Raw genomic sequence first — 60,948 nt, forward strand, 5'->3', positions numbered from 1 at the left:
CTATTGTAATACCATGGTACTTTTGGTACGTGTAACCATAGTATTTACGTATGGTGCCTAAAAAATACGGTTATTACCATGGGTTTTTTTTATATGGAATATGGAATTTTTTTTAAATACGTGAACTATGGTATATGCTATATAGTTATTTCAAGGTACTTCAAAAATACTGTGGTATTGACATGTTTTTTGGACATAAAAATGATTTATTTTTTACATGGTACTTAAAAAATACCTTGGACACAGAACCATGGTAATACCATGGTATTATTGGTAAATGAAACCATGAAATTTTCGTAGAGTAGTTTAAAAATACAGTGGTATTACCATGTTTTTAAGACATGGTAGCTTGGCATTTTTGGTACGTGTAACCAAGATATTTACTATAGTACTTCAAAAATACCTTTGGAACCATGGTGTTATTTGAATGTATGTCATAAAATTTGAAAATGAATATGGTAATCATCTTTATGGTAAATGGTACCATGTTATTTTAACTGAATAGGCTTTATGCACAGCTTCACTACTTCCTGAACCTGTCTGCCATTATTGGACAAACTGATTAATTCAGGTGTGCCTGATTATTGTTACTGAGGTCAGGCACACCTGGATTAATCAGTTTGTCCAATAATGGCAGACAGGAAACAAAGGAGCTGGCTAAAGTTTAGGAAGTAGTGCAGCTGTGCATAAAGCCAATTGGTGCTGCAGTGCAACAAACCTTCAGTAGGATATATTACTTTGGACTGTTGCATTGTGGTCTTGTATGCAGAACACTTTTGTAACCCATTCCCCTATATATGTGTGTGTGTAGCTGGAGATGGTGCATATGCAGGTGCGTGAGAGTAATGAAGCGCTGAGAGGGTCTCAGAGTGAACTTATCGAGAGGCAGCGCTTTCTGCAGATACTGGAAGTGGAACTGGAGAGCCTTCACAAACAGGTCAGAACCAGGCAGGAGGAACCTTTTAAGCACCATTTCTGTTCCCTGAGTGAACTTCTAGAGCCGTGGCCAATGCAGATACAGTTACAGCTTACCACTGGAAAGTGAAACCCTGCCCTTTATGTCGAGGCTATTTGAATGACCCAGGCCATAAATGCTCCATCACATGCCATTACTTACTTTCACGGGTCAAATGTGCGATGCAAGAAGCACAGACACAGTTTGTTGTTGGATTATGTCGAACCCCTACTAAAAGTAGTACACTCTTAGATCTCCAAAGAGGAACTTTTCCATCAGAACGTTCAATCAGAAACAGGTTTGCTTGTTTTCATGACCTTTGAGTCTCTTGCCAGTCCAGGATCACTCACAGCATCTCAGATGTAGTAGCTATCAACAGGTCACGCTTGTGTAAATAAGCCACGATGTGAGTTCACATGGGGGTTGTTTTGTAGTTTCTCTGCTGGTACTGTTATATTTTAAGGGTGAAAGTAGGTGCATTAAGCCATTGTACCTTTTAATGCCCTAATTCTGTCCAAACCCGTATGACTTTTTTCCCCCCTGTGGAACACAAAAGGACATTGAAAGCAGATATATTCAAGTTTTGCAGGAATAGTGGCCTGTAAGTGTATAAACGGTCTCCTCCTCATCCGCATGTGAGCAGTAGTTAAAGAAGCCTCATTGTCTGGACGGTTCACCTTATCACTAACCAGTGGTTAGCAGTTTAAACATGATTACATGTAAAATAAATAGTATTGATGTATTTACTGATGGAATAGCATCATTTCCATGGTAGTTGTTCACCAAACACAAACCCACATACCCACATTTACATGTATTTTGGGATGTAACAATTTACATCATGCAACGATTCCTTTTGAAACCAAGCATTAAAAAGGATGTGCGACCAAATGGATACAGCTAAGCAATATATATATTTTGTTTTTAGATTGGTGATGAATATGAAGCAGGGCAACATCTCACTGTGTGATGGAGACTATTGAATGCAGTTAGAATGAACCTAAAATTCAAGATATCAGGACAAAAATGCCCCATATGAGTTTCATATCATATTTATATGATATAGTTAAGCAATATCACACGAGTAAAGAGTGGAATATCATACGAGTGCTGTTTTTGTCCCGAATTGCACGAGTGCAAATGTAATACAGATTTTACACAGCAGTTTAATAAATAAGAAGTTAATTTTGTGTTATATTTTAGACAGAATATTGTTTGCTTTTACTCAATTTTCCAACGGAAATATTACCTATAATTCCAGAGCAGAATTGTTGAATGGAAGCTTGTTTCCGCCACAGAATAAAAAAATAAAAAAGGTAATTTTTATCTTTTTATCTCACAATTCTGACTTTTTTATCGCAATTTTTCTTCAGAATTGGGGATTTAAACTCGCAATTGCGAGTTATAAAGTCAGGGTTTATATATCCCAATTCTGACTTTTAATCAGTTTTTAATTTGAATTGATTTATTAGATTAATTTTTAATCGCTTGATAATAGAGGGAAGACAGACAATGTTTGGGGAAAGAGATGGAAACAGGATTCCAATTCCCACTTGACCACCACTGCTCCATGTGTTAATGTGTGTGCTAACCAACTCTTGTTAGGCTTCAACTAACAATTCCTCATGTAACCTCCCTGACAGGTGTCGGCTCTGGAGGGCAACCTGGGTGAGACGGGGCAGAAGTACACCCTGGAGATGGAGCGACTGCAGGCGACCCTGGCCCAGCTGGAGGAAAGCCTGTCGCATCTGCGCCTGGACATGCAGCGCAACAAGATGGACTACGAGCAGCTCCTGCGCATCAAGCAGAACCTGGAGATGGAGATCGCCACCTACAGGAGGCTCCTGGAGGGGGAGGAAACGTGAGCGGGTTCTGTTAGCTGAACTTCTAGTGCTGTCAATCGATTTCTGTAATTAATAATACATTTAAATTGTCATTATTTACTTACCGTAATGTCAGCCGTATACTGGTATTTTTTGTGACTGATGTTGTTTTCTGGGATTTTTGCAGCTTAATGATTGTTTTGATACTTAATGCATGTTTCTTGTTTTATTTCACAGGGTTAAAGAGATTCCTCCTCCACCCCCCAAGAGTGAGTACTGCACTGTCACACGCTACATTCAGCAAACACTACAACAAATATGCACAAACTAATTTTGCATTCAACAAACATTTGAGAAAATTTGCATAGCTCTAACAAATATTGCCTTAATAAAATTGTTATAAGCAATATCACACTCGCAAAAGTGCTGATGTTCCTGCCGCCTCATGCCTACAGCCAAAACACAGGAATGGATATCTTTTCTTCAAGTCGTGAAACTACAAAGTTGTAAATAAGGGACAAAAAAAGGGAGACCTTTGGATGATGTATTATTATAAAGGTTTTTTTATGTGGGGGGGGGGGGGGGGGGGGGGGGGGCATACAGAAAAAAATAAAGAAAAATGTGGGCATTTTTTACATATACTGTACACATTCACTACCTTTCTGACTTTCTTCTCGCAATTCTGACTTTTTTTCTCTCACAATTGCGAGTTTATATCTCGCAATTCTGACTTTTTCCCCCCGCTATTCAGACTTTTTTTTCTCGCAATTCTGCCATTTTTCTCGCAATTGCGAGTTTATATCCCGCAATACTGACATTATAACTCGCAATTGCAAGAAAAAAACGTCAGAATTGCAATAAAAATGTCTGAATAGCGGGGGGGAAAAAGTCATAATTGCGAGATATAAACTCGCAATTGTGAGAAAAAAGTCATAATTGTAAGAAAAAAAGTCATAATTGTGAGAAAAAAAGTCAGAATTGCAAGATATACTCTCACAATTGTGAGGAAAAAAAGAATTGCGAGAAAAACAGTTATATAATAATATAAACTCGTGATTCTGACTTTCTCGCAATTGTGAGTTTATATCTCGCAATTCTAACTTTTTCAATTCTTTTTTCCCCCTCAGAATTGTGAGATATTGTGAGATAGGAAATTTTTTGTACTTTTATATAAACTCGCAATTGCGTGTTATAAAGTCAGAATTGCGAGACTTTTTTTTTTTTTTTCAGTGGCGGAAACAAGCTTACATACAAAGGCCCCCTTTCAGCAGAAAGTCTGATATTCAGCAGCGGTGTGATAGCGAGTCTGATGCTTAAGTATACTTTAAGCTATCTTGAACTGTTGGGTAAACATTCATCAGATATCCGAGCGTGGCTCTGGAATGTTCTGGGAGTGCGTTTGTCCTCTCACCTGGACTCCACAGCGCCTGTGACTGAAAACTAATGACACATTAAACACTGCCAAACAGAGCAGCCTCTCATAACAGAGCCGTCCACAGCAACACAGAGCGAAAGGAATCTGGCATATCGCTAACATCTCTCTCGGTCTCTGTCTTTCTATCCACAGAAGAGCCTGACGTTCGTACCCGTAAGATAGTGAAGGTGGTAACGCAAACCATGATCAATGGTAAAGTGGTGGACGAATCCAGTGAAGTTGAACAGATTGAAGAGACAAAGAAGTAAAACAAGAACAAGACCGTCTGTGTGATTCTCCGTATAAAAGCCTCTATTGTCCATTTAGGAGCCACATTACCTTTGGGCCCCACGGGGCTCCTGAGTTTTGTTTCATTCCCAGTCTTTCAAAGAGATCGTTTTTCCTTTCTCAAGCAACAAAAGAGCTGAAATTACTAGGAAAGCCATCAGAATAAGAGCTGAAACTGAGGATGAAACAAGTGCTCCTGTTATTGCTTTTAGGAACTTATCAGACCAAAACACTTTATGCTTTCTGCACGCAATATTTATTTCTAAATAGCGTAGAGTGAGGAGGAATTCATTACCTTAAGAGTTTGCTTATCTGTCATTTCTTTCACTCTTTATCCATAATAAAACTATTACATGCAAACTGCGTTTGTTGTGCCATTTATGACTTTCACAAGACTTTTATCCAAAGTATACAGTGGGAATTGACTTATAGTTGTCTTTATTCACATATATAACATGAAATGTATCATATTTATTTGCATCCATTTTCAGGATACAGTTATTTGCAGAAACACTATTAATATTAATTTACATAATATGTAAAGTTACCATATCACTGGCAATGATTTCAACTTTTCAACATGTTCTGAGAAGTTATCTTAGATGGACTGTTCATTATGTTTTTATCAGCTTCTATAACAAGGACTCTTTTTTTCGGTCTCCTTTTTACCATTTTGAATTCATTTATTCTTCATTTGTTTCAATTCTGTCAAGGTTCTCATGTTTCTCCTGCTCAAAAAAAGTAGTAGGCTAATAACAATAATATCTGTCACAACAAGCATGGCCAGCTTAATCCGTAGATCAAGAATGAGATGCATGACGGATAATCAATAAACACGAGTTTTAATAAACAACAAAGCAAGACTACACATACACCATGACCTTTAACCTTTGTTGAGTCCGAAATCGAATACTTCCATGCTAGTATGTGAAAAGCAGTATGGCAAAAATGACTCGGATGAGCTACTACTTCCGGTGAGTTTCTGGAGTGCGTGTGCAATGGACACTTTACTTTCCCATGAGGCCTCGGGAGAGGATTTATATGCGAAGCTGGCGCCGTAGGTCACATGAGAGTATCTACATGATGTCAATTTTGCAGTCCTTCCTTGACCTCTACTTTTCACCACAATGGTAACCTTCAAAAACATAACAAACACCTATTAATCCCAACATAACAGAAGATTAAACACTAACATCTCTCTCCCTATGGTAATCTTGTGCAAAAACACAAACTGACACTTCATTTAAACTTTTATTCTCCTTATGCAGTCCTGCTGCACTCATTCAGTTCAATATAATCAGTTATTGAGTTCACTTAACTTTTTTCTATTAAGTACAAGGAACTTTCAGTAATATTTGAGTGAAATAAACTCATTTCATTTGGTCAACTGCACTGTTCGGGTTTACAGCGAGGACAACTTTAAGACAAGGGGGAAATGTCTCATTGGTCATCTTCCTCTTTTTGTCTTCTGTAGAATACATTAAAAGTATGGATTTGCATGGCAGGGTAGGAAATAATTTAGGCAAATACAAAATACTGTACCGTGAGTACTGTGACAAGGATTGGAACTAGAAAGTACCTCGATGTACATGCGCGTTCCGGGGAACTTTCACTTTGCAAACCAAAATCACTTTTGAATTGTGATTTGAATGAAAAAAACCCCCTGTAAATCGAGTAGTTGGTTCACATCAGGACAACAAAGCTATTCATTTAGGCCTATCAAAGTTTACTGTACTGGACTTGACATTTGCTCTTGTACTGTATTACTATAGAGATTTTTAAGTAATGATCTCAGAGGCACAGAAATAAAATGGCTGTAGGCTTCTTATTCTTTCACATGGCACAATTTGAGAATTATGGTAAATTGGATCTGTGGAAACCCCTTCCTGATTGGTGACGCCATCCTGCTTGTCCTCAGCTTCAGCTAAATGGACTCCTTCAGATGATTTGATCTGTTGGCCAGTGAACGCAGCGGCGGATAGGCTGGTGAGGATTGAAGAGCGGTTTGGCATTCGGGGCCGTCTAGAGACTTCGGCAATGTGAACTGATCCCTGCAATGATCTGTCAGTGCAGGACAAGAGGATGTTCACTAAGAAGCCTGTCCTGAATCCATTTAGGAGTCTATACTGGAACGCTCTGTTTGATGCCTTATGGGTCCATGAGGGTTTGATTATAGATTTTTTCTAGTTTTTTTAGTTTTTACTTCTGTTTATACTTTTTTTACTTGATTAAAGTTATTTATATTACTGCAATTATTATTATTATTAAGTTTAATTTTATTCACAATATTTACTTTAATTATAATAAAAAAAAAAAAAAAAATATATATATAAAATAAAATAAAATAAAATACTGGTTCTGCTTTTGGCCAGTAAGAAACAACCTGTTTTTTACTTTTATTATTTTATTCATGCTTTTTTACTTTTTACTTTTCTTGTTTTTATACATTTTTAGTGCTGTCAATTAGTCGCATATAACATAAAAGTTTGTATACACGCACATTTTTGTTAGATGTGATTAATCACGATTAATTAATTTTATATATATATATACTTTTATTTACGAAATTTGTTTTTATTTTACTACCAATACTTGCTTTTTCTCAGTTTGTTCCCGTTCTTTTGACAGTAAGCAATCACCTAGCAACCACACAGCAATGGTCAAAACCATTTTGAACACCCTAGAAACCACATAGAAACCCTTGCAAACACTCAGAACATCCTATAGCATTGTGGTGATGAATTTGGCATGGGAAAACATCACTCAATTTTTTGCCAGTGAATATAATTTTTTTTTAATGTTTTGCATCAATAACGCTCTAAAAAAAACCTTTCTTGGAAACAGGACAGGGAACGTTAGCCAACAGTTCAGCCGTGGCAATGAGTGGGAAAAATAATGTCCCTATGGCTGAGAACATGCATTTCACTAACCACTTCCAACTCAAAGCTATTTTGCTGTTGCCCACACTGACACTGTCTCTATGGAAACTAAAAAGGATCAAAAATTATCAGTGCAATCATGGTCTTGTTTCTTTTGAAGAAACATCCACTGAAACATGATTCTTCAAGAGGGGATTTGTAGGAATAAAGTGAATGTACTTCCCCTTACACACCCTGATCCTAAAACATACAAACTGACAAGCATGATGCCTCAAAAGCTGACTTACACATCTGTCAAACTCCTCTATCTTCAATGGCGTCACACAGCTTGTCAGTTCCCTATATGCTGGGATTTTTGTAGGTGCACTGTTGAATCTGACTTTTTCATGTTGTCTCTTGAAACTGTCCTGCTTGGACTGATGTGTCTGTATTCTAACGCCATTCTGAAGTCATTATTAAAGAGAGCTGCCGCAAAGCCTCCATCTCAATGCCAGAATTGCTGGATTTAGTTCAGTGATATCTTAAGGCACAACTGGATTCCAAAACTTGGGGGGAAAAGTGCAAATGCAAAAATGTTAAGCATGAAAACATAATAAACAGGTATATGCCTAATAATACAGCTGCAAACAGCGATTACAGGGCCAAGCACATCAATGAATGCACATTATGGGTTGAGTACATGTTTATGGTCACAGCACTTCATTATGATTTGAGGAAAAGGCTATGAACGGATTCATCATTATTTTAAACTTTTCTGGCACTGTAATATAATTTGGGGGTGTATATATATGTGTATCAATGATTGTATACACTCCCATTCAAAAGTTTCGAATAATTTAATTAGAAAATAGAATAGAGTAGAAAATGAATAGAACATTCAAAAGAACAGTAGCTAAATAGAATCAATTTACTGCATCCTTGCTGAATAAAATTATTTATTTATTTAAAAAAAAAAAACTTTTACTGACCCCAAACTTTTGAAAGTTTGTGAATATGTAAGAGCGTTGTCTTAGATATTGCCTCAATGCTTGTTTGCCGTCTTTGTCAGAAAATGTATTCATTAAGATTCAGCATCATTAGGTGATTTTTTTTGTGAGTCTGAATATAATGAGAGTCAATTTTAATGTAGATTCAGCCACCACTGTTGTTGTCACAGAAAAATGGTACACAAATCCATTCAAGATGGTGGAAAAACACTGTAAGCCTCAAAAATGTGTTTCAGCAAATTCACAGATATACAGTAGGCCTACATGAAACGAAGAAACCTGACTCTGTTTGATGTAATCACCATCATATTCATTGATGTTATCTCATTAACTTATGTTTTCTCATCAGGAGATTGGGTTGGGTGCGTTTGAAGCCAGACGTCTGTTTCCTTAAAATGTGGCTTTATACTAAAACGCTGTCTGTTTAGCTATTGATTAACTCTGTAAAGTCTGACTTGAACAACAGTAATAACAGGGCTGCGACTCACGCGATCGACACTGGTCTCACGCAACACGTCCATTTTACGCAGTGAAAAATCCCGATGCAAAGAGGACACTGACACCGATGGACATGCAGGTTACTTTTTTTTTTTTAAATGTAACAAAGTCTCAACTTTCAAATTCTATCAATTTTATTTCGAAATGTAAACAATAAATAGGCGTACCGTTTTGGCGCACGTTAATGTGACGTGACAGATCGCTGTAGCAAGCGGCACGTGAACTGATCTTTAAACTCTTTACTACTACTACTATAGCACCAAATAAACATTAATGAACATTAGAAGAAAGAATGTTGAAAGATACAGCCTACAACTTACCGAAATTTATCATGTAATCGATGAATCAGTCAGTGTTTTTCAACCGCGGAAAGGTCAATAAAACAGCTGGAGAACAACATTTACCTCAGGAAAGCCATTTAATGAGCATAGCATGTTAGTTAGCTAGAAAAATTAACTAGAGAGAGAAGTATTCTGCTCAATACATGCACTATATTGCATATTATATTTTTACTCATATCATTAAAAAATAGCCTTAATGATGTTAGGCCTATTAAAAAATACCACATTATTAATTTGAGTTGTTAATTTTAACCATTAATAATAATACCAGCTGACATGTAATGTTTACAGCATTATTAGGTGAGAGATTTTTTCCTTGAGAAAATTAACATGTAGCCACTGTACCTGATATTTATCCAATTGAATCATATTGAATCAAGATCAGAATCAAATCGAAAGCTTATGAATTGAAATCGTGAAATTTGTGTCAAGGACTAATAAAAACAGTAGGCTACCAGTCATTGTAACGTTGTAAACATTGTAACATGATGTTGTCACTAAACTTAATGAAATTCTGTTTACCAAATGTTTTGACAAACACAATACACTTACTGCATTGTGAAGCAATTTTTTGGTAATAATAATTCTAAACGGCACAAATTTTTCTTAAGTCATCTTGTTTAGTATAATGCGCTTGTATGAACTTCTGCCAATATATGCTTTGACTCTTTTTTAATAAGATATGCAAGAGTGAGGGAGACATTTAGCTAGCACGTGAGCACAGCTGCAAACTTCATACGAAAGCTAAATGACGCACGCTAACCAGTGAAGCAAACATAATTAATACGCGTTAAATAAAATCACTCACCGTGACGCAAGCAAGCATGTTACCGGTGAGATGCAACAGGTACTGTAATCATTTTCTCTCCTGCGCCCCCTGAAATGAGACAATAACAGTGTTTGTCAAGACTATTACGGTTTGCTAAAAGAAAGTGCTGAACTTTATGAGGGAAATACCCAACATCTATCCATAATGCCCTGTCAAAACAACACGTAGAATAAGGACTATAATACAAAAGCCCCACAAATTACTGTTGCTAAAGAGCTTTAAGCCTTTAAAAACCACCGGAGTTGTTAGCTCCACCGCTAAGATTAGCACAGGCTTACGCTATGATAACCAGAGGTGGGTAGAGTATCCAAAAACTGTACTCAAGTAAAAGTACAAGTACTTATAGAAATATTTACTCAAAGTAAAAGTAAAAGTAATAATCTTAAAAGTTACTTGAGTAAGAGTAAAAAAGTATCCAATGAAAAAACTACTCAAGTAGTTAGTTACTAGTTACTTTACACATAGGCATATATATATATATATATATATATATATATATATATATATATATATATATATATATACTGTATATGTAACATGATATTATTTAGATTTTTTTTTTCATTTAAATGACTATTATTATCATAATTAGATAAGCTATCTTTGCAACAAAAACAGAAGAGACAAACATTATTTCTGTATATCTATAGCCTGAAAACCATTGGCTGTCCTTTGGTTTGTATAATAGTATAGTAACTTATACAACTACATTTGGATTATTAGACAATGTCGGAATAAAGTGACTCTATGGAGTTTTGCATTCAAGGGATGGGAACCATTGACAGATTAGAAAGTGTTAAAACTCTGCACATGTGCTCGCAGTCATGTCATGCCCAACATAAACAACGATCAAATGCACGGATCTTCTTCTGTCTGTTCTCCAAAATGTATTTAAATGTAGGCTATATTTATGAAAGCATCTTTAAACTGGTTAACTGAGTCTAATAAGGCAGGCAAAGGCATTCGTTTTCAAGTCGAGTTCGCACGCCACTGCGCAATACCGACACTACAACACCGAGAATACATTGTGTGTGTACACACATTCATAAACTGGACGATGATAGCTTATTTAATGTATAAAGTAATGTATATGTCCAAAAAAAGGGTAATGCCATACTTTGTAGTAGTGCTATATGGCGTAATAATGTGTTTGGTTGTAAAATGTATTACCTGAATGAAATCGAATGTATCGTCGTGTGGAATAATTCATTCACAGACAGCTTACGAAGTATACGAAGATGTTCAAGTTCAACTAATAAAGATCTTCATCGCTGGCAAAAAATATGATGCATTTGTATGGAATTATTTTTGTGCCAATAAAAATGAACGTAACTTTTCAAGAAATCAATGAAAATATAAATTGAAACTGAATAAAATATCTTTGAAACTGAAAAAGAATGAATCGCAGGCAATTTTTTTTTACTTTGTTTTTAATACACTGCATGTTTTGCTAACTATTCCTCATATTTCTTTTACTGATCTAAACTTACAAATGCGCTTCAAGAGTTTTCATTTACGCTTCTTAAGTTTTCGTTTGCTTCTGAAGTTTTCGTTTACGCTTCTGAAGTTTTCGTTTACGCTCCCTGAGTTTTCGTTCGCTGTTCTGACACAATTCTCTCGTGGGGGCGGGGCTAGTAGCAGTGTGTTCTCATTGGTTATTGAGTTTTTGATTGACAGCTTTCTTGACCTGGAAGTGAAGACGTCAGTGTTGTGTTTACATGTGTGGATGTGAGCGTCTGTAAGCGCAGCTTTCTATTTCATTTAGGTGATATTAAGTTTATATCTGTATTTATTTACTGCTACACTATATTGTTGAGATGATTTCTTATAGAAGGAATAGTACAGACAAATGATATAATTTGTCATCGTCGATATCAGAATACTGGATAGCCTACTCGTGGTAAGTCAGATTTTAAAAATTTTTTATTTTATTAATTAATACTAAACTAATACTATTTATAATACAGTACTTGCTTTTTCAGGTGGAGAGGCATATTAGAGCTCAGTGAGAGCCCATAACATTATACAGCAGTGTCGTCTTGATTTAATTGGTAAGTTAACCCAATCATTACATGACTTGTTTATCTAACGTTACATAAGGTTACATTCATATTTCCCCCCTGCCACCCCAAACAACATTGGGCTAGAGTACTGTACAGTATCTGTACTGTAGCCTACAGTACAAAAAGTACTGTATCAGACAATGACCGATGCCATTGGACCAGAGCGCTGTCAATCACTGCCCGATTCAACTTTAGCAATGTAAAGCCAATTGCTGATTAATTTGCGATGCAGAGTTTTTAAAAGAGTAGAGACAGGACTTGACCACATTCCACGTCTCTATTCATAATATGTAAACACTCAATTATTTTGAAGTATTACCCTGGGCGCAATATTTATTCTGCAAAATGCAACAAAATGCTTTTTCTGTGTCCATATTTGAGCAATAATAATGCAAAAAAAAAAAAAAAAACAGTTCGGAGAAAAATGTAAAATTTTTAATTTTTAATTTTAATTTTATTATAGTCTTTAATAATAAATATATGTCCAAATGCAAAACCTAATACATGCAAGTAATTATGACTGAAAACATCCAGCAACTAGGGAATACACAGCCATGGATAAATGTTTATAGGGCTATACAGCCATCTACTGGTTACACAACAGTATTACAGATGATAAATGGTGCATGACTCAGGGGGTAAATATTTAGTACTGTAAAATCCCTTAAAACATTTATATAATTTGTTTGAAATAATTATTTTAAGTCTGCAACTTGTTACTGCATGTGGATGTTCAAAGCAGTTTGTATTGTTAGATTATAATACATTTCCTTTCTCACTTTCCAGGGAGTTGAGCAACTTTTCCATAAACAAAATTCTGATGCTGACACAGAGGATGGAGTGATAATACCAGAGATCAACTGTCTCCATCAGACAATAATGTTACTTTGTTCAGACATATCAGCTTTGAATGACTGGGATCCTGATCTTCAGACACCTGATGTATTTTATTTTAATATTATAAAATAGCAAATATTTTAATTTCTTTGGAGCTCTAGATTAAAACAAACACAGTTTACAAGTACACAAGAGGTTGCAGTTTATTCTTATTAGTCTATGCTGATCATGGATTAGCATACCAACAGCATATGAATGGGATAGTTCACCCAAAAATAAAATTCTCACTTATTTTACTCACCCTCATGCTGTCCCAGATGCATTTTACTTTCTTTCTACAGATAAATACGAATTAAGATTTTAAGGAAAGTAATCCATCTCTGCGAGTCCTAAAGATGCTTTAAAAACCACACACAGTGACCGTGATGTCCATGCGACCTCAGTGGATGAATCAATGCCTTCTGAAGTGAAACAATAGGATAAGAAAAATACTAATAATGTAAACTGTTTTAACTATTAAAAATCACTTCTGACCAACTGTCATACATGGGTTACAATCCACTTGTCTTATATGGACTCACAGAGATAAAAATCTTTGTAATGATGCATTTTGTATGTATATTATGAGAATACTGTGCATTACATGTATAGTATGCAGTTAATGTTTTGTGGCTTCTGGTCTTTCCTGTCACAACATAATCGCATCCAAGACTTTCACTTTGATACTTGTGTATATGCTGTAGTGACAATAACGAATGTAAATTTATTTGATTTTTTATTTAAATTAATTTAACTGATTTTATAAGTCATAATTGAACCTGTTGATGATTGTTCAAATATATTTACAATTTTAAATGATAGAAGATAATATTAACTAAATGAAATAAATAAAATTATCAGCATGATTAAAAAAATGGCAACAAAAATATTCTTTGTGTGAAATATGTAATGAAATGCCCTTAGAGGTCTGTATCATCTGACAGCAAGCCACGATTGTAATTGTCATAGTTTAAATTCCTCTTATTTAAGTGATCATACATTTTGATGGTGTAAATGCATATGGTAACAATGAGAAATTTGATGGCCATGGTTGCCAACCTTGATTACCTGGTTGAAGTGAAACTTTCTTGACTGCTGAATATATCACACACGTATACTAGTAGGCTATTCTCTTTAAATTGTAATAGCACAACCTAATCAGAGCCTAACATGCAAAAGAAACATCAGGAATAAACAAATATTCTCCTAAAACATTGAACACAATATTTTAAGTAACTTTGATGTACAATTACACCTGAATAGACTGAAGAGATCTCTTGCGCTCCTAAAAGTTTCTGTTGACAAAGTAGTAGCAGCAGCAGGTAAATACAGATAAAATTCAAAAACAAGCATAACTTAATATCACTAAAATTAAATAGAAAGCTGCGCTTACAGACTCTCACATCCACACAAGTAAACACAACACTGACGTCTTCACTTCCAGGTCAAGAAGCTGTCAATCAAAAACTCAGTAGCCAATGAGAACACACTGCTCTAGCCCCGCCCCCTCGAGAGAATTGTGTCAGAACAGCGAACGAAAACTCAGGGAGCGTAAACGAAAACTTCAGAAGCGTAAATGAAAACTTAAGAAGCGTAAATGAAAACTCTTGAAGCGCATTTGTAAGTTTAGATCAGTAAAAGAAATATGAGGAATAGTTAGCAAAACATGCAGTGTATTAAAAACAAAGTAAAAAAAATTGCTTGCGATTCATTCTTTTTCAGTTTCAAAGATATTTTATTCAATTTCAATTTATATTTTCATTAGTTTCTTGAAAAGTTACGTTCATTATTATCGGCACAAAAATAATTCCATACATTTGCAGATTTACTTTCTAGACTGTACTGTAGACTATGGACCGCCACACAATGTTCTTGATGTTCTTAAATCTTCCTGTTACGACTCCGAGACGATTCAGTGCGTGCAGGAAACTGAACAGATCATTCAAACTGATTCGCGAACCGATTTAGACAGATCTGCCCAACTTGTTTGATGAAGTCTTTGAACAGAATCGACTCAAAAGAGTGATTCATTTGTGAATTGAGCATCGCTCATGCCCAGAAAAAAGAGAGAGCGCGCGCTTAGAATAAACTACGCTTTTAACAACATATTGCATTAAAATAAAGTAACGAGAGGAACGTCGCCAAACGTAACGAAGTAAAAGTACAGTTTTTTCATTAGAAATCTACTCGAGTTAAAGTAAAAGTACCCACAATTAAATATACTCTTAAAAGTACAAATTTTCCAAAAAAATACTCAAGTAAATGTAACGAAGTAAATGTACTTCGTTACTACCCACCTCTGATGATAACTATGATAACAGTCTTACATAAGCACAGTCTAGACATATCTGGAGGATAAACCATTATTTCATGTTTTCTGAAGATTGTAGGTCCACTCTGTAACTCTGTTCCAAAAGTTACCTCAGCTTTTCAAAGGATATGTGAAGTAGGCCTACACACTGCAAAGGTTTGGGAATGACAACCACATTTTATGAAGTGAATCCAGCCACTCTTAAAAGTGTATAGCGATAACCACAACAATGTTTAGGTGTCTCATTGTAAACAAGACAGATGAATGCCAACAGTTTAACCCCAGTTTAACAGTTTTTTGTTGACAGAAATAGTAGACGCCACAGTCCAAAAGTCCACTGTCACATTGTCCACTGTCACATTATGAAATAATAAATGTTTTTCTCCAAAACACATTGGCCACAATTATTGGCACCCCTAGAATTTTTTTATGAGTAAAATATCTCTGAAGTATATTCCCATTAATATTTACCTTTTTTATCACACCAGGGTGACTAAACTTGAAATTGTCCAGCTATGACTTCTTGTTTCACAGGAGTTTAAATATGAGGAAACACAAAGGCCAAATTCCCTTAATCATCCAACACAATGAGTAAAACCAAAGAATATAGTTCTGATGTGCAGCAAAAGATTGTTGAGCTTCACAAAATAGAAAGTGGCTATAGAAAATAGCTAAAGAACTGAAAATCCCCATTTCCTTCAGGGCAATAATTAAGAAGTTCCAATCAATTAAAGATGGTACGAATCAGCCAGGAAGAGGACGTGTGTCTATATTGCCTTAATGGACGGTGAGGATGAAAGTTTGAGTGGCCAAAGACTCAAGGATCCAAGATGGAGAATTGCAGAGACTAGTTGAGCCTTGGGGTCAGAAAGCCTTTAAAAAATCAACCAACACCCTATATCCCCACATGTTGTTTGGGAGGGTTTCAAGAAAAATCCTCCTCGCTCCTCCAAAATTAAAACTCCAGCATATTCAGTTGTCAGACACGACTGGAACTTCAAATGGGATGAGGTTCTGCTCAGATGAAACTAAAAAAAGAGCTTTTTGGCAGCAAACCCACCAGAGGGCTTTGGTGCTACAGGGATAAAAAGTACCCCATGTCCACGGTTAAATATACCGCTGGATCTTTAATGCTGTGGGCCTATTTTTCTGCTGGAGGTCCTGGACATCTTGTTCAGATACATGGTTTCATGGATTATAGCAAATACCAACGGATAAAAAATCAAAACCTGATGGCCTCTGGTAGAAATTATCTTATAATGGGCCATGGTTGGATCTTCCATCAGGAGAACGATCCAAAACAAACTTCAGCGATGACCATCCCAGTCCCTGACCTGAACCCTATAGAAGATGAGTGTGTTGAACTGAAGAGAAGAAGCAGGAACATGGATCTGGGAATCTGAAGGATCTGGAGAGATTCTGTATGGAGGAATGATCTCTGATCTCTCATCAGGTGTTCTCCAAACTCATCAGGCATAGGAGAAAACTCAGAGCTGTTATCTTGCCAAAACGAGGTTGCAAAAAGGCAATAATTAATACAAGGATGCCAATAATTATGGCCAAAGTGTTTTGGAGAAAAGCATTTATTTCACAATGTGACCCCCCCCCCCCCCTCATTTACTTACTGAAAGGTTAGAGTTTTGCAATTATTTTGAATGAAAGATCAAAAGGATAAACAATGCAGATTTATTTTTACAGCCATCTTTGATCATATTTACCAGGGGTGCCAATAATTCTGACCACAACTGTACATGTCTGGGTTTCATTCATACTACATATTCATAGTACTAGAAATATATGGTGAAAATAGTAAGAGTAGCATGCTATGTGCTGTGCCGAACTCAGACATATACTTTTTTAACAGTAGCAAAATGCGTTTCTTAGCAACAGTATTTGATTTTCTCGCCAGGTTCCCTCTTGAATTTCTCATGGGTTTTTCACATAAGCTAGTAGTTTTAAATTTTGGAGTAAAAATTATCATTAGCCTTTTTAGCAACCACAGCAACATAGCGACATTAGCTATTTGAGGAGATGCACATACTGCCGAAATTGAATTGCTAACAAGTACCACATGTGAGTTTACATGCTTGATTACTGTATAGAAACTTAAGTGTGCAAGTTTTTTATTTTATTTAAAAAAAAAAACATGTTCTTAATCCAGTTTTTTTGGTTCATTGACTACTATTTTGTATGACATTCATGGGTGTATCTTCCCCAAAAGTGTAAACGTTGAGCACCATGAATTTCTTTCTTCTGCTGAACACAAAAGATACACTCACCTAAAGGATTATTAGGAACACCATACTAATACTGTGTTTGACCCCCTTTCGCCTTCAGAACTGCCTTAATTCTATGTGGCATTGATTCAACAAGGTGCTGAAAGCATTCTTTAGAAATGTTGGCCCATATTGATAGGATAGCATCTTGCAGTTGATGGAGATTTGTGGGATGCCCATCCAGGGCACGAAGCTCCCGTTCCACCACATCCCAAAGATGCTCTATTGGGTTGAGATCTGGTGACTGTGGGGGCCATTTTAGTACAGTGAACTCATTGTCATGTTCAAGAAACCAATTTGAAATGATTCGAGCTTTGTGACATGGTGCATTATCCTGCTGGAAGTAGCCATCAGAGGATGGGTACATGGTGGCCATAAAGGGATGGACGTGGTCAGAAACAATGCTCAGGTAGGCCGTGGCATTTAAACGATGCCCAAGGGGCCTAAAGTGTGCCAAGAAAACATCCCCCACACCATTACACCACCACCACCAGCCTGCACAGTGGTAACAAGGCATGATGGATCCATGTTCTCATTCTGTTTACGCCAAATTCTGACTCTACCATCTGAATGTCTCAACAGAAATCGAGACTCATCAGACCAGGCAACATTTTTCCAGTCTTCAACTGTCCAATTTTGGTGAGCTCTTGCAAATTGTAGCCTCTTTTTCCTATTTGTAGTGGAGATGAGTGGTACCCGGTGGGGTCTTCTGCTGTTGTAGCCCATCCGCCTCAAGGTTGTGCGTGTTGTGGCTTCACAAATGCTTTGCTGCATACCTCGGTTGTAACGAGTGGTTATTTCAGTCAAAGTTGCTCTTCTATCAGGTTGAATCAGTCGGCCCATTCTCCTCTGACCTCTAGCATCAACAAGGCATTTTCGCCCACAGGACTGCCGCATACTGGATGTTTTTCCCTTTTCACACCATTCTTTGTAAACCCTAGAAATGGTTGTGCGTGAAAATCCCAGTAACTGAGCAGATTGTGAAATACTCAGACCGGCCCGTCTGGCACCAACAACCATGCCACGCTCAAAATTGCTTAAATCACCTTTCTTTCCCATTCTGACATTCAGTTTGGAGTTCAGGAGATTGTCTTGACCAGGACCACACCCCTAAATGCATTGAAGCAACTGCCATGTGATTGGTTGATTAGATAATTGCATTAATGAGAAATTGAACAGGTGTTCCTAATAATCCTTTAGGTGAGTATATATATATATATATATATATATATATATATATATATATATATATATATATATATATGATGACAGAACTTACATTTTTTGGGTGAACTATCTTTTTACAAAAAACACATCATAACTGAACAGCTGTTGTTCTTCTCACATTTAATCAAATAAAAGTGGCAGCGAGTTTCCACCATGAAAAACCTGTCCTGAAGGGCTTAATGGAAATCAAGAAAACCAGGGGCCTCGCACAATCACACAAAGGACCGCTAATAGCAACTAGAGTCTCTTCATCATGACATGGAGTTTAAAAGAGAAAGATCTCTTAGCAATCCATCAGATACAAGGGATTAGAGAGATTTGCTCTAATGATTTACCTGTGGCAGTGCACATCCTTCAAGCACAAGACAACACATGCAAAGGTGTGTTCTCTGTCAAATCAGGTTGTAGGTAACACTCAACTCCTCAAAGCGATTGTCTTCAAACGCAGTAGATGTGTGTCATTAGCGTTCCAGTGACATTCTGTTCTCCAACTGATTCGAGTGGCCCTATAATTATCTCTTGTCCAGCTGTGAATGCCTTTGCTTAGCTAATGACACATTGTCATTGAAATCTTATTCCAGGCAAATAATGGGTTTGGAAAGTGGTCGTGGTCACGAGAGGGATTGACAGAAAAACAAAGTCTTTACCTATTAAGTTTCAAATGTAGTTTTCTCTGATGTTTTTATATCTGAGCCCAGAATGTCCGGATTAATTGTGAAAGAATTTTTAGACAAACAAGTAAATAAACTTTAATGAAAATGCAATATGTGGATTTTATAATAAAATGGAATAGGTGAGTATAAAACCTCCAGAGTTAATAGATGATTTCTTACGTTTTTGAATCTGAAAGTTAGGATGAAGGATGAAAGATAAAGTAAAATAGAAGATGACTGGATGTCCCATTGCAGTACAAAAAAAAATGTAGTTGTAAAATAGTGTACTCAAAGTTTACTAATTAAAAGTATACTTTTATATATAGGCTACTAAAAAGTAGGCATATTTAGTCCCAAGTATTAAAGAAGTACATTTACAAATACACGTTTTCTTCTAGTACAGTGACATTAGTATACATACATAAAGTATTCTTCACCATAAGGCAAGGTCACCATAGTCGAAGAGCGCCCTCTTGTGTTTTAATAAAACATCTCTCAAACTTTTCAAAAATATTATTTGTGTAATTCCTGGGATTTGATGATATTTTAACTTGGATTTTTTAATACTACAAAAAATTAATTTTCTAAATACCCCACATCATTAAGCACATATCAAACCTCCAAACAGATTATATTTTTCCACCTCAGGCATTAAAGACCTTTAATTATTTTTATTTTTATTTTAGATTTTAAAAACTTTTATTCTCAACCCTATAACGGACGAAATAGAATTGGTTTAAAAACAATGTTGCAAAAAACTTGTAAAACAAACATCTACTGCTCATGTGTCCCTCATAACAATTTATTAATTATAAATGTAACATTTATGACAATTTTCACATTTTATGGAACTGAAGTTAAAAATAGGCAAATTGTGTGAGTCTGTGCTTTCTTTATTTTTGTCAAAAAAAAAAAATCAGTTTAGAATTTTAACTAAAACCACAATTTTATTGTGTTAGTCCTTAACATGTCAGGTGGTAATCAGCAAGAAATGCCTTCATTATTAATCATCTTCTCGATTTTTTTTCTGCAAAAAATGAATGTGACAAGGATAGTGTGACGGTGTTGAAGACAGGTTTGAAGGGAGACGTTGTCTTCAATTTTATATTCTAAATTTTGTCTCTCTATCATATTGTGCCCTTCTTTCTGTGTTTCTTTTCATAGTGTCGGCCCAGATCTGGCCCACATAGGGCTGTCAACTTTAGTCGTTTAGTCGACTAATCGGTCGATGCCGTCTTGGTCGACTGACATTCTTATTGGTCGACCAGTTGCATTTTTTTTTAATATATTTTTTTTACCAATAGAAAGACATTTTCAATGATTTACTCCTTGATATTTATTCCTTTATAAGCAGTTATATATTACTGTATTCTAAATATAATTAGCCTAGGGTTTATCCCCAACTTTAAATGCTTTAATTTAGGCGATTTTGTAACAGCGCCACAGTTTAGCGCACACACATAGCACACTCGGTTCGCACCTGTGGCTGCGCTGCCGCTTCGTGCTCAGTAAGGGATATAGCTGTATTCATTCAGTTAGAACGCTACTTGTTTCGGTTTTTATACACTATATGTTTTTATCTCGATGCGGCGTGGACGCACTTGGAAAAAAAAGAGCGCGTCGCACCGCGCGCCTACATTTGAAATCGAACTTGAGCGCGCAAAAGACGTGAGAAAGTCCCTTTAACGGCTTTATCATGCTGACTCAATAGATTGTTTTTTCTTGATATGTTTTTGTTTTTTATTTGTACACTTGACGCGTTTGAAAATAGCCTAATGTAACAAATAGAAAAAATAAACCTATATGCGGTCCTACAATACAGCCTATTATTATTAGGATTGTTTTTTAGGCTCTTTGTTTTTTTTTTGTGTGTTTGTTTTAAAACTCCTAGATCGGCTGGACAAAAGTTAACCCATAGCTTTGAAAGTAAAGAAGAATATACAGCCTGTATAAGCGAGAGCTTTTGTTAGGATATTTCATTGTGGCAGATAGCAGTTATATTTGTTGTAGCGTGTGGTGTGGTCAGGTGCGCTGTTACTATAGACCTAGGACAGAGCTCCTCACTTTTTGCAGTTAAAAAAGCAGTCACTTAATTTTCAAAGAATTGTATTATTATTATAGTTTTATGTATTTTTGATGTTTTTTCGTTGTTGTTATATAAATGCTCTATGATAATTGTTAAAAATTGTTCTATCAAAACATCGTGTCTTTTTTTGTGGACTAATCATTGCAGGACAAGACTTTGGTCGACTAAGGATTTCTTTGGTTGACTACAGGTACACGTGGATTCCAGTTGTCATGATTTTGGTAAGTATATCTATGACTATTTAAAACAAAAAATGTAATAAAATTTCTCAAAAATAAAGGTAAAAAACTCCCTGTCACAAGTTTTCAACCCCGAAACAATGAGAAATATCCATATGTGACAGGGTTGAGTGTGACGGGGTTGAGTGTGACAGGGTTGAGTGTGACGGGGTTGAGTGTGACGGGGTTGAGTGTGACAGGGATTAGTGTGACGGGGTTGAGTGTGACGGGGTTGAGTATGACGGGGTTGAGTGTGACGGGGGTTGAGTGTGACGGGGTTGAGTGTGACAGGGATTAGTGTGACGGGGTTGAGTGTGACGGGGTTGAGTATGACGGGGTTGAGTGTGACGGGGGTTGAGTGTGATGGGGTTGAGTGTGACGGGGTTGAGTGTGACGGGGTTGAGTGTGACAGGGATTAGTGTGACAGGGTTGAGTGTGACGGGGTTGAGTGTGACGGGGTTGAGTGTGACAGGGATTAGTGTGACGGGGTTGAGTGTGACGGGGTTGAGTATGACGGGGTTGAGTGTGACAGGGATTAGTGTGACGGGGTTGAGTGTGACGGGGGTTGAGTGTGATGGGGGTTGAGTGTGACGGGGTTGAGTGTGACGTGGTTGAGTGTGACGTGGTTGAGTGTGACGGGGTTGAGTGTGACAGGGATTAGTGTGACAGGGATTAGTGTGACGGGGTTGAGTGTGACGGGGTTGAGTGTGACGGGGTTGTGTGTGACAGAGTTGAGTGTGATGGGGGTTGAGTGTGACGGGGTTGAGTGTGACAGGGTTGAGTGTGACGGGGTTGAGTGTGACAGGGTTGAGTGTGATGGGGGTTGAGTGTGACGGGGTTGAGTGTGACGGGGTTGAGTGTGACGGGGTTGAGTGTGACGTGGTTGAGTGTGACGGGGTTGAGTGTGACAGGGTTGAGTGTGACGGAGTTGAGGTTGTTTGCTCAAAATAGCCACCAATCCTCATGTAATGTAGGAAAGTTAACCACATATGGCAGCAATGAAACATGTATATACAGGACTTATATAGATTAAAATAAATTTTTGAAAAAAGTATAATGTTCCATCTTACTTTAATGTGATTGGGTTGAGTTCTTAAGCTTTGCAGTACCCTCCCTGACTATAGGCAAGGCAAGGCAAGTTTATTTATATAGCACATTTCATACACAATGGTAATTCAAAGTGCTTTACATAGAAGAAATTAAAATAATCAAAACAAATAAGAATAATTAAAACAGTTTAGAATAAAAAATAAAGAACAGTAAAAACAGTCGGACGAACAGTGGCACAGTGCTCATTCAGTAAATGCATAGCTAAACAGATGTGTTTTGAGTCTGGATTTGAATGTGACTACTGTAGGAGCACATCTGATCTCCTCTGGAAGCTGGTTCCAGCTGCGGCTGGCATAATAGCTAAAAGCAGACTCTCCTTGCTTAGAGTGAACCCTTGGTATTTCTAGCTGATGTGATCCTAATGATCTGAGTGATCTGTTAGGTTTATATTCAGTGAGCATATCTGCAATATATTGAGGTCCTAGCCCATTAAAAGATTTATATACCAGTAATAATACTTTAAAGTCAATCTTAAATGTAACTGGGAGCCAGTGTAGAGACCTGAGGACTGGTGTGATGTGTTCATATTTTCTGGTTCTGCTCAGGATCCTGGCAGCAGCGTTCTGTATGAGCTGCAACTGTCTTATGGTCTTTTTAGGAAGGCCAGTGAGGAGTCCATTACAATAATCCACCCTGCTGGTGATGAAAGCATGCACAAGTTTCTCTAAGTCTTGATTGGAAACAAAGCATCTAATTCTTGCAATATTTTTCAGATGATAGTATGCTGATTTAGTTATTGCTTTGACATGACTACTGAAACTAAGGTCTGACTCTAGAGACACACCAAGATTCCTGACTTGATTTTTAGTTGTTAGACCCCTAGAGTCAAGGTATGCATTCACCTTGAGAACTTCATCTTTGTTTCCAAACGCAATGACTTTAGTTTTGTCTTTGTTTAACTGAAGAAAGTTTTGGCACATCCAACTGTTGACTTCATCAATGCATTGGCACAGGGAGTCAATGGGGCTGTAATCGTTAGGCGATAGGGCTAAGTAGAGCTGTGTGTCGTCTGCATAGCTGTGGTAAGAGATTCGGTTCTTTCTCATTATTTGGCTCATTGGGAGCATATATAGGTTGAACAGGAGTGGTGCAAGAATTGAGCCTTGAGGGACTCCGCATGTCATGGACGTCCACTCAGACTTATGGTCTCCTATACTCACATAATAACCTCTCCCTTCTAAGTATGACCTGAACCATTTTAGGACTATCCCAGAAAGCCCCACCCAGTTTTCCAGTCTGTCAAGTAGCATGTCGTGATCGACAGTGTCAAATGCAGCACTGAGGTCGAGTAGTACCAGCACTGATAATTTCCCTGTATCAGTATTTAAGCGAATATCGTTTATTATCTTTATGAGAGCTGTCTCTGTGCTGTGATGCGATCGGAAACCAGATTGAAAATTGTCAAAGTATCCATTCGAGATTAAGAATTTGTTCAGCTGATTGAAGACAACTTTTTCAATGATCTTGCCTATAAAAGGAAGATTTGAGATCGGTCTATAGTTGCTTAATATAGTCTTATCCAGATTGCTCTTTTTCAGGAGGGGCTTGACAACTGCAGTTTTCAGGGAGTTTGGAAAACTACCAGAGAGAAGTGAGGCATTAACCACTTTTAGGAGATCTGCTTCTAAACTGTTTAACACACTTTTGAAAAAAGATGTGGGAAGTGCGTCAAGGGCGCAGGTTGATGTTTTAAGGTGCTGTACGGTTTCTTCCAAAATTTTGCCATCAATTTCTTCGAAAACAGACATAGTAACTACTTTCTCAGGTAGTGGTCTGATCTGTCTGACCCCAGTGCGGCTCAAGGATGAGCTGATCACCTTTCTGATATTCTTAATTTTCTCAGAGAAGAAAGAAGCAAACTCACTGCACTTGCCGTCTGAGAGCATTTCACTGGGAATCTGGCTTGGGGGGTTTGTCAGTCTCTCTACAGTAGCAAAAAGAGTGCGTGTGTTGTTTAAGTTGCTGTTTATAATATTTGAGAAGAAAGTCTGTCTAGCTTTGCCTAGTTCAATATTAAAAGCATGGATGCTGTCTTTGTAGATGTTATAATGGACTACAAGTTTTGTCTTCCGCCACATGCGCTCTGTTTTTCTGCATGTTCTTTTCATATTTTGCACAGCTGTTGAGTTTCTCCAAGGTGCTTTTTGTCTACCACTATTCTTCCTGACTTTAACAGGAGAAAATCAACAGAGTCAGCAGATATGCTTGGTTTTAAAGATATAGCCTTCATAAATAGCACACTAGTGTTCTCATTTAAGCATCTCTTCTTGACAGACACAGATCTAGCTTCAATGGCAGGAGAGATCAGTATATCAAAGAAAATACAGAAATGATCAGACAGTGCTACATCCTTAATAACAATCGATGAGATGTTTAGACCCTTACTGATAAGTAAATCTAGAGTGTGTCCACGATTGTGTGTGGGTCCATGTACATGCTGAATCAGATCAAAAGTTTTTAAAACAGTTTTGATTTCTTTTGCCATATTTGTATCATTATCTATGTGAATGTTAAAATCTCCAGCAATGGCAAAACAGTCAAACTCTGAGGAAATTGTTGATAACAGTTCTGTAAAGTCCTCAGCAAAGGCTGGAGAGTATTTTGGAGGCCTGTAAATAATAAGTAAAATGCGTGGGGCACCTTTTAACACAATACCCAGATATTCAAAAGAGGGCTAGTTACCAAATGATGTTTGCTTACATTGATAGACATCTTTAAAAAGAGCAGCTACTCCTCCACCTCTCTTACCCGCTCTGCAAACACTCATAAAAGTAAAGTTAGGAGGGGCTGTTTCATTGAGGACTGTTGAACTGCAGCTGTCTTCTAACCAAGTTTCATTTAGAAGCATAAATATATAATACTATAATACTCCTCAAATATATAAATAAAAAATATGAAACTACTTATCATCTGCACCACTGTTAAAGAGACCTGAATGATGTAATTTCTGGTAAATGATGTCACACATGGGTGGAGTCTAAATCTGAATGTTTGGTGTGAAGGGACTGAGGGACACAACATTATAGTCTGTTTTTATCAAATATGTTGGCAATTTTTTTTACTTTTCACAAGAAAGTTACACAAATATACACAATTTTGCTAAAATTATAGAGACAGTGTACATTTTGTTAAATATTTTCTAAGTACAAATTCAGTGAAGTTCTTCAGAGACATGATAAAATGCTTAGTGTACGATAGAAATAAGACATTATATGATAAAAATGATTTAAATGCAATAATTATTTGTATCCATTATAACGGCATAGTATTGTGAAAAGCTTTTAGCATTTTTTTTTTGGTGAACCAAAAGTCTGGAGGACTGAAATATCAGAGAATGACCCAATTCATTAATAATATGAATAAACCAATTTTGTTAGATGTTTGATAGAAAATAAGAAGAATAAAATAACTCGTAAAATTTTAGAGGTGAAAACACTTGAGGTGTAGGATTACATTTTTATTTTCTAAGCCTCGTTTCATTGACTATAATGTTACAATTTTTAAGAATTTTTTTGGGAAAAAGAGTTTCATTATTGCAACGCAGTAAGTATAGGAAACAGAAAGATGCATGTTAGATTTAGGCAAAAATACGAATGACAAAATAATCTACATACAGTAATTGATTAATTACCGCATTTAAAGGGATAGTTCACCCAAAAATGTAGTCATTAAAAAAAATTGTCATTACTTACTTGCCCTCAAGTTGTACAAACTTGTATGAATTTCTTCTGTTGAACACAAAAGAAGATATTTTAAAGAATGTCGGTAACCAGACATTTGATGGACCCCTTGACTCCCATAGTATTTTTTCCCCTATAGGCTATAGCCTACTGGAAGTCAATGGCTACCGTCAACTGTATGGTTACAAACATTCTTCAAAATATCTTCTTTTGTGTTCAACAGAAGAAACTCACACAGGTTTGTAACAACTTGAGGGCGAGTAAGTAATGACGAAATTTTCATTTTTGGGTGAACTTTAAATGCGGTAATTAATCAATATGACCGTAGTGTATTTTTCTGGCCAGACGGTGTCGCCAACGTCCTTATCAATAATGTCTCCCTCACTTGGGCTTTTCTGTAATACAAATGAAAAGTGAGTGAATGGGGGTAAACGTGTTAACATGGTGACTGTCTTGAAGAGCGAACTGTTTTTCTATTCACAAAATATGAATATCTTCAACTAGAACAGTAATGCAAAATACATGTGGGTTCAGGAGACACCCTTCCGCTAGGCCGTCTGCATAAAAAAAGACCATTACTTTTGTCAGGGTTTTATAAAATAGAACATAGGCCTACATTATTTATAACATACATTTGCATCACATATCTCCCCAGTATTGTGCACTATTGTTTATGCCATGTTGCTTTGTATAAATGGGGTCTTTGACTCTTTGCTATATCCTTGAGCACACAACTAGCTACTGTATAGCCTACAATACATTTAATTCAATCTGGTGATCTCAAATCGGCAGTGAAGCAGGAACAGAAAATGTGCATGAAAAACATCAGTGTGCAAAAGAGTCAAAGGATTCTTTCATTGGCAAAAGTCGAGGAAGACCATACAGTAGATTCCCATGAGGATGCTCTTTGTCTAATTGAGGCATATTAACCATTTCAAGAATATTCTCGAGTTTACTAATATGTCTAATACTCATTACATTTCTTATTTCACCAAAAGACATATAAGGTGCATGAATAAACAGATTCACGTGATCTCCTGACGTTCAACTAAAGCATTTCTGTCTCTTTAAAATACATGCAGCCTACGCCTCGAAAAGCGGCTTGTTCCGGCTTTGCCCCTTTACATCTTTATCCTTGCCCCCTACATGAAAATAGTACCGTGCACAATAATCAACAACAACATCCAGTGGCATATTCTGTTGAAAAGAAGCACTGTTTCAGGGTCTAACTGAGTCATTTTATGTTTAAACGACGAGCACACCCACAGCTCAATCCATGATGCGAGCATCTGTGGCGGAGTGATATCGATTCTGAATCTCACTGCCTGACGGATCTTTGAAATTGCGAATCCTACTATGGCGAAGGCTTGGCTAATGAATATTAATCAGAAATAAGAAGGTTGCTTGGTAACTTTGGAGAGTAAAGCTGGGAATCGTAAGGAATGGATAAGGATTCTGGTTCCATTAATTATTCTTTTATTACCTTTGAGGGGGGAAAGGAAATCGCAATTTTTGTATCTGCTGCACTCAGTCCATCCAAATGGAAATATTTCAGATTTCATCAGAAGAGTGATTTTCCATACTTTTTAGAGGCAGCATAAATTCAACCGCTAATTGGTTCTAAAATATGTATTTAAACAAATGCTAAACAAACAAACAAACAACGTGGATACATATTTATTTATTTAAAATACTGATTACGACGAAATCTATCTTGCACTAGGCTATATTGAACAACCAATAAACAAAACTGATTTCAGTCTCACGAGCTCAAGTATCACTTCACGTAAGCCTACAAGTTTCAGTAACATTACATTATTCATTTCGAGTAGGAAATACCATAAATAGCTTATGGTAATAGTTGAGTAAAAATCCCCCCGCCCCTCCCCCCAACCCTATAGCAGAGGGCTAGGCTCATGAATATTGAGTAGATAACGCAAACGTCATGTTGTTGTCTTCCAATCGCACAGGCCAGGCTTTTTAATATTAAAAAGGAACACTTCGTCATAGTAGTTTTGGTATATTCGCTGACGGTCATGGGAGTGTACCTGCTCATGCCGAACATGTCGCGCTGTCAGGGAATGCGCTCCCAAATCTCTGGAAATTTAATATGTTATTTTATGTGATGTCTGGACGGAATAAAAGGACGCCCAAAAAAAAATTCGGGAAAACTAGTTCGGCTCAGCTGTGAATAATTGAATGCGATGAAGAATTTGGGCTTGATGGCGAAGTGCACATAAACTATGGATGGTTATGATGATACTCTGTATCGCCTACGGTAAGTGCAAGTCGCGCGACTTTGTATTGGGAAGTATATCATTGAGGATCGCTGCTGGTGTGGCGCGCGCTGCTTTCGAGATGCGCGCGAAATGCTTATGCAACATCCCTATAATAAAATTATTTTCAAACTTTTTTTTTCTATGAAAGCAAACAATCAGTGATGCATGAGCAACAACATGCCGATGTTGCCTTGTTTTAAGTTTGTTGCACAGCTAGTTATTTGCTCAAGAAGTTTCGCGAATGCCTCTTGCGTTTGGGGTGAAGTGCATTGCATATCATATTGGATATAAATTAATTCCTTTATTTCAACGTCTAATAGAATGCTTGGTTAAGAATATTAATACATGTTCATTGATTTTCATGATGGTTTGGTGAACCAGATGATCCACCGATAGAGTTTATCTAGTATAAGTTCTATAGGTGCGCATGTGTCAGTAAAGTTGTACAACACCATCAAGCACAATTCGCGCTCAAAAAGACTTCCGCGTCTTGCAGAACAATTGATTCTTCCACGTTTCATTCATTCGATCTACCCAAGGTATTAGATAATGTCATTTTCCATTGAAATAACGATTCTTGCATTTCTTCGTCTTTAAAAAAAATACAGTATAGCCTACAGAAACACAGTTTAAACCATAGACAATAGGCTAAACGTAGTTTCAGTTTCATTATTCACTGTAAGAGCTGCAAATGCACTCTTATGACCTTAAGATACGTTTTCTACATGATTCAATTCTTAGAACGTAATATTAAACAAATAATCATTTATTGACTTGAATAAAAACCAGTTGATGTAATTCCATATAAAGCACACCTGACAAAACATTTTTACAGTGATGGTCATTTGCAGGCATAGCCAACATGACAGCATGGCAAACAGTCAATGTGAAATAAAATTAAAAATAAATATGCTATGTTTCAGCTGGAGGCATGAGACCACAGGTAATGCTAATGTACAACAATAACAGTTATGGAGAACTCTCACTGAGAAGTTGATTAATCTCATTGCAACTTAATTGTAATGAGTGTAACTTTCCTCTTGCTGTTCTTTCGGATGTGTGGTTGTCCGAGGGGGGGGACTGTGTATGTGCAGAAGACAGAGGAGGTATCGGGGGTGACAAGAATAGGATGTTCCAACTTTGAGGTTCCAGTGACCTAAAGATATACTGGTGCGCACATTTGCACCCATTACCCCTCAGCATTCCTGGGCTTCGGGTTCTGAGCCTCAGAGCCTGTCGATATATTGGAGAAAGTGCTTTGCACGAAGCACAAGGGACCATCCATCAAGGGACTAGAACACCATGCACCAGGTGCAAATTGGGTTGATGGAAGTGATCATTTTATGGTTTATCCTGGGCTAAGTTGTGGTCTATCTATTACGGTGATGTTGGTTGAGATGTGGGTTAAATCAGATGGTTGGAATAACTCTAAATATTTATAACTTTGCATATGATATATATAAATACACTCATTTAGCTGACAATTTAGGAGTTCAGCAGTGTGCGGTTTTACCTCCCCCTAACTTTTAGCCCAAGAATGAAGGTATGAATAAAATATATTGTGTTTTACAGTAGGCTATCTATACAGTAGTAAATTACTTTCAAACGGTTTCCTGTCTGAGGTCAGATTTTCAATTTTCTTCAGCCCCCGCGCGTCACATGGTCACAAGACAGTGAAGTTATTTCCTGTTTATGGCTTTTTGGCGTTTGTTCCACACACGACGTGCTCAGTTCAAACAAACCCATTTTAGCCTGAATTATTTTCAAATGTAGTATAGGCTATTTTAACGTCACTGCTGCGTCATTTTGGCCTCATTATATATATAAGAATCGAGTCGCCAAATTATTGTGTATTATATATGTAATTATATTGTATTTATAAAGGTAACGTGTGTAACACGCACAATGCAAATTGTGTCGATGATGTTCCCTCGCGTGATTCGGGTGTCTGTGGGCGCGTAGCTAAATAACAGAATTCCCTCGCGCAGATGCTCCCCGTGACCATGAATCACTGAATCACGCCCCTAAACCCTCCACCGCAACTATATTCAGACCCCACGGACACGTTTTGTCACACGCGTGAACCCAGAGATGTTAAATTCAGCAGCAGCGTGGAAACATGACTCGCGCGAGCAGATTCAAGCTACGCTGTGGATGTTTCGCGCGCGCGGTCACTTACATGGTGCGTAATTTAATTGATTTTTTTAATGTAGCATATTTATGTACATTTTTTTTAATGCAGCCTATTTATGTACAACTTAGCCTACTGTCTTAAAGTGTTACTCATCGTATTTATTTTGCTAATGTTGCATCTGAATTGTTTGTAATAGTGTTTAAAAGTAATGCAGTATACATTGCATTTTCTATTAGGACATTGCTTCGTGTTTAATGATTTACTTCACATAACTAAGTTTCTAATAATATTTGCGACTATTTGCTATATGCGAATATTTCCTTTTACCTTATAGTTTATAAATTATATATGGCTGTTGTTTTTCTTGTACTTTTAAGAGTGTGATGAATAAAATGTACTGAAAGAGAGGAGTGCCCATGGCCACATGCATGTGTCTCTCCCTGACAAATGATTGATTCTCAACAGCAGTGGGGGCCCTTGCATAATTTTGCATGACATGGTAGTCTTGTCCTGACTCCTGACAGGGTGTGGAGTGTCACCGAAGCTTTTCCTGGAGGAACAGACATCAACCGAGGGGTTCGTCCATGCAGCAGGTGCTAGAACAGCAGTTACGTGACAGCTGAAGCTCTGTCCCAGCCAACAAAAATACTCTAAGAACGTTTAGCTAACATTCCCTTTAGCCCTCTGGCAGTCTTCACGTGTTCAGTCAAAAATGACCTTTTTTTATTATTTCAACAAAATTATTATACTATATTTTAGTTCGATGATGTTTTTCATTTAATATTTAGCTTTTTTGGGGGGATTTTATGGTACTGAATTATATTTATGCAGTAGTTATAATCTATTTATTTACTTGTTTGAGCATGGACATGAAAATTAAATTCCCAACTTCCAACTGTCATAAATCTTGAATGCTTTGGAGCACAGACCAAGTTTGGTTTCTTTTTAAAGACGACACTTGGCAGATTATTGCTGAACTTGAAAAAAACGTTATAAAGTTTTACATTTATTGTTATGAAAAATGTACAAAAATACAATTTTCAATTTTTATATGAAATATATATATTCAAACTGTGAGAAAATCAAAGCCATAAATCTAAACAAGTTGTGTTCCAAATTTGAGGTTGATATCTCAAAAAATGAACTTTCAGTCGGATTTTGTTTGGGCGCACTAAACCAAAAGTTTCCAATAGATGAAATTCGTCTCCGATTAGTTTTTTAATTACCCAAGAACGTTTCTTCTTGATTATTCTATCATTTTGAAAATTTTATGAGAACGTTCTCTTGTTATTTTTGAAGAACATTATTGAACGTAGTTCTGGGCTATTTCTGAGAACTGGCTGATCCTTCTAATGATTAAATTACTTTTGTTCTTAGAACAAAATCCTACCTAAATCTAGGGAGAATACGCTTTTTAAGAACATTCATCAAAAACAAATAACATACAGATATTCCATAAACAATTTTGTCAAACTGTTTTCTGCCAACAATACAGAAATATTCACAAATATTAATAACACGGAAGTTCGGAGAACATTCTAAGAACGTTTCCTCTCTAAATCACGTGAACATAATACATATATTAATAGTGTTATAAGAATGTTCCATATTATTTTAAGAACGTTATGCCCAAACATTTACACAACCTTTAAAAAACGTTAAATGAAAGTCATGGGAAAGTTCCCTGTAAACTGGGATTAGAGCCGCACGATTAATCATTAAAAGATCGCGATCTCGATTCAAACACCACACGATCATATTCCTAAATGACCACGATTCGCCTGCATCTATTAAACGTCAAAATTCAGATCTTTGTTCGCTGATCCAGAGAGAGAAGTTACTGATAAACGTTTATACTTTGGATTAAATGCCTCCAGAAGCGATCAAAATAGAGTCACCCGTTTACTAACTAGAGTAACTAACTCGACGCTTCAAATAACGATTGTATCGTTGCATTGTAACACCAGTAGTTGGCGACAAGTGACTGTTATTTGCCATTGAATTATTTATTCAAAAGATTTGTTCAAAAACTCTGATTCATCCACTGATGAAACAAGTTGTCTTTATGAGTCATTGAATCATTGATTTAATCCTATTTTTTTAAAAAATAATTCATTCAAATTAATGCATGCAACATTTTTAAACAGCAATTAACATTTTGTCAGAACCTCTAGTAAATTGCTTGTTATTTTGTTTAGTTGTCTGTTCAGAATGGTGAGAGAATCGTGATCTCTGTTTGAAACAAAAAGGGATTCTCAATTTTTCCAGAATTGTGCCGCTTTAGCTGGAGTGTAGTGTCCCAAGTAGGGGAATGAATGATTTATTTTACTTTTGTAATTTTACACCTTCCGACAAGAGCCTTCCATGAGCAGCTGGCGAAGATAAAGTCCTTTCTATATGTTCCTCTCCCTGACATTTTGCCCGGCGTTTGTGAAATATGTTTAATATGGAGTTTTAATCAACATGTTGATGGCTGTTTGTAAATCACTCTTATCTGCTCCACCTTCTGTCCTTCAGGAAGTCCCTGAAAAGCAGCAAACAGGCTGAGAGGAGTTCAGAAACACATAGAGGGATCCAGAAGAAGAGTGAGAGAGGGCTTGAGTGCATGGAGATGTGAAGAACATGAATGAGTGAGAGCAAGACAGTTTATTCCTGCAGTGCAGCTGACAGGTGATGGCAATAAGAAATGACATCCGAGAAGGGGGAAGTGAGAGCGAAAGATCATTTTTAAAGAGAAAATTAGTGCCATAATGCTATGGTGTTGCTAAGTGGTTGCTAATGGTGTTCTGGGTGGTTGCTATGTGGTTGCTAAGATGTTTTGAGTGGTTGCTTAGCCTACTGGAAAAAGTACCAAAAAAAAATCACGTCTTAGGCCTACACGCAAAAAGCAAACAGCACGACCCATGTAGTCCGATTCACGAACAAATGACTCTCAAATTAATTGGTTCTTTTAATAAACTTGGTGCTTCAAATAACGATTGTATCATCACATCATTACACCAGTAGGTGGCGACAAGTGGCTGTTAAAAAAACGTATTTGTCAAGAGATTCGTTCAAAAAGTCTGATTCATCCAGTATTGAAACAAATGAAGTATTTTACGAGTGAGTCATTGAATCATTTATTCAAACCGATTCTTTTAAATAATTAATTCAAATGTATTAAACATTTTAAATAGACTGCAGTGTGAATGCAGGATTAGTGAATGAAGGTACAGTACGTTCACGCCATGGCGTAAGTACTATAGTTACGAGATTCCAACTGGAAAAAAGCGCAATTACAACTTGTAAACTGGGAATTTTCTGAGAGCTCCTACACCACGTGACTGCTGTACCAGCTGACTACTGCAGATTCATTTAGGCGTTGATAGTGCTACCATAAAAACGCCTGGTTCCCAATCCGAGGATGTGAACATCTCAGAGCACCACATTTGGTGCTCACACAGTGATTACAACATGGCGTGAAAGCATCATGACCCGGTGTGTTCTTCTCTCCGCAGGTGTGTTTAAGGCGCTGGGGCGTGGCAGCATGCGATCTCCCCGAGCGTGATAGTTCCCCCTGGAGGTCACAGGATGCCGGTGCAGGCAGCTCAATGGACTGAGTTTCTATCCTGCCCCATCTGCTACAATGAGTTTGACGCCTGCAGCCACAAGCCCATCAGCCTGGGCTGCTCGCACACCGTCTGCAAGACCTGCCTGCACAAACTGCACCGCAAGGCCTGTCCTTTCGACCAGACGGCCATTAGCACTGACATTGATGCGCTGCCTGTCAACTGTGCCCTCCTGCAGCTGGTGGGGGCGCCGGTGAGTGAGGCATGCTGGGAGATTGATAGGATTGCTGTTGAGTTTTTGTGTTAGATCAGGTCAATCCAGTGTTGTTGCCTTTCAGGGCTGTGAAGCTTAAAATGACATTTTTTATCGTTTTATTTTCAGTGTCTTTAATGGGCATGACGTTTAAAAAAATATATATACACTACCGTTCAAAAGTTTGGGGTCAGTGAGAATTTTACTTTTATTTTTTGGAGGAAAGAAATCAATACTTTTATTTATCAAGGACAGTAAAGACATTTATAATGTTACAAAAGATTCTATTTCAAACAAATGCTGTTCTTTTGAACTTCCTATTCATCAAAGAATCCTAAAAAAAAAAAAAAAACTGTACAACTGACAGACCAACAACTGTTTCAACATTGATAATAATAATAAATGTTTCTTGAGCATCAAATCCTCATATTATACTGATTTGTGAAGGATCATTTGACACTGAAGACACTGACACTGGTGATGCTGAAAATTCAGCTTTGATCACAGGAATAAATTACACTTTACTGTATATTCACACAGAAAACAGCTGATTTACACTGGAATAATATTTAATACTACAACTGATTTTTGTTGTATTTTTAATCAAATAAGCGCAGCCATGGTTAGCAGAAGAGAATTCTTTTAAAAGTATTTAAAATCGTACCGACCCCAAACTTTTGAACGGTAGTGTATATACACTACCAGTCAAAAGTTTTGGATCAGTAAGGTTTTTAAAAGTCTCTTCTGCTTACCAAGGCTGCATTTGTTTGACTAAAAATACAACAACAAAAAACAGTAATATTGTTGAATAATATTTAATATAATTTAAAATATGATTAAAAATAACTGTTTTCTATTTAAATATAATTTAAAATGTGATTTATTGCTGTGATCAAAGCTGTATTTTCAGCATCATTACTCCAGTCTTCAGTGTCACATGATCCTTCAGAAATCATTCTAATATGCGTATATATATATATATATATATATCAAATCCCAATGAATTTCTTATGGTTTTTTTAATTTTCATTACTACAATGCAATATTTTAATTTAGCTTCAGGTCATTTTCACCAGTGGTCAGAAAAATGATGCTTTTTACAGTGACGTCCCGATGTAGACACACAGTATAAATCTGTTTTTATCCCCTGCAGGTTCCTGAGGGAGAGATCGTAAGTGTGGGCAGTGCTGAAGACACGAGACATTATGAAGTGTGCAGGATGTGTGTGGAGGAGCTGGCTCTGTATCTCAAAGCAATCAGCGGAGGAAAAGGTGAGAGTGCGAAGTACACCGGTACGATGTCGAGAACAACGCCCGTGAGTGCTGCATTATTGTTCAGGTTTGCGGCTGCATGAGCTCAGATTAGAACAGCGCAACATTTCCTGTTGTTCGGCGGGTACGTGTGCTCGATCTTATGTGGTTGGAGATATTTGCGTCAGTGGGAAAAAACAAGAAAACTGTGAAACCCAAAAGGCCACTTCTTAAACAAAAGAAAAGCATGCTGCTATTTTATTTGTTTACAGTATGTACACACACATATGTTTAGCAATTCTTAATAAAAAGCAGTAAACAAACACACCCAGTGCATTTTTACATATCGGTCACTTATTTCTCACTGAATAACTGAAATAACACTAGAACGACTCTTTGTAGGCCAATAAAACACTTGGTCTCCGTGAGCAGTAAAGCTTCAGGAAACCGGTGGAAAAGTCTGTTTAAGGACTCAATTGACTGTTTTGTTTGAGTAACAATAAAAGTTACTCCTCACAGCAGACTAGTGGGCCGCTAAAGCTCTTAAACTCCTCATTGACGAGCTTTGAGCTCATTTCAGAGCTCCTCTGCCAAGCCTCCACTGTATTACTGTGTGCTGTAGTCATAAGACTCGCGGGACTTTCACCCTCGGGATGTTTAGCAGCTCCTGGAAGTTAGAATAGTAGGAGATATTGTTGTAGATAGTGCATTAGTTGTAGATTAACTCAAAAACTATAAACTGAAAGGCGGTGCTGAGTAACTGATTACATGCAAACTGGATTACGTAATCCGATTAAAAAAATGAAGTACTTGTAATTAGATTCAATTACATTATACTGGGAATCAGAATACAGGTACTTTTCTATTGATTACATGATTACATGTTATTCTTACAATGAGTAAATTATTCATAATTCATTATTCTACTTCTTTGTTATATTTAAAATGTTCCTTTCTATAAGTCTACTGCTTATATATGCTCAGAAGGTATTCCAGGTTTGTGAGAATAATTGCACACATGTTCTGTCTTTCAAACACATTAAAATGTACAAATTCACATCATTTCATATTTACATGCATATTTCATATTTTTCTTTTTTTGTCAGCTGAACCTCTTTTCCCTAATGTATTTACTTGAAGCCCTTAGATTAAGTTAATAAATTACAAAACATTTTTTTTTGGTAAATTGTTTATTTTGATTGTTTTTATTTTAAATGTATTTATTTAAATTTGACATTTTTATGATTTAATTACTTAATAGCTTTTCATTAAATTCTCGAACCCCAGTCTGGGAAACCCGGACGTAATGTAACGTTTAATGCACTTCATGTTGTTGATAACAAAGAATGGATTTTTTTTTTCTCTTTGTATTTTTATATCAATATGGTACCAGGTTACCCTATTCAAAGCAATGTGACAATAAACGAGTTATGTCAAAAGTAATCTAAAAAGTAATCAAAAAGTAGTCAGAATACATGACCTAAAATAAGTAATCTGATTACTTTATAACTTCAACTTTTGTCATGTAATTTGGAATCATTAACTGACTACACTAAGTAATCTACCCATTTAATTGCCAGTTAATTGCATCAAGGATATTTTGACTTCAGTCCGACATGTGTCTGTTCATATGTATATGATTATGTATAAAAAAAGCATGCAGGTATTTAAAATGCAATGAAATTCACTGAAAAATAATACATGTTTACAATATACACAAATGTTTATAAAATGATTTCAAACAAAAGAAATAGAGCAAAGAGCACATTAAAATATGCCCTGTCCAGTGTAGTACAGTATTGTACACCTTTTTTCACACAAATACATACTTAAAATACTTTAAATAAGTCATTCGTTTTATACATTTTTTAAGTTTAATGTAACTTATTCGAAGTTACATATGCATGTTACAGCCGCACAGAGATATTTCTGGACTGTGGATTGACTTCTTGATAAGATCATAAGCTTTGAATCATGCATATAAATGTAACTGTGTTCTGCTCTCCCACACAGGTGTAGTGACCCTCAGTCAGAGCGCGCTCAGTAGACCCATGCAGAGGAAGCTGGTGACCCTGGTGAACTGTCAGCTGGTTGAGGAGGAGGGGCGTATGCGTGCGGTCCGGGCGTGCAGGTCTCTGGGAGAGCGCACCGTCACTGAACTGATCCTGCAGCACCAGAACCCACAGCAGCTCTCCGCCAACCTATGGGCCGCCGTGCGGGCACGCGGCTGCCAGTTCCTCGGACCGGGTGAGTTCTGTGTGCAACATTTCTAGCACTGCTTCATTTGATTATTCCTCATTAAAGGGGTCTTGACATGAGAAATTAAATTTGCCTTGATCTTTTGACATGGTCTTTGTACCATTAAACATCCTGCAAGTTTCGTAGCTTAAAACGTCCTTATTTGTCTTATTAACAATACATATATGGATATTTGTCTCATCCGTATATGTTTTATTAACAAAGTTTGAGAGGAGCACGTTCAGATAATCTACTCAGTCAGCGCAATGAGGCCTATATATAAAACACTGACTCGCCTCTGTCCCACAACAGTTGCGTCAAAAGCAAATAGAGCCATTACATTAACAGACGCTGTCTACACTGGATAGAGTATACAGATGCGTGTTCAGTTTCTGATGGACTTCACACACGTGAGTCTGCCGACAACAGGACAAATGGAAGAGTGAAAGAACAATCGCTTTGACGCGTCCAGTTTAAACAGCTTGTTTGTGTCTCATACAGAAGGATCCCAGAGTCGGAGACAAGTGTATTGTTTATTTTGAGGGCGTTCCGGATCGTGTCGAAGTATTATATGTTTGTTCAGAGCATTTTCTTTTGTAAACAAGGGACAGTGTAACGGAGAGTTCGCAAAGAAGCTTTAGTTGAAAGATGAATCAGCAACTTTATTGAATCTGATGGCAGCTGCATCACAAACCATAAGCAGATGATTTCATAATGCTTTGTCTGGAAATGACGGTTATATATGGATAATGTTTTCAAAACACTTACTCGCGTTCAATAGCGAGTGTGCGTTGATACTGTTTTCTGTGCAATGACGTTAGCCAATCAAAACAGTAGCCGTTTACTGACAAGCCTTAAAGAAGCCGTCCCTTAAAAACAGATCATTTCAGACAAAGGGCTGAAAATAATCATTTCCCACATATGATTGTGAAAAAAACCTTATTAACATATTACGTAAGTGAACCTCAAGGAACAAAAAAAAAAAAAAAAAAAAAAATCCAAGTCATGACCCCTTTAAATATATATCATTAAAGATATACAGACCTGGTTATTTTTTTTGCATATTTCGGGTTATGTACAACTTAGTGCAAATTTATATCCAATATTTCAATTTATGACATGACCAGAAAAAAGTACATCTGATCCCTTTGATTCAGTAATCTGCTAGAGGATACTGTGGAGGAATCGGTAGGGATGTGACAACTGTGCATAAAGGACTCTTCTGTGTTCTGAATAATATGACCAGACGCTTCGGAAATGTTTTCCCAAAAGGACAATTAGACAACTTCACATTATCTTTATGGTGGTGGCTGTCTGTGTCAACTTTGTTTTTCAAAGGCCAATGCTGATAGTTATGTCTAGAGAGTAAAGTATAATGCAGATAACGCATAGTAAAATCTAATGACAGTGAATGAGATTTACACATCTCAGAAAAACTGATATGGTTTATTATTCATTGACAAGTCTGTCGGTAGGTTAGTGAGCTATAGGGAAAATGTCTATTTGTCCTATTTTCCTAAATTTTTATGGTGTATTAATAGTTTTTATGTAGTTTTAAATAATGCAATATATACACTACCAATGAGAAGTTAGGGGTCAGAAAGTTTATGAAAGAAATTAATCATTTTTTTCAATAAGGATGCATTAAATTGATCAAAAGTGACAGTAAAGACATGTATAATGTTACAAAAGATTTATATTTCAAATGAATGTTGGTCTTTTGAACTTTCGATCATCAAAAGAATCAAATAATCCTCATGGTTTCCAAAAAATATTAAGCAGCACAACTGTTTCCAACATCAATATTAATATTAATAATATTAATAATAATAATAAATGTTTTTTGATTATCAAATCAGCATATTAGAATGATTTCTGTAGGATAATGTGACTGAAGACTGGAGTAATAATGCTGAAAATTCAGCTTTGATCACTGGAATAAATCACATTTGACCATATGTTAAAATAAAAAACGATTATTTTAATCAAATCAAATAAATGCAGCCTTGATGAGCATAAAATAATTTTTCAAACATTACAAAATATCACCGACTTCAAAATTTTGAATGATGCTATATATATATATATATATATTTTTTTTTTTATGTGATTCTAATAATCTCAAAATGCCCATATATGGTTTGATTAATCAGCCTGCTGAGAATGCAGTATGTCACTAGATGCAAAAAAAGTTGTAAATAACCCCAAATATTCCTTTAATGTATGTGAAGGGAATGTCCAAATATGCATTTGTGCTTGGCTGTCAATGATGATTACTCATAGGGCAGATTCTGACTGTGAAAACATGTGATCTCCATTTGAGTTTTCTAGTCTGAGAACATCCAAAGCATGAATCCATTCCTTCGACACGACCGAGCACACACTGATCACAGCACTAACTGTGTGTCTTTGTCCATATATGTATTGCAGCCATGCAGGAGGATGCTTTGAAGCTGGTGCTGCTGGCTCTGGAGGACGGCTCGGCTCTCTCGCGGAAGGTTCTGGTGCTGTTCGTGGTGCAGAAACTGGAAGCGCGGTTCCCTCAGGCGTCTAAGACCAGCATTGGTCACGTGGTCCAGCTGCTGTACCGTGCCTCCTGCTTTAAGGTCAGAGCTAAAATCAGCTTCACGTAGTGATTGCGCTAAAACCGCTGATCACTTAACAGCCATTACTCTCAGTATGAAGCCCCTGACGGCATGAATAGACAGGAAAAGAGTTATCTAATGTGTTAAGCCTGACGTAACTTGATATTATGTGGATATAAAGTGCTCGGCAATGGGAATATCTAATGCAGTCTTGGTATGCATCTAAACAGCTTGATGTTTGTAAATGAGCTGGAATATTTCACCGGGGCTTGATTTACTGTGGCACCTTATGAAATAAATCATCTTAATGAGATCATTTACATCGAACATCACTCAGTGTTGCTTATTTGGAGAGTTCAAGTGTGTTAATTATAGGGGCTTGTACACACACATGCCATTCCTCTTTATGTTGTCTTGCAGGTGACCAAACGTGACGAAGACTCCTCACTCATGCAGCTCAAAGAGGAGTTTCGCACTTACGAAGCCCTGCGCCGCGAGCACGACGCTCAGATCGTTCACATCGCCATGGAAGCGGGACTGCGGATCTCACCCGAGCAGTGGTCGTCTCTGCTGTACGGGGATCTCATGCACAAATCTCACATGCAGTCCATCATAGACAAGGTACTGCGTGAATATTCAAATATCAAAAATATAATATAATATTTAATGGAGTAATAGCCATTATTCCAATCTTCAGTGTCACATGATCCTTGAGAAATTATTCTAATATGATGATTTGATGCTCAAGAAACATTTATTATTATTATCAATGTTGAAAACAGTTGTTCTGCTTCATATTTTTGTGGAAACCACAATAAAAGTTTTCTTTGATGAATAGACCAATCAATGAACAGCATTTTAATATATATATAAATCTTTTGGAACAATATAAATTACGTTACTGTCACTTTTGATCAGTTTAATGTTTGCTTGCTGAATAAAAGTATTCATTTTTTTCCTTCATTCTATTATCAATCATAATAATGTTTCACAATATTACCATATTTTGATCAGATAAATGCAGCCCTGGTGAGAGATTTCTTTCAAAAACATTAAAGAACCTTAAATATTCCAAACTTTAGATCGTATTAAAAAACATAATTACATATAATATAGGTCAGCTAACTAGAATTTATAGAATATATATTTATAGGTGTAGGTATATATATATAAATAGTTGATATAAATGTTAATAAATAGTTATCTTTTTGGTATCTTTTTTATATATATAATTAAATAATAATTTAATAATTAAAATGTAAGGAAGCAAATATTTCTATGTTTCAGTTGAATATGTTTGGCACGTTTTTCTCTTTGGTGGAAATCTGAATGCATTTGTCCTTTTCCACTCCAACGCCACAGCTTCAATCTCCAGAATCCTTTGCAAAGAGCGTCCAGGAGCTCACCATAATCCTGCAGAGAACAGGAGACCCAGCCAACCTCAACAGCCTCAGAGCTCCTCTCGAGCGGCTGGCCGGCATCGACCACAACCCTGGTGAGGATGCGCACTCGCACTTCCACAGGGGTGCAAACGCAATCAGATTACAGAGCAATAACCTGTGTGTGTGTGTGTTTGTGTAGATGCGGCCGCTCCATCCTGGGCAGAGCTGGAGAGCGTGTTATTGGCCGTGAAGGTTGTTGTCCACGGGCTGGTGGAATTCATCCAAAACTTCAGCAAGAAGAGCAATGAAAGCCCTCAGGTACGGCCTGATCTCTCATTACACTGATTCAGGATGAATTCTGCTCAATACATTCATTTTACATCACTTTAAAGGCACAGTATGTAAGTTTTGCCGCTAGAGGTCACTTATTCAAAACCATAACAAAAGGTTGATGATGCCGTGAATGAGCATGAAATCATGGGAGTTGTCATCTTCACCTCCACAGCCTATGGAAATAAATCCGATGGGACTCAGGCAGAAATCATGTTCATGGATGGGCTAATGTATACTATTAAAGTTTTATTAGCGTTACTGTGGTATGAAGCAGGGCGGGCCGAGAGCCGTGGGAGCGGAACGATGGCGGTGGAGCGAATGCTAATGAGAGACAGATACCTGCGCGACACACCAGTCTCGAGTCACATGGGCTCTGGAGGTTTTTTATGCTCATATGCCACGGTCACCCGCTGCCGCTCCTTTCGTTTTGTTGTTTATGTTTATTTTACGATTAAAGTTGAACTTTTGCCGGTTCCCGCCTCATTCTTCCCTGAACTTGAACTTTATTACATTTGCGTTTGGTCACTTAAAGGGATACTCCACTTTTTTTGGAAATAGGCTCATTTTACAACTCCCCCAGAGTTAAACTGTTGAGTTTTACCGTTTTTGAATCCATTCAGCCGATCTCCGGTTCTGGCGGTACCACTTTTAGCATAGCTTAGCATACATCATTGAAGTGGACAAGACCATTAGCATTTCTAAAAAAAAAATGACCAAAGAGTTTTTATATTTTTCATATTTAAAACTTGATTCTTCTGTAGTTACATCGTGCACTAAGACCGACGGATAATGTAAAGTTGCGATTTTCTAGGCTGGTATGGCTAGGAACTATACTCTCATTCCTATAGTTCCTACCCATATCAGCCTAGAAAATCGCAACTTTAAATTTTCCGTCGGTCTTAGTGCACGATGTAACTACAGAAGAATCAAGTTTTAAATAGGAAAAATATAAAAACTCTTTGGTCATTTTTTTTTTAGAAATGCTAATGGTCTTGTCCACTTCAATGATGTATGCTAAGCTATGCTAAAAGTGGTACCGCCAGAACCGGAGATCGGCTGAATGGATTCAAAAACGGTAAAACTCAACAGTTTAACTCTGGGGGAGTTGTAAAATGAGCCTATTTCCAAAAAAAGTGGAGTATCCCTTTAAAATCACATTATTTTATTTCATTTTAATGAAATAGCCTACGGAAGTAAAACTGGAAATCGAGGGTAACGTGGATATGATGCATTGACAGGTGACGCAATGATACGGGCCGTTACACTGGTTAAAATTGAGGATTTCACTGGATTTAAACATTGCTGGAAACATTTGGGGAAAAGTACAGAAGTCAACAAATCATGTAACATTGTTTTAGTGGTTTTGGGATATTTCAATCCAAAAAATCTTTCGTACAGTGTCTTTAAGTACAGCTTCCCGAAATGCGAAAAGCTTTGAAATTATGTCAATTTAATCAGGAAATTCAAACATTAAATGTGGTTTCAATACTGTTTAATGTAGTGGCTGATAGATATACCTGTCATACCTCTAAAGAGGTTTTGTTAAAAGATAACGCAAAGCTTACCAAAATGTAACCATTTAGGTCTGTCAAAAATAATGTGTTAATTTCTGCAATTCATATTTTCTGTTTAACACGGTAAAACTTTAATTCATTAACACAGCATCCGTTTTCCCTTCCTTGCATCCCTTTGACTAGTTTTACAGTATAAACTATTTAATGTATTGAATATTTAGAAATGTATGTTGTTCGTGTATAAATGTATTTCTGGGTCTCCAAATGATGGAGCAGGTCACAAATTATCACAGCCATAATTTAATATCTCTATACTCTATACTTATACCGTACGTCAACTATTGACCCATTTGTATCTATTATTATTTCACCAAAGGCATTTTGAAAGAAGCTTCTGACACAATTTTTATACTTGAATAAATTATATCCATTAAGTTTCCTGGGCTATGAAAGACCAATCTTTTTTTTTTTTTTTTTTTTTTTTTGGCTGATCCTGAAAGTTTTCTGACACAGTATACTGTTCTCTTTGTTCAGGCTCAACCCAACAGCAAATACAAGACGAGTATGTGCAGGGACTTACGGCAGCAGGGCGGCTGTCCGAGAGGGGCCAGTTGCACTTTTGCCCACACGCAGGAAGAGCTTGAGAAGTGAGAACACACACACACACACACACACACACACACACACACACGCACACACACCTTCCCTTCCCTTCCTCACGTTCTATCTACATCTTTCTTTTAGGCACAGAATGAGGAATAGGAAAGTCAGTGGGGTCGTGAGGCCCTTTCTGTCAGTTCCAGCAGTTATGCCAAAAGCCAGCACCAAAGGAGTAGTCCCAGGGTCAGAGGTGAAGGGCCATGAGAAAGAGGACACGTCTCCCACTCAGCTCATCCCAAGAGGAGGAGACCACCAGGAGGAACAAACACTCCTCAATGGTGCTAACGGACTGCCTATCAGCCTAGAACAGTAAGTTCTGTTTGCCAAGGCAAGCATCACTGTTACTAAAGCTCATACTTACCGCAATAGATTTGATTTGAACAAACTTTAGTGCTTAACTCCGGCAGCATTTGTGCTACAGCCTTCAGTGATGCCTCAAATCATTGTTGAGGAGAGGCGTACTGTTACTTTTCAACACGGTTGAACTTGCAATTGTTAGGAAAGCAAACTTTTTAATGAAAATCACACTTTTGTTGCCAAAGTAAGGAATTTGTGTGATTTGTGTAGATCACTTGTATTCTACATTTGTGTTTATGAATCTGACAACAAAACAGAAGTTTTGAGGTCTTCCTGGAGTTTTGCGACAAAATAAAAAGCGCTATGGTTTAACGCTTGAAAGCAATTAAGACCGTCATAAATGTTAGTATTGTTGTAATTTTACTGTAAAAAATTGTCTGTAAAATGATTATTATTATAAATACTTATTTTTTATTTCACAGTACTATAATATTATTCATCTAGTAATATACAGTAGTCAACATTTGAACTGGATCAAAAAAGTTGTCCTAAGACAAGAACGGGTGTTGTTCAAAATTCATGTTATAACTTTGATGAAAGGTTTTGATCCACTTCAAATGTAGACTACTGGTTTTATTTATTGCTTTGTTTAAATTTATAATTGAATATAATAATAATAATATGTTATTTAGTTTCGTTTTTTGAAAAGGAACTGAATGTGTTACCATGCTAATGGTGAAAAACATTTAAAAAAAAATGTTTATTGATATAAAATTTAATAAAAAAAATTAACGAATTGAGAGCCAAACATGAATGTGACATTTCTCTCTACATTCTCTAAAATGTATTTCTTTGATTCTTATGGAAGCTGTTTCTTTTCCCAGAAATCCCATCAATCACAGCCAGTCTTCTGCGATAGCTTTGGGAAGAGAGGTAGAGGAAGGTCTCCTCAAACACGGTCCTGTCCTCACGAGAGCTCACCCTGAGATCTACCACTCTCAGGACCAGAGAACATATGACCTGTCACCCTACCACCAGCCTGCCAGTAAGCGACAAACCCTGTATCTCTCTTGTGGCATAATATCCTCCATTACACTCACTCACTTCTGTTTTTCCTCCACAGTTCCTCCTCACAGGTCATGCAGTGCTCGCTTCCATCGTTCCAGCAACGTGCCTGAGTCCATGTTACCCCCTTCAATGGGCCCTCTGTACTCAGATCAGCACCCCTCTATTCCTCCTCCGGACAGATTAGGCCCTGGCCCTTATGGGCCCCCCTCCACCTACACCTCTATGTCCCCCGCTCACGCGCACGGCATGTACACCCCCGTCTACGACAGCAGGCGCGCGTGGAGGCCGGCGCTGTATCCCAGGGAGGGGGGGAGAAGTAACTCTCTCCCTCCTGAGGTTTTCCATTCCGCCGTCTACCAGCCCCCGCTCCGGGAGCGCTACAACTCGCTGGACAATCCCTGCAGCACAGCGGAGCAGAGAGCGGCAATGCACAGGGCACGTTTCATTATCTCATGTCTAATTGTATAGGCAGTGTTGGGGGTAGTAACGCATTACAAGTAACGCGCGTTACATAATCAGATTACTTTTTCAGGCAACGAGTAAAGTAACGCATTACTTTAAAATGTACAGAACAATATCTGACTTACTTTTTCAAATAAGTAACGCAAGTTACTTTGTTTTCTCATTTATTGACTGGCACCTCTCCTGTCCCCATATTGAGAGAAATTGTAGAGTAAGTGTAGAGGCGTTGTGTGCACTGTGTAAACATACAAAGTTCTGTCATGAAACTCTAGATGGCTCAGGCTGATACGTCGTTAACTCAATCTGCTTGCAATCATATCCTTCTCTATAGGGCACAGCTGATTGGTTCCTGCTGTATCGGTAGCCAATGAGCTGCTCAACCTTTAAATACTTGTTCAGCATTTGCTGTAGCAGTTGCAGTGAGCTTTCAGAAACCCTCCACCTTCCCCAGCTCCACCTGTATAGATCTGCTATGGATAATTCATGTACGCTATATTGTACAGCAGCAGCATGTCTTACTTGCTCACAGCAGCGTGTCCAGGGCTTGACATTAACACCCACCAACCCGCCATATGTGGGTGGATTTCAGCAGTGGCGTGTAACGCAGTCACTCCTACTAGCCACTTTGGCGGGCTGAATTTTATATAGGCCTAATACACATTTTTCAATTGTAGTCTTTTAAAAAGGCATCTGAAATAATAAACTAGGTGCAATCTAGTGTTGTCAAAAATATAGATTTTTCGATACATATCGATACTGAACTATCTGAAACTTTTCCACAGGATGCACCAGCAACGCGTTCTCCCTCTTTAATCTGTCCGACAGCGACCCTTTACTCACTCGTTTAATTTGCTCCGGATGAATATCGTTGGTTACAGGGTGAGGGATTGCGCAAATTGAGCATAATTGTACTCATTCACGCAGATTTTGTGCTCACACCCAAAGTGCTTGCACATAAAGACAAGTATATTGGCTATTTAAAACAGTAAAATGGGTCCGTGCGTCAGGTCTTAAAGCAACAGCAGCCTAATATACCGGCTGCCAAATAATGAGATAATATTAAAAATATCTATATGGCCGTTTTTCCCTATGGTATCGATGTCAAAATTGTGGCCAGTGAAAATGCGGAGTGGCTAGTAACTTTGAAAAACCACTAGCCACAGTGGCTGGTGAGCAAAAAAGTTAATGTCAAGCCCTGAGCGTGTCGTGTGTGTATTGGCAGTAGCAAGTCCCGCCAAGACCAAACATATCAACATTGGTATATCCATTACCACTCTGAGAGTTGTCATGACAGAAATGAAGGTTATTGTAGGTCTAGACTAAATGTGTGCATGCATTCACTCATCTCACTTGCACAAAAATAGATTTAGTATTCCTAAAAATGGATAAAAACAGTGAAATGCAAACTCAGAATATATTACGAACACCTGCAGTAATTGAATATGTTAAATAACACAAATATAATTAATCTCACTGTCTCAGTGTCTTTGATGCTGACCTTTGATGATCAAATTCAACCATACAAATAAGCAAAAATTAGTAAGAATGTTGAACTTTCTACTACTGCGTCATTTCACTTTTGGTGTGAAAGGGCCTTTACATTTGGAAAAATTACTTTCACATTACTTTCCATAAAAAGTTACTAAGTAATGCGATTAGTAACTTCTATAGGGAGTAACTTAATATTGTAATGGATTACTTTTAAAAGTTACTTTCCCCAATACTGTTTATTGGCTCTTTTATGTAAAAATAGTGTCAAATGTTAATTTGAGTGAACTGTCAGCAGCCGAGTGTGACAAGACATTTTGTCGGTGTTCTGTTGTGATAGGTTTAAAAAAACATTATTTGCATACCGCTGGTTGCTCAAAAATTACACCCTTCACTTTTAAATGTAAAATTGGTGATTATGCTGTTTCATCATGAGAATAGAGAAGTTTAAAACTTATTTTCTGTCTTTTTTATATAGGACGCATATGCTCGTGTTCCTCTTGGCTATGAGGAACTCTATCGCCATAAACAGGAACAGTGGGTACATCACCACGGCAACATGAACAGGCCCTCCCAGTCCTCCCCAGTCTTCACTGTGGATGAGTGTCCAGAGGTACGGCCCAGTGATATGGTGTTTTTAGAGGTGTGTATCCTGGGAAAACTACAACACATGTCTGCACCGTGCTAAAGCGGCGTTAAATCAGATTTGTTGTTTCTTCGAATAATAACTTTGGCAATAAAGCTGCAGTCGCCCTTATGAGGTGTGTTAAGCTATTTTAAGTGGGTCTGTTGCTCAGCAACTGATAAATGCAAAGCAAGTAGCAGTTCTGTCCTGAAAACTGTGTGTGCGCACAAGCGCTTTGAAACGCATGAACTCTCAGAGAAAGATTTGGCACCACGGAGGCTGAGTCACTTTGCATTGTTTCTTTCCACCCCCATTTTTTAATTCTGGCAGCCTGTTGCACACGGGTGGGTGTGAGATAGAATGTTGTCATCTCTCTCTTTCTCCTCCTTTAGCATCCTGAGGGTGTAGGTGGTGGGCGTATGACTTGTAAGTGTCATGGTGGAGAAGAGAGTCTTGCCCACTATTCGCCCTGGTCGTGTAGCACCATCAGCCCGTTTGAGTCAGTGCCCCACCATTTGTCAACCCACTCCTGTTCCAAACAGCTAGTAAGTGGTCGCTTTAGAGCACACTTACTTTTACATTTGCTTACTCAATATCACATTTCTGTTGTTTCCTTTAAAGTGCATCAAACTGAATATAAAACAGGTACGAGAGGAGTCATTTCAGATCACATTTACAAATATAGCATGATTTTATATTACAGTATAATTATTACAGTTCAGTATATGATATTGTTTATGTATGTATATGATGTATGTATTTGATATACATACAGTATACGATATTACAGCATAATTATATACTTTTAAATGAGCTTATTCTTTAACAAATCCCTTTTGATTCCCTCAAACTGAATTAAAAATGAATGTGTAGAGAGCACAACTGGAGTCACTTCAGATTGCATTCACACTGATTCATTCTTAAATTAGCTTACTCAGTAACACTTTCTTATTGTTTCCATCAAACTTTATCAACATAAATGTGTGGCATAAATGGAGTCACTTTAGATTCACACTGATTTACTTATACATTTGCTTCCCAAATAACACATTACTATTAATTCCCAAACGAAATAAAAAAATGAACATGTACTGTAGCAGGTACAGGAGCCACTTTAGATAACATTCACATTGCTTTATTTCTAATTTTACATACTCTACAACACTTGCCTATTGATTAACACAATGTGAACTAAAAACAAATGTTTGGCAGATACAAATGGAGTCACTTCAAATAGCATTCACACTGATTTACTCTCAATTCTTCTTACCCAGTAACACATTCCTGTTGATTCCTTTAAACTGAATCAATATTCCTGCAAACTTAATTAAAATACTATGAATGTGTAACAGGTGTAAGTGGAGTCACTTCAGATCACATGTGCATTTTCTCAAACTGAATTAAAAATGAATATGAAACAGGCACAAGTGGAGTCACTTAACATCACATTCACACTAAATTATAAATGAATGTGTAGCAGATATAAATGGAGTCACTGCACATCACATTCACACTGAATTAAAAATGAATGTGTAGCAGATATAAATGGAGTCACTGCACATCACATTCACACTGAATTATAAATGAATGTGTAGCAGATATAAATGGAGTCACTGCACATCACATTCACACTGAATTAAAAATGAATGTGTAGCAGATATAAATGGAGTCACTGCACATCACATTCACACTGAATTAAAAATGAATGTGTAGCAGATATAAATGGAGTCACTGCACATCACATTCACACTGAATTATAAATGAATGTGTAGCAGATATAAATGGAGTCACTGCACATCACATTCACACTGAATTATAAATGAATGTGTAGCAGATATAAATGGAGTCACTGCACATCACACTGAATCACTCTTTGATTACTCTGCAAAATACCGTATTTCTGTTGATTCACTTAAACTGATTTAGAAATGAATGTGCAGCAGGTAAATTTACACATTTGGCAAACACTTTTATACAAAGGGCTACATACCCTTTTGTAAAATTAAACAACATATTTTACATTTTTGTTGTGATAATTGTAAATAAATGGTCAATTTCAGAAATTACCTCTATATCATGACACTACACAAAGCAGTGCTTCATAAATGTGATTGTGATATGGCTCCTAATGGATATCTAATTATCTGTCCTCAGGACGAGGAGAGTGGTGGCAAGCGGTGGCTGCACATGTTCGAACCCTACAGGCGACTGAAAGAAGAAGATCCCATAATTCCTTTTGGAGAGGGGCCCATCATCTCTAAATGGGGAGCCATCTCCCGAGCTTCCCGCACTGGCTTTCACACCACTGACCCGGTCCAGGCCACCGCATCGCAGGGGTGCGCCAGCACCACATCAATCAACTTCAGAGGTTAGACATTGTTTGGTTTGCTATGCTTTAGAGACTGAATTTCTTTGTCTTTGAGAGTGATTCGTGTTTTCTTTTCTTTACAGATTATGGCTGCCATATTGGTCACAGTGACCTCAGATGGGGCCCTCGTGGTTCTGATTCCTCTAGTCACTCCAGCTTTCTAGAGAGGTACCAAAATAAAAATCTCATAGATTTGCATTGAAGGAGCCATATATAGAGACTTGGGAGTGGGTTCTTTTGACTTGCTCCAGTGAACAACCACACAGCAAGTCATGCATGTATAAATTATTATTAGTGTCATTTGTTCATTAATTTTACTGTATTGTCGGGAACATTGTACAAGTTGTCTAAAAAAAAGTGTTTCCCAGTCTTTACCCCCATCCCACCCCGCCGTAGCCGTCTCGCTGTACCATTCTAAAAATAGAGCAGCCGCCGGAACACAGCTCCACTCGTTTGTGTTAGCAAAGCTCTTACACACAGCAGTGAGGACTTACATTTAATAGTGTCTCCTTAACACACACAAGTCCTTATCCAGGGCCATATTGTAGCATTTTATTTTTTCCCATGAAATCAACTTAGCACCACTGATAATATGTAAAAAGTATGGTAACCCATACTCGGAATTTGTCCTCTGCATTTAATCCATCCAAGTAAGTCCACACACATTAGGAGTAGTGAGTAGTGAGCACACACACTCTGCAAACCGTGGATACATGCAAAATGAATATGCTTTTGAAAAAGTATGATATTTTTGTTTAAGGATTCTTTGTCCGTAGAGCTGCCTGTCTGGCACTACTTTAGCCGTGCATTTCCCTGAGAATAATTGCACACCTTAGAATGTTAGTCAACCAATCAGATTCAAGCATTCAACAGCCCCATAGTATAATACATTATAAATGTCACTTTTAATTGATTTAATGCATCCTTGCTGAATAAAAATGTATTTCTTTACAAAAACTTAAATCTTACTCATGTAAACTTTTGAACAGTAGTGTATATACAATTATTGATAAAAAATAAAACATGCATTTCAGACGCTTTCATTAGCTTATAGATGAATCCACCTTTCATTTCCAAAGAAAAAAAATCCTGTTTTTCCTCTGATATGTCCTCTAATAATTTAACATTGCTTTTTGGTGTCAATGATGATTACTCATAGGGCAGATTCTGAGTGGGAGTACACCTCTCACCTGATCTCAAAACTGAGTTTCTAGTCTGAGAACACCAAACAACAGAGCCGACTGATTTGTGTACTGAAGTGTAGGTATGTTTCAGAGCTCAGTGTGTGTGTCTGTGTTTCTCAGCGATCAGCTGGCCGTGCCCGGGCTGCATGTAAGGCGTAATTCCTTCAGTAGCGGGTCAAAGCAGGGCATAGATCTGCTGGAGAAGGACGGGACGGAGAGTGAGCCTGACAGAGACATCGAGCTGGAGCTTTCCGCGCTGGACATGGAGGACGCTGAGACACAGGACTGCAACTCTGAGGTAACATTTAGACTCAGACTTGAAAGCCTACATTGCATTTGGCGGTTTTTGTGTTGTTTAGTGTTTAACTGCTTGTATAATCTAAAGGACTCAATTGAAACGCAAAGCCGCTCCCAGAACATCCACCTCTCTGCAGTCTTCGGTGATCCAGCATCCAGTTCTCAGTTGGAAAACAACCTGCCTGACAGAATGGACAACCACCTTATGAAGAAGATGGCATTCAGGTAAGCAGAGCTTTGTTGACACTGCACACAAATCTGATTAGGTTTTCAAATCCCTATTTTTAGGGCTGACTGTTTGCTTGTCATTTTGCACGTAATGAAATCGGATCAGTTTGATTGTAGTCAATATCCAGTGCATCTATATTGGTTGCTGTTGTGATGTCAGGATTCTTTCGCATACAACAACTCTCAGCACTGTCAATTTATTGTCATTTTATCTTCACTTTTTCCCAGTTATGTTATAGTTTTTATTGTTATTTTAGAATTTGTTTTAATTTGATGTGACTTTGCTCGGATTAATGATCTGTTCACACCAAGTCTGAATTTTTGATACAAAAAACATTAAATGTATTATTATTACTGCGTAGACGTAACAATATGCAAAATAATTAACTCTTTCCCCTCCAGCGTTTTTGAACAAAGTTGCCAGCCAGCACCAGCATTTTTGATAGTTTTCATAAATGTTTTATGGCCCCCAGAATATTTAGTTGTATGAATATCTGAACATGCTATATATCAAAAGAAAGAACAGACCCTCTGCTTTTAAACAAACAAAAAACTGTTTTATTCTAGCTTCATCTAGCAACATTTTGAGCAAAAAGCTGAGAAAATCGTGTTTTTGTCAAAGACTACATCCAGATCGGATTCAGAACGATGATCAAAACATAGATGGAGTAGATTGAGTCCATCAACACCCCTAATGCTTGCACAGTCGTCTTGGGTCGACATTTAATTCGGCAGCAATAGGCAGTTTTGATTTATATGCTGTTTAATGTTGATGATGATCCGTTGTTTTACATATGCATATGATTACAAATGCAATCCCTAATTTCTGTTTCTTCAGCTGTTTTTTGATCAGGAGATTCTGTACTCTTTCAGAAGATGCCTAATAGCGCCCCCTGTCGTATAACAGTGAAAACACAGAAAAATTCCGTCAATGGCGGGGAAACGTTGTTTAATAAATGACAGAAAATTGCGTCAATGGCAGGAAAAGAGTTAATATGACTGAGGCTAAAAAGGAAAATGTATAATTGTGTGAATGCAAAAACCTTTGAGATCAACAACAAATAATTGTGGGCAGCATTTTCTCTTCCCTTTTAATAGTTGATATATTAATAAGAGCTATAATTTTATTATTTCTCTTATGACATTACAGAAAGACCCTCTCTCCTGGAGGCCTCAATATGGGGAAGATGCAGATGAGAACGTGCTCGCCCAGGCCCGGAGACCCCCCGCGACCCAGTCCAGGACCTGAGATGCTGCTAAACGGGAACTGAGGCCGGCTGGACACACCAGCCCTCCTCATGTTCTAATTCCATGGGGTCATGCCAAGAATCCACCATCCTCCTTAGGTAGAAGGTAGAGTTGCCCTTATAGGAGTCAATCGAGGCAGCAAGACGCAGCCGGAAGCCTTCTGTATTCATGTGTTCTCTTCATAAGAGCTAGCTATGCCCTGTAATTGTAATCACTCATCATCCTTTCAGAGTCAGTTTGTTTTACTTAATCACTGCTTGTGGATGAATGTTCACTTTGAGTCACAACTCCACCTCAGGTAACTCTTGATGTCAGCCAATCAGAACCCTCTCCAAGCCAGGAAACCAATTACCCATGTCCCGTAACTCTGTACAGAAGTGACGGTTCTCACTAGCTTTTAGCTCATGTGGAAACCATAATCTACTGTATAAAAACTATATAGTGGACTTTTCCAGTATATATCAAGAATAACCAAGGTGCTTGGAATCTATAGTACTTGCATTATTAATATTATTGCAGTGTTAGCCACTGAAATGTTATGTGCATGAATTATTTGTTGGGCATCATTGTTTGAAACAACCATTCATTGATCATTGTTTAAATGTATGTATAGATCGTGGTATAGGTCTGATATCTCTAAGAGACATTTCATAGGCAATCAGTCAATATTTTGTACTACTACTAAAAAGAACAGTTCCCCCAAAAACGAAAATTCTTTCATTCTGTCATAATTTACTCAGCTTTATATCGTTCCAAACCTGTATGATTCAAATACTGTATTTTTCATATAATGAAAGTAAATGGAAACAGGCTCTACAAATTCAGGTGTTATTCTACATTCAAATACAATGCATCATCAAGATGTGTCTCACCAGCTTTGACAATGTCGATTGGTCACAAAAACTCTGGCGGAAAAAAAAACACTTTGCAGTGTTGTAGTCTAGACCAGCTCATTTGAGTCTGAGTCCAGGCCAAGACCTAAGTAGATTGAGTCTGTGTCAAGAGCAAGACTAGAAGAGGCCAGAGTTTTAGTCAAGACAGAGACCAGAAGAGACTCAAGTCTTAATCAAGACCCAGACCACAAAAGGGTCAAGCCCAAGTCAAGAGAGAGACCAGAAAAGGGATGAGTCCGAGTCAAGAGAGAGACCAGAAGAGGGATGAGTCCGAGTCAAGACAGAGACCAGAAGAGACTCAAGTCTTAATCAAGACCCAGACCACAAAAGGGTCAAGCCCAAGTCAAGAGAGAGACCAGAAGAGGGTCAAACCCGAGTCAAGACCGAGACCAGAAGATGGTCAAACCTGAGTCAAGACAGAGACCAGAAGAGGGTCAAACCCGAGTCAAGACCGAGACCAGAAGATGGTCAAACCTGAGTCAAGAGAGAGACCAGAAGATGGTCAAACCTGAGTCAAGACAGAGACCAGAAGATGGTCAAACCCAAGTCAAGACAGAGACCAGAAGAGACTCAAGTCTTAATCAAGTCCCAGACCACAAAAGAGTCAAGCCCGAGTCAAGAGAGAGACCAGAAGAGGGTCAAACCCGAGTCAAGACCGAGACCAGAAGAGAGATGAGTCTGAGTTAAGAGAGAGACCAGAAGAGATGCAAGCCCGAGTCAAGACAGAGACCAGAAAAGACTCAAGTCTTAATCAAGACCCAGACCACAAAAGGGTCAAGCCCAAGTCAAGGGAGAGACCAGAAGAGGGTCAAACCCGAGTCAAGACCGAGACCAGAAGATGCTCAAGTCTTAATCAAGACCCAGACCACAAAAGGGTCAAGCCCAAGTCAAGGGAGAGACCAGAAGAGGGTCAAACCCGAGTCAAGACCGAGACCAGAAGATGCTCAAACCTGAGTCAAGACAGAGACCAGAAGAGGGTCAAACCTGAGTCAAGACAGAGACCAGAAGAGGGTCAAACCCGAGTCAAGACCGAGACCAGAAGATGGTCAAACCTGAGTCAAGAGAGAGACCAGAAGATGGTCAAACCTGAGTCAAGACAGAGACCAGAAGAGGGTCAAACCCAAGTCAAGACAGAGACCAGAAGAGACTCAAGTCTTAATCAAGTCCCAGACCACAAAAGAGTCAAGCCCGAGTCAAGAGAGAGACCAGAAGAGGGTCAAACCCGAGTCAAGACCGAGACCAGAAGAGAGATGAGTCTGAGTTAAGAGAGAGACCAGAAGAGATGCAAGCCCGAGTCAAGACAGAGACCAGAAAAGACTCAAGTCTTAATCAAGACCCAGACCACAAAAGGGTCAAGCCCAAGTCAAGGGAGAGACCAGAAGAGGGTCAAACCCGAGTCAAGACCGAGACCAGAAGATGCTCAAACCTGAGTCAAGACAGAGACCAGAAGAGGGTCAAACCCGAGTCAAGAGAGAGACCAGAAGATGGTGTTATGGCAAAAATTCATCTCAAACAAACATCACTGCGTAAGAGACACTCAGAGTCAAATTATATAAAATAGAAGTATTTATTCTTGCAAGAATAGGAGCAGTCTAATACACAGTTGTTACCCTGTGCAGAAGAGTGACACACCCCCAGACAGACTGAACTAGCTTTTATCTTAGTTCCAAGGCCTTCTTCCCCCCAGAGCCTTCCTCCCAGTAGTTTTCCATAGACGTCACTAGTTGGCCCACTAAGCTCCCCTGCACCAAATGGCCTTCTGACATCTAGGTCAGAGGTCCTTGTTCGTCTGTTCTCTGAAGTGTCTCCCTCTTCTGCCTCCCCAGGTACATAAACAGAATCTTCTCTCACTACAAGTGAGAGACACACATGTGACATTCTTTGAATCATCTATATTTAACTAAAGATCAATGAATATCATTAAAATTGCCACCACAACTGTCAAACCTGAGTCAGGACAGAGACCAGAAGAGGGTCAAACCTGAGTCAAGACAGAGACCAGAAGAGACTCAAGTCTTAATCAAGACCCAGACCACAAAAGGGTCAAGCCCGAGTCAAGAGAGAGACCAGAAGAGGGATGAGTCCGAGTTAAGAAAGAGACCAGAAGAGATGCAAGCCCGAGTCAAAAGAGGGAGACCAGAAGAGGGTCAAACCTGAGTCAAGACAGAGACCAGAAAAGACTCAAGTCTTAATCAAGACCCAGACCACAAAAGGGTCAAGCCCAAGTCAAGAGAGAGCCCAGAAGAGGGTCAAACCTGAGTCAAGACAGAGACCAGAAGAGGGTCAAACCTGAGTCAAGAGAGAGACCAGAAGAGGGTCAAACCTGAGTCAAGAGAGAGACCTGAAGATGGTCAAACCTGAGTCAAGACAGAAACCAGAAGAGAGATGAGTCTGAGTTAAGAGAGAGACCAGAAGAGATGCAAGCCCGAGTCAAGACAGAGACCAGAAAAGACTCAAGTCTTAATCAAGACCCAGACCACAAAAGGGTCAAGCCCAAGTCAAGGGAGAGACCAGAAGAGGGTCAAACCCGAGTCAAGACCGAGACCAGAAGATGCTCAAACCTGAGTCAAGACAGAGACCAGAAGAGGGTCAAACCCGAGTCAAGAGAGAGACCAGAAGATGCTCAAACCTGAGTCAAGACAGAGACCAGAAGATGGTCAAACCTGAGTCAAGACAGAGACCAGAAGAGGGTCAAACCTGAGTCAAGAGAGAGACCAGAAGATGGTCAAACCCGAGTCAAGACAGAGACCAGAAGATGGTCAAACCTGAGTCAAGAGAGAGACCAGAAGATGGTCAAACCCGAGTCAAGACAGAGACCAGAAGATGGTCAAACCTGAGTCAAGAGAGAGACCAGAAGAGGGTCAAACCTGAGTCAAGAGAGAGACCAGAAGATGGTCAAACCTGAGTCAAGACAGAGACCAGAAGAGACTCAAGTCTTAATCAAGACCCAGACCACAAAAGGGTCATGCCCGAGTCAAGAGAGAGACCAGAAGAGGGATGAGTCCGAGTTAAGAGAGAGACCAGAAGAGATGCAAGCCCGAGTCAAGAGAGGGAGACCAGAATAGGGTCAAACCTGAGTCAAGACAGAGACCAGAAAAGACTCAAGTCTTAATCAAGACCCAGACCACAAAAGGGTCAAGCCCGAGTCAGGAGAGAGACCAGAAAAGGGATGAGTCCGAGTCAAGAGAAAGACCAGAAGAGGGATGAGTCTATGTCAAGACAGAGACCAGGAGAGGGTCAAACCCGAGTCAAGAGAAAGACCAGAAGAGGGATGAGTCTATGTCAAGACAGAGACCAGGAGAGGGTCAAGCCCGAGTCAGGAGAGAGACCAGAAGAGGGATGAGTCCAAGACAAGACCAAGACCCGAAGAGAGTCGAGACTGAGTCAAGAACGAGACCAGAAAAGGGACGAGTCTGAGCCAAGACTGAGAACAGAAGAGACCACTGAGACCACAGTCAGTGCACAAACATATAGCACCGTTGCGCTTCAGGCGACCTGAGTTCGAGTCCCGGCTCGTGGACCTTCCCTGATCCTGTCCCCCTCTCTCGCTCGCCTACTTCGCTTCTTGTCTGTCCTGTCATTATAAAGGCAAAAATGGCAAAAACAAATCTTAGAAAAAAAGAGAGAGACCACAAAAAGTCTGAGTCAAGACCGAGACCAGAAGAGGGTCTAGTCCGAGTCAAGACCAAGAACAGGACAGGCTCATGTTAGAGTCAAGACAGACACCAGAAGTGGGTCCAAGTCAATACTTCAATTCTGAATTTGGATAATTTTGGGTGAACTGTTCAAGCTACAAGCAACAAACAGCACAATAGAATTTTAGAGTTCAGTCTCGTTTGAGGATGTGAGATTGTGTTTAGTGTGTATGAAATGCTCAATACAGTGACAGTTCCCATTTGTTGTTTACAGTGGTCCAAAGGTCACCTCATTTTCATTGCTTCGGTTTCTGTTTCGTAACTTCTGTAGTTTCAGTTTAAAGAATACAGACAATTAGACTTAGTTTAAGTCCCCCCCAAGTTCCTGTTTTCCTTTATTTTATTACAAAACATTGCTAACTTCCATGAAGTTGTTGATGGAATATTTTGTATACGTTTTTAATTGTTTGGTCAGCATTTTGATAGTATCAACCCAACCCACTATAGTGCTCCTGAAAGGAGATGAAAACTGTGTTACATCACTTCAAATCTCTCCTATATAAAACAGCATTGATTTGATTCAGTGTCTAATTTATGACGGGATTGTTTTGTTGAATGTTTTTCTCCCTTCACTGACTTCTCCTTTGTTAAACGTATTGCCTGGACCAGTTAAGTGTACATGTATATGTTTGTATTTGTGTATGAATGTGGACATGTCTTTGTTAAGCCTGAACAAAATATGAATATGAATGCATTATCACTTAAGACTGTTAATCACGGTTTTACTTATGTGGTATATTAGTGTTTTTCCACTGAAATGAGTAATGAGGAGTGAAATCTTCCTGGTCATTAAATCTCATTTTTCCTCCTGCAGTCAAAGTGTGTTTCGACAGGGGATGTTACAGCTGCACCTTCCAGCAAAGATATTGTGTTTTTTTTTGTTGCAAAATGCTGATATACACAGAAATTTGTTCATTTTCTGTCCAAGCGCAACATCTTGTTGATTCATGTAGAGAATTTTTGCCTTTATTTTTGGATTATTTTTTATGTTTGGCCTCATCTGATATGAGAGTTTAAAAAAATGGTGCTGGGTTGGTAACGATACGAGTTTCTGTTTTAATTTCCTCGCTAGCTGTCAATAACACGACTTTTCCCCTTTTTTATCACCCGTTTGCGACGCAGCAAAGCCTTATTAGTACACGTTTGACTCGTTTATCTGCCCAGCTCAGCCCTGTATCATGCATGCTGCCTTTGGCAAAGAGGTTCTTCTTTGGCAAAGGAAGTATGATTGTGTAGTTGTGTCACACAACGTCCCAGCGCTGTGAGTGTCCTGCACTGTATCTTACATTATGCTCACTTCCTATAGCGCTTACTGTCTGCTCTTATGGATTAATATCAGGATTATGATTGTTGTTTTATATCCATAGTTCTGTAGGTTTTTTTTTCCCTTGGAAATGTCATTTTTGTTTGCATATAAATTTTAAAAATTTGCTTAGCTGTAATAATGGGGCAGGACGTGTTTGGTTGTGATGATGCTTGTTTTTGTCCTGTGCGCAACTGCAAAAACGAACTGATGTGTTGGATATTTTTACGTCTGTATTAGACATTTTCTTTGCAAATCTATTGTTCGATTCAATTGTAAATGAATAGAAGATGGGCATCCGTCATTTTATACAACCAGAGCCATCATTAGATGGACATACTGCACATTTTTATGATGTATAATCAGATATATGAGGCTATTTATGGTCACAGAGAGAAAGATTCTAAAAGTCAGGAATATCTTTTGATGAAATAATAGTAGAGATTATTTATATTGCATTTGTTTCTTTTTAAATACCACGGGGCAAGGATTTCCCTTTTGCTTGTGGCAATGCAAGGAAGAATATATAGAAATGTAGCCAACGCACAGTGGATTCTTACTGTTTTGGTTGTTTGTTTGTTATTGCTCTTGTATCTTGGCTAAGCTTTGCTCTGATATATAGGGCAAGCTGCTGAGATGAATCTAAAGGTCATGACATGTAGTTGCATGCCAAGATAATAAACAGTTACATCATCACTTGAGTGTTCAGACTCTTTCTTACCGCGAGGATGCAGTTTTATGAATTAGCATGACATCTGCTGGTGTGCTTTGGTACCACGTGTTATGGTTGGCCTCTTGACTGCAATATCCTCACCTGGACAAGCTGAAGAGTCTGAAATAGTCATTCGTGTTTTTAAAGATTAACCCATGTAAGTTTATTTTTTATTATTAATGTACACTCAGACAGTAAAATGTGATTTTATAACATGTAATGTAACATGTAATGTAATCTCACTTCACTTCGGTGTATTTGTGTTCTGTGTTGTAGCTGATTTTTTATTTTTATTTGACAAGCATAAAAAATATCGATTTTTTCCTTTCCCCACATTCATCCAATTTAAATATATATATATATTTAATTTTTTTTAGGCTTATATAAATGT

The 60,948-nt window shown here is 37.9% G+C and overlaps 2 protein-coding genes and 1 long non-coding RNA gene across 3 annotated transcripts in view; all 3 read left to right on the forward strand.

Moving 5' to 3' along the window:
- Positions 1-4,843, forward strand: part of si:ch211-243g18.2 (uncharacterized protein LOC559906 homolog) — a 10,210-nt gene extending 5,367 nt beyond the window's left edge. The window contains exons 6-9 of the mRNA XM_056253387.1: positions 812-937; positions 2,599-2,816; positions 3,016-3,047; positions 4,346-4,843. Coding sequence (XP_056109362.1) covers positions 812-937; positions 2,599-2,816; positions 3,016-3,047; positions 4,346-4,461 — 492 coding nt within the window. The 3' untranslated portion in view covers positions 4,462-4,843. The remainder of the gene's footprint in view (positions 1-811; positions 938-2,598; positions 2,817-3,015; positions 3,048-4,345) is intronic.
- A 6,856-nt stretch (positions 4,844-11,699) lies between these two features.
- LOC130087161 (uncharacterized) lies at positions 11,700-13,402 on the forward strand. Its single transcript, XR_008807328.1, has 3 exons — positions 11,700-11,913; positions 11,996-12,064; positions 12,863-13,402. It is a non-coding gene; the product is annotated as an uncharacterized LOC130087161 (long non-coding RNA).
- A 15,136-nt stretch (positions 13,403-28,538) lies between these two features.
- On the forward strand, positions 28,539-54,776 carry rc3h2 (ring finger and CCCH-type domains 2). The gene is made up of 19 exons (XM_056253388.1): positions 28,539-28,791; positions 34,424-34,727; positions 35,881-35,998; positions 37,991-38,224; positions 40,646-40,821; positions 41,221-41,421; positions 42,163-42,295; positions 42,382-42,500; positions 44,564-44,676; positions 44,774-44,998; positions 45,871-46,031; positions 46,110-46,489; positions 48,483-48,617; positions 49,022-49,174; positions 50,784-50,997; positions 51,081-51,165; positions 52,302-52,479; positions 52,567-52,703; positions 53,857-54,776. The coding sequence occupies exons 2-19, from the start codon at positions 34,497-34,499 to the stop codon at positions 53,975-53,977; spliced, it is 3,114 nt and encodes a 1,037-aa protein (XP_056109363.1). The 5' UTR covers positions 28,539-28,791; positions 34,424-34,496; the 3' UTR covers positions 53,978-54,776.
- Positions 54,777-60,948: the final 6,172 nt, after the last annotated feature.

The sequence above is a fragment of the Rhinichthys klamathensis genome, unplaced genomic scaffold, assembly GCF_029890125.1.
Source record: "Rhinichthys klamathensis goyatoka isolate OS25496 unplaced genomic scaffold, OSU_Roscu_1.1 h1tg000104l_1, whole genome shotgun sequence".
NCBI lineage: Eukaryota > Metazoa > Chordata > Actinopteri > Cypriniformes > Leuciscidae > Rhinichthys > Rhinichthys klamathensis.

Excerpts from the sequence above, each read along its gene's own strand:
- rc3h2 (XM_056253388.1), top strand. The coding sequence starts at position 34,497 with ATGCCGGTGCAGGCAGCTCAATGGACTGAGTTTCTATCCTGCCCCATC. Across the intron at positions 46,032-46,109 it reads ACCCTACCACCAGCCTGCCA|TTCCTCCTCACAGGTCATGC; the intron begins GTAAGCGACAAA and ends TTTCCTCCACAG. Across the intron at positions 52,480-52,566 it reads CACAGGACTGCAACTCTGAG|GACTCAATTGAAACGCAAAG; the intron begins GTAACATTTAGA and ends TATAATCTAAAG.